General features: G+C 41.1%; 1 protein-coding gene across 1 annotated transcript; it reads right to left on the reverse strand.

The window, feature by feature from the left end:
• Positions 1-20895: 20895 nt before the first annotated feature.
• On the reverse strand, positions 20896-30510 carry LOC134614925 (keratin, type I cytoskeletal 47 kDa-like). The gene is made up of 8 exons (XM_063459199.1): positions 29913-30510; positions 25724-25806; positions 24149-24305; positions 23885-24046; positions 23674-23799; positions 22814-23028; positions 22454-22539; positions 20896-21516 (listed from the first exon to the last, which is right to left on the reverse strand). Exons 1-8 carry the CDS (start codon positions 30465-30467, stop codon positions 21419-21421), a joined length of 1482 nt encoding a protein of 493 aa, XP_063315269.1. The 5' UTR covers positions 30468-30510; the 3' UTR covers positions 20896-21418.
• Positions 30511-72089: the final 41579 nt, after the last annotated feature.

The raw sequence follows: 72089 nt of genomic DNA on the forward strand, positions 1-72089 counted from the left end.
CATAGGTTCAGGAATACGTAAGTCCTCGAACTCAGAATTTTGAAAGGTAGGCGCTAATTTAAAGGAGGGTCTACGGGTCCTATCTCGAGTGTTCTGCCTCTCTCTTAAGCGTTCATCAATACGAGATATAAAAGAAATTAAATCCTCCAAATTCTCAGGGAGTTCTCTAGTAGCGACCTCGTCAAGAATTACATCTGATAACCCATTCAGAAACACATCTATATAAGCCTGTTCGTTCCACTTAATTTCTGCCGCCAAGGATCTGAACTCTAGTGCATAATCCACAAGTGTTCGATTGTCCTGTCTAAGGCGCAACAGTAATCTAGCTGCATTGACCTTTCTACCAGGAGGGTCAAAAGTTCTTCTAAACGCAGCTACAAAGGCATTATAATTATAGACTAGTGGATTATCATTCTCCCATAAAGGATTGGCCCATCTCAGAGCTTTCTCAATGAGTAAAGTAATAATAAATCCAACCTTCGCTCTATCTGTAGGATAAGAGCGTGGTTGTAATTCGAAATGGATGCTAATCTGGTTCAGAAAGCCACGACACTTCTCCGGTGACCCGCCATAACGTACTGGTGGGGTAATACGGGAAGAAGCACCTACAGTGGCTACCTCTAGACCTGAGATTGCAGGAGAAATAGAAGGAGTACGTGTCTCCTCAGGTGGATTATTAGCACGAGACAATAGTGCCTGTAGTGCCAAAGCCATCTGATCCATTCTATGCTCCATGGAGTCAAACTTGGGATCCGAAGAGCCAAGCTGACTGTTAGTACCTGCAGGATCCATTGGCCCTGTCGTAATGTCAGGATCGGGACAGGGATCCAACACGCAGAGTACAAAGAGTGGAAAGGTACGTATACCGGGCCTTAGAATGGCCGGACTAACGTACCGAGAGTAATAGAGAATAGTCAGAGACAAGCCAAGGTCGAGGGAACGGGAAGACAGATAAGCGAGAGACAAGCCGGGTCAAGGGATAACAGAGAAGCAGGGTAGTACAACAAGCCGAGTCAAAACCAAAAGGAGCAAACTAGAATACCAGAGCACTGAGTGACTAGACAAGCTAGAACCACGACAGGGCAATGAGCAGAAGAGAGAAGTAAGCTTAAATACCCTGGCTCTGGATGGTAAGCACGCCTCTGACAAGTACCGATTGGATATCGGACACTTGAGTGACAGGTCGGTCGTAATAGCGTCATGACGTCACGTATTGAGCGTCCTGCTAGAAAAGGACGTGGATTCCTCGCGGCCGGTGTTTAAGTGACTGGATGGACCGCGAGGAACGAAGGAAACAGCTCGCCTGGACGGACAAACCACCAAGTCTCTACCTCCCTTAGAGGTAGAGACCTCAGGTACCCTCAGGTACCCATTTCTGTACCTCCTCCATAGTCTTACCCAACTCTACAACCTGCTGCCGGGTAATTCCTTCTCCCAACTGACTCAAATCCCCCCTTAAGTTACCAAGTACGGGAGGTGGTCGCCCATACATGATTTCAAAAGGAGAGAGGCCCATCCTTCTGGTAGGGGTACTGCGGATTCGCAATAGAGCTATGGGTAAGAGAACGTTCCACTTAAGTTGGGTTTCCTGACACATTTTAGCCAACTGATTCTTAATAGTTCTATTCATTCTCTCTACCTTACCAGAACTCTGGGGTCTATATGCAGTATGAAGCCTCCACTTTATACCAAGCATATGAGTCAGTTGTTGTAGGCACTGATGAACAAAAGCTGGACCATTGTCCGATCCTATAGAACAGGGTAGTCCATATCGGGGTATTATTTCTCGTAGCAGGAATCTCACAACTTCTCCTGCTTTCTCTGTACGAGTAGGACATGCTTCTACCCAGCCTGGATAGGTGCACACAATTACCAGCAGGTAACGATGTCCACCCGATTTAGGCATCACTGTAAAGTCAATTTGTAAATCGGACATGGGGAGTCCCCCCATAAACTGGACTCCTGGTGGCTTTACTGGTCCTTGTCTTGCATTATTTTTAGCACACGTTACACATCTTCGTACAATGGCCTGAGTCAAGTTGGACAATCTTGGTATGTAGAAATGTTTTCTGAGAGATTCTTCTGTGCTGTCTCTCCCAGAATGTGTCCCGTTGTGATAATTTTGGACAATTTCTACCGCTAGTGATGCTGGTATGACTATTCTTCCATCTTCTAGCTGATACCACTTGTTCTCCAAATACTTTCCTGGTTCAGTCTTTAACCACTCCTCTTCTTGAGCTGTATAAACTGGAGTCCATTGGGACAGTGGAGTTGGTATAAGAGCAGCTATATGCCCCACATACTCCTGTCTTCCTGATTCAGCAGCACGCTTAGCTGCACTATCTGCCATCCGATTTCCCTTAGTTACATCACCATCTCCTCTCAGATGCGCTCGACAATGTATGATACCGACTTCTTTCGGCTCCCACACTGCTTCCAATAGTTGTAGGATTTCAGCTGCGTATTTGATTTCTTTGCCTTCTGAATTCAGTAGTCCTCTTTCTTTATACAAAGCTCCGTGGGCATGAGTGGTTAAAAACGCATATTTGGAGTCCGTGTAGATGTTCACTCTTAAACCTTCAGCCAATTGTAACGCTCGTGTCAGTGCTATCAATTCTGCCTTTTGTGCTGATGTTCCTTTCGCCAGTGGCCGAGCTTCTATCACCTTGTCTATTGTTGTTACTGCATATCCTGCATAGCGGATCCCTTCTTTCACATAACTACTGCCGTCGGTATAATATTGAACATCGGGGTTCTGGATGGGAAAATCACGAAGATCTGGTCTACTTGAGAATACTTCATCCATTACTTCCAAACAATCATGTTGACTTTCAGTAGGTTGTGGCAAAAGGGTAGCTGGATTTAAGGTGTTTACAGTCTCTAAATGCACTCTGGGGTTTTCACACAACATTGCTTGATACTTGGTCATACGGCTGTTACTAAACCAATGATTTCCTTTGTAATCCAACAACGTCTGTACTGCATGTGGGACTCGTACATAAAGTTCTTGACCCAGAGTGAGTTTATCGGCTTCCGCTACTAGCAGGGCGGCTGCAGCTACGGCTCTTAGACAAGGTGGAAGTCCGCTGGCCACTGCATCCAATTGCTTAGACATGTAGGCAACAGGTCTTTGCCATGATCCCAAGTACTGTGTCAATACTCCCACAGCCATTCTTCTTTGCTCATGTACATACAGGTAGAATGGTCGTGTGTGATCAGGTAGACCTAATGCTGGGGCACTCATCAAAGCCTTCTTCACATCTTCAAATGCCGTTTGCTGTTCTTGAGTCCATAAGAAGGGGTCGTGCTCTGTACCTTTGATAGCTGCATACAGAGGTTTTGCCAGTATCGCGTAGCTGGGAATCCATATCCTACAGAAGCCTGCTGCCCCCAAGAATTCTCGCACTTGTCTTTTATTCTTGGGTATTGGTATTTGGCAGACAGCTTCTTTTCTCTCTGGCCCCATAATTCTTTGACCTTCAGAGATATGGAATCCCAGATATTTGACAGTTGGCAAACACAACTGAGCCTTCTTTCTAGACACCTTGTATCCTGCCTTCCAGAGAATGTGTAGTAGATCGTGCGTTGCTTGCTGACAGATTTATTTTGTAACTGCTGCTATCAACAAGTCATCTACATATTGTAACAATACACACTCTCCTGGGATGGACGCGAAATCCAGTAGATCTTGACTTAGGGCTGAACCAAATAAGGTAGGTGAATTTTTAAACCCTTGGGGCAGTCTTGTCCAAGTCATTTGGCGTTTTGAGCCCGTTACAGCGTTCTCCCATTGGAAAGCGAAAATACATTGACTTTCTGCGGCAATTCGGAGGCAAAAGAAGGCATCTTTGAGGTCTAAGACTGTAAAGTAAGTAGCCCTGCCCGGAATTAAAGCAAGCAGGTTATATGGATTGGGTACAACTGGATGTATACTAACAACCGCATCATTGACTGCTCTCAAGTCCTGCACAGGTCGATACTCATCTGTACCGGGCTTTTGAACAGGCAGCAATGGGGTGTTCCAGGGGGAAGTACAGAATTTTAGGATACCATACCGTATGAACTTATCCAGATAGGATTGGATGTTCTTCTTAGCCTTCTGCGGGATGTGGTATTGTCTTAGGCTCACTGGATAAACCCCAAGTTTTAGTTCAATTTTTATAGGTGGAATATTGCGGGCCAGTCCTGGTGGGTTGTTCTCTGCCCAAACTCCTGGTATGTTAAATAATGTCTCATCACTCCTAGGGTTTTGGCTAGTCAACGCTGTATAAAGTCGCCACTCTTCTTCCTTTGGTACGGATAATGTCATGATACCTGAAGGTCCATTAAACTTTAAAGATGTTGTTCCATTTGGTAGGAACGTAATCTGCGCTTGTAACTTAGATAGCATATCACGTCCCAGCAATTGGACTGGACATTCAGGCATATAAAGGAATTGATGTTTTACTACGTGGCCTCCCAATGTACAGAGTCGACTTTTAAGAACCGGTTTTTCAGCACTTCTTCCAGTTGCTCCTATCACAGTAATAGTCCTTCCAGATGGAGGAGCAACTAGATTAGTCACCACTGAATGTTCAGCACCAGTGTCGATCATGAACGCACTCCTTTTTCCCCCTATTGATACATCGACCATAGGCTCCGCTCGACCAAGGGGGATGGAGCCCAGTCGGTATCAATAGTCCTCCATGACCGTGTCAGCCAATCCTACAAAGTCCCTACCTTCTCTATCGCGGGACCTTTGCGCTGCTGGAATATACCTGTCTTCCCTAACACTTCCTCTGTTCCCATTACTCCCTCTATTACCATTACTCCCTCCATTACCATTACTCCCTCCGGGGCCTCCTCTACCTCTCGCTCTGCCTCTAAAGTTTCCATAACCTGCCCTGGGTAGGTCTCTCTCGTACTGCTCTCTTTGTGGACATTCATTCCTCCAATGCCCTTCTTCCTTGCAATACGCGCATTGATTCCTACTCAAAGGCTCCCTACTCCATCTACTATCGCCTCTATCTGGACCCCGTCTATCTACGCCTGCGATCGCTACCGCTAGCATATCAGCCTTTCTACGCATCTTGCGCTCCTCCTCTTTCTTACTTTCTGTTTCCCTATTCATATAAACCTTATTCGCTACCTCCATTAGTTGGGTGATGGACATACCTGCAAACCCTTCTAACTTTTGTAGCTTGCGCTTAATATCTCCGTAAGCTTGGCTGACAAAGGCGGAGTTCACCATTCGGGAATTATCTGCGTCTTCCGGATTAAAGGGGGTATACAAGCGGTATGCCTCCAATAATCGGTCATAAAAGACACTGGGCGCTTCATCACTTTTCTGAATCACCTCAACTGTCTTCGACATGTTAATGGCTTTCTTTCCTCCGGCTTTCATGCCAGCAATTATAGCGTCTCTATAGGCTCTGAGTTGAACCATATCAGCACCATTTACATTCCAATCGGGATCGGTGTTGGGATAATGTGTTGCGGCCCATGCTGATGGATTGGCTTGGTTTAAAGTACGGGCTTTATCCTCTAGTGCTTTAATGGCCGCTTGATTAATTCTTGTCCTTTCCTAATTGTTGAATAAAGTCATTAATAACTGCTGGCAATCAGCCCATGTCGGGTTATGTGTCTGTACTATTGAGGTGAACAGATCAGTCATAGCTTGTGGTTTCTCAGTATACGAGGAATTGTGGGTCTTCCAATTTAAGAGATCGGTTGTCGTGAATGGGACATATACAAAGACTGGGTCAGCATGTGCCATTTGGCCTGCGGCATCGATATAGGCTGGCCCAGGATTCAGGCGAAGAGGCATCTGATAGTGCTTTAATTGTTGGGCACCGGTCAACTGTCGGGTCTGTATGGGGCTACGTGGAGGGGCGTCAGTCATAGGTTCCAGTCGGGGAGAAATAGGGTATGGGGATGTGGGAGCTTGGTTTTGGGAAAAGGTTGTAAATAAAACACTTCGAGCCGAGCTAGATGAAGCTTGACCGGAAGTCTGAAGTGGCGCCAAATCAGGATATTCGTTTTTAATGGGGGTTGGTTCTGATTCCGGAAGGGGAGATTTAGTACGAGGGGGGGTGGATCCTGTACTGGAGGAGGAAGCGGAAGTGGATGAGGGTAATGAGGGGAGGGTTGCAGGACTTCCTGCATTTGCGTCACTTCCTCTTAACGGAAAGTAAGGGGGCGGCAAAGGGATCTCGGACTCAGGGGGCGTGTCCAAAATGGGCCTAACACCAGTTCTAGTGGACAAACAAGTCCTAGCTACCATGAGGCGACACTGCTCCTCGTGGCATGTCTGGAGCCATTTTGGCGAGTCATTTACGGCCTGTCTCCAACAATCAATATAAGGAAACTGGCCGTAAAGTTCAGGCCTACCTGATACAGCCACGTGTAAGCGCTGTACCAGAGTTGGATCCAAACTGCCACGTGGCGGCCATGCCGCAACCAAAGTAGGCCACTCCCTAGTACACAAAGTGACCAAACGTACAGGAGACATTTTAACCCCAAAATCACAAGTTTTGAATCCCTTTTTAAAATTCTTCACCATACAACCTAAGGGATCCGGAATCGTTGACTGCGACGCACCCATACTTAACAATGGAACGTCGTCGACAACGAATACTATACACGCGTACTATTCAACAATCACACCCGTTTCCTCTGGCAACAGCACCACGTGGTACGGTTACCAAGTGAAACGTACACAATAACAATAAACACTCAGGGAATTCCCGTACACACACAGCTGTTACACCAGTCACTATATAATCAATATTATGCCCTTTGGCGAAACTATACAGTCACCCACGCTATAATTCTCTATATATGAATTACCCGTCTATAACACACCCCAGTAACATCGTCTTTTACAAATAGCGGTTACAGTACGGTTAGCATAGGTCAAAGCACAAGTTAAGGTCACAATACAATTATTAGTGGTTATGGTGTTAAACATGCAATAGACGACAATGATTAGTACTTATATACAGTGTCAGTAAATATACAGGGTTATGGTACCGTGCACTATAATACAGCAACACACTATTAACACTCTCGCTAGACGGCTGAGCTCGCACTATCTAACAAGATATACACTTTACTAAACAATCTTTATCACATTTACAATTCCCAACTAAACTATTGGCCAGTACCTTGAATGGACTACCTAAAACTATATACACCCGTTTTGGTTAGCCACACTGCCCAATCACCACATATAGCGAGCTAGAGAACCGAATTTACACAGGCGCCTCTTAGTCGCACTATCAAAAGTCTAGTGGGTTCCAAATTTACACGCCTTCCCACTTAGCCCAGATAGGTTGAGAGCTAGCGAACCGAATTTACACAGGCGCCGCTTAGTCTCCCGGTCCCTCCGACCTAGCGAACGTAATATACACCCTAGAACGCTAGTCTAGACAAGACACCGGTGTCCGGCTAGGGCTATTTACACCAGGACCCCGCCTGACTAACAAAATCAAACGGTCTGACTAAAGAGCGTTCGATCGAGCGGTGCGCCTTCCCTCCGACAGAGGGGGCAGATACACAGATTCAAACCCCTTTGGGCCTACCGCACAATCGGTATACCCCTAGTGGGTTCTGCCGTCTAAAACAGCAGTTGTCTTACCTCCTCGTTCCTGAACCTGAGTTCACACTCATCGACGGGGACACCCCAGCACTTCTTACGTAGAGGCCGATGATCTCCTGGACAACAGACCAGTGGCGCCGAGACGAAGGGAGGTCCACGCAGAAGTTCAGGGGTGCAGCCGTAGAGAACGTGGGCAAAGATAGACCGTCTCACGCCTCTGCCTCTCAGCTACTGTTGAACGATGAGCTTCCCGGCCAATGCACCAAATGATACCGGAGAAACTGACGGAAGCCAAGCACAGAGAGATGGACACAGGTTTCTTCAGGAAGGAAGAGATTCTTTATTGGATCACCGATCGGGACTCAGAGGGACTAATGTCACCAAAATACAGCAAGTTCTGAGCCCCGGACAATAGTGCAGGCTCCTTATATAGGCACATAACTCTTCCCATATTAAGCTCCACCCGCACATTCTCTTGACCAATCAATACAAATAAGAATTAACTTCCTGCTTGACCGCATGGCTTGTTCAGCACAATGGAGGAGGGGAATACTACATCCTGTATTCTTGCACATGCTCCGTACACTACTGATCGTATCTTGCCTCGTGCAACCAACTGATCGATACGTCAGCATATGCACGTACACATGCCACGTGGTAATCTCGGCCTACTAAATTTATTTTTACCGAGATTCCACCACAGTTGTTCTGGTGACGATACTCATTATATGCAGGCATTTTCATGCAAAAAGACAAGAAAAAATGGAAGGGTTGAGCCACAAGTAAAAAAAAAAATCTAATGATACAACTGTATCTAGCAAGGATAGGCCTAGTACAAAGCAGTCTCATAGTGTAAGTTCTTATTATCCAAAGATGAAAGCCAGTGCTTGATAGGATGTACTGTCCTCAGTTCGACTTGAACATAGATAATATGGAAGATAAACACAGGGATAGGTGATAGTGAAGCCTGTTAAGTACAGTATTTTATAAGTAAAACATTAGCGATAGAACACTCACATTTAAAAGAGCTATAGCCAGCTTTAGCAGTACGGGCGTACATCGGTATAATCCCCGCTTTAAAGAATATGCAGCAACTGTCCACCACGTCCACACAATCAGGAAGGAATAAAAAAGGCAACAGATAGTGCTCTCAATAAAATAGAATAATCTCCAATAAAAGGAAGTAAAATTATACTTACAAGGATAGAGCAGGCTAACTGCTCTATGAACTCAGCGTGGTGGTATTATCCCCACCTTCGGAAGGGAGTGAGTAAATTAACAAGTGTTTCCATTACTGCCTAGTAACATCTCTAGTGACCTTCACTCTAGTAGCATGAAGTCACTTAAAATTCCCCATAGAGATGCATTGATGATTCAATGCATCTCTATGAGGAGATGCTGATTTGCGCACTGTGGCGTTTTGCCACCCATGCGCAATTGCCTCCCAATGCCCTTTTCCTGTGGGAAAGGATTGAATTGGATGATATCATCAAATTTGGAAAAACTTGGAACAAAGGGTGGCCACGGAACTAAATTGTGGGTTTAACACTATAGTGCCAGGAATACATGTTTGTGTTCCTGACACTATGGTGTTCCTTTAAATTTTAAAAGCACTTAGTATTCCCAACATTTCACAATGGATTGATTACCTGGTGTTATGGTTCTATAAAAATGCTAAATGGTCACAAACTAAAATTAAACCAAGGTTAGTCGCTAGTTATAGTAACGGTGAGAGGCCACCGACTGTTTATCATTTATACCCAGGGCCGGTGCTTCCTATAAGGCGAACTAGGCAGCCACCTAGGGCGCCATATAGGAGGGGGCGCCCTGTGCCCCCATAGCCGGCCCTTTAAATGCCACAGCCGCCTGAGCGCTCTGTAGAGAGCGCTCAGACGGCTGCCGCACTGCCTCACCTCCCCTTCCTTGTAGCGTGGCCGAGCTCCTCTGCGGTCCGCGACCCGGCTGGACTAACAGGAAGTGCACACTCTCAGTGTGCACTTCCTGTCAGTCCGGCCGGGTCGCGGACTGGAGAGGAGCTCGGCCACGCTACAGGGGAGGTGAGGAGAAGATTTGAGGGGTTGGGGGGGGGAGAGTATTACAGGGAGGGAGGGGAGGGAGAGAGTATTACAGGGAGGGAGGGAGGGGGGAGAATATTACAGGGAGGGAGGGGGAGAGTATTACAGGGAGGGAGGGAGGGAGGGGGGAGAATATTACAGGGAGGAGGGGAGAGTATTACAGGGAGGGAGGGGGGGAGAATATTACAGGGGGGGAGTATTACAGAGAGAGAGGGAGGGGGGGAATATTAGAGGGAGGGGGGAGAGTATTACAGGGAGGGAGGGGGAGAGTATTACAGGGAGGGAGGGAGGGGGGAGATTACAGGGAGGGAGTGGGGAGTGGAGAAGATTGGAGGGAGAAGAAGAGAAGATTACAGGGAGGGGGGAGAAGAAGAGAAGATTAGGGGGAGGAGAAGAGATTACAGGGAGGGAAGGGGGGAGAAGAAAAGAAAATTACAGGGGGGAGGGAGAAGATTACACGGAGGGGGGAGAAGAAGAGAAGATTACAGGGGGGAGAAGAAGAGATTACAGGGACGGGGGAGAAGAAGAGGAGACCACAGGGAGGGGGGAAGAAGTGGAGAACACATGGAGGGGGGAATAAGAGGAGAACACGGGGGAGAAGAAGAGGAGAACACGGGGGGAGATGAGAACACAGGGAGGGGGGGTTGAGGAGAACGTGGGGGAAGGAGAGACCACTAAAGGAGGGAGGGGGTGGTGGAGAGACAACTAGGGGAGGGGGGTGAGGAGAGACCGCTAAGAAAGGGGGGGTGGGAGAGGGGAGGGGGTGGCGGCAAATCTTTCTTTTGCCTAGGGCGGCAAAAATCCTTGCACCGGCCCTGTTTATACCCCCACCCGGGGGATGGCGGGTTAGATCATAAATAAGGTGTTCAACCTCCCTTACAGTAATATGGGGACTGTATCAACACACATAAGCAATTATTTTACCATATTTTACTGTGGCCGTTGGTTAGCAAGCACTGGCCAGCTGCCGCATCAGTTAACCCTTGTTCGACTGAAGATTTTTAACTATTTGTCCATTGGCTTCTAATGTTGTCAGTGGGCAAATAGTTTAAATTAAAAATTATGTTATGCTTGCAAAAGCAAGTAAACAATAATTTGCGAATGCGCATTCTATAAGTTGCATTGTATCACAATTTACTATAAAATCACTTTGTGAATATTTTGGGATCTATCACTGGCGTAGGGTTTGGGCGCAAAAAAAACAGATTTTTTACCAGATATCGAATGTATCTGGTTGCATGGTGGAGACTTTGACAGGTTGACCAAATTCAGTCTGGAATTGGCTTTAATAAATATGAAGATTGCCATATCAGTCAAATTTGACCATTTTGAACAAATGTAGTCCATCCAATTTAGTTAGTAAATAGACATATGTTTAACCTCTTAAGGATACATGACATGTGTGACATGTCATGATTCCTTAAGGGGTTAATAGCAGCCATATAAACGAAAAATCACTACTTAACCCCTTAAGGACAGAGCTTCGGAAGCTTGTCTTTCACTTTGTGACAACGGCATTTTTTGCATTTTTTGCTGTTTGCGTTCAACTGCAATTTGCATTTTACTAATTTATTGCACCGACGCATATTATATACCGTTTTTTAAAGGACAGAAAGGGCTTTCATTTGATGTAACATATATATATATATATATACATGCTTATTTATTATAAAAAAATACAGAAAAATGCAAAAAAAATGAAAAAATTTGATTTTTTTTACAGTTTTTGCAATAATAATGTGTGCCTAATTAGTGCAGGTTAAGGAAAGTAATTAAAAATAAATTCATTTATTTGTTCTGATTTACAGAATATATAATGTGTCTGTGATTTTCAGTTTTTTTTGGTAGTTACAGGTCACAAAGCACAAGGAGTAAAATAAACTTTTAATGTGGAGCGATTTTAGAATTTGGTATGTTTGTCTTGTAAGCTTTATAGCCATAAAAGAAAACAAAATTGCCACACAAAAGTATATATTTATATAAAGTAGACACCACAGGCTATTTACCTAAGGTTGTTTTGACACTTTCTACGTAGCCATTTTACCGCCAACCTCTGCTAAATATTGGAGTAAAATTGTGTTTTTGGGGGGTTTTCGCACACAAACTTATAACAAAGAACTTCTCATGTGTATTTTGTAAAGTTGGTGTGTGCTATTCCTGTACAAAGTTTTATTATGTGTTCAGTTACTTCTGCTGAGTACAACGGTACCCCCATTGTATGTCTTTGGCACTATTTTGTGAAGCTACAGTGCCATATAGGAGACCTGTCCTTTTCAGTATTCACAGTAGAATTTTGAGAGACGGATTTAATGAGCCTATGCTTCCATTTGGGGTTTTATAGTAGTTTGACTGTTCAAAAAAACCCCACAAAGGCCTACCATTTGTAAAAGTAGACACCCCAGGGTATCTCATAAGGTGCATATTGTGCCTTAACATGCCCCCATTTTTTTACCATTACATGCCAAAGTATGTGGTAAAAAATAATTTTGTGCATTTTTTACATACGGATTGCATTTTTGCTGGGCATTTTGTATATTTCATATGTGCCACTAAGTTCAAACCCTCAAAATTATGCTCAGCTAAGTCTTCTGAGTAAAAGGACACCCCCATTGTATGTCTATGGCACTATTTCGTGAAGCTACAGTGCCATACAGGAGACCTGTCCTTTTCAGTATTCACAGTAGAATTTTGAGAGACGGATTTAATGAGCCTATGCTTCCATTTGGGTTATTATAACAGTTTGACTGTTCAAAAAAAACCCACAAAGGCCTACCATTTGTAAAAGTAGACACCCAGGGTATCTCATAAGGTGCATATTGTGCCTTAACATGCCCCCATTTTTTTACCATTACATGACAAAGTATGTGGTAAAAAATAATTTTGTGCATTTTTTACATATGGATTGCATTTTTGCTGGGCATTTTGTATATTTCATATGTGCCACTAAGTTCAAACCCCCCAAATTATGCTCAACTAAGTCTTCTGAGTAAAAGGACACCCCCATTGTATGTCTATGGCACTATTTCGTGAAGCTACAGTGCCATATAGGAGACCAAGCCATATCAGTTTTTACCGAACTTTGAATTTTGACGCCGGGCCTAAGTGCAATTTCCAAGCATCTTCGCAGGTTTTAAATTCAAACTACCCCACAAAGGCCTACCATTTCTTAAAGTAGACACCCCAGGGTATTTCAAAAGGCATATTTTGAACCTTAGCGTGGGATCATTTTTCCGCTAGCGTGTACCAGGTGTAGTGGTAATAAGCGTTTTTTTCTGTCTTTTTGACACACAAAGTGAGTTTGCACAGTATATTTTGCAAACCATATGTGTACTACCACTGTATAATACTTCATATGTTGCTCAGCTATGTCTGCTGAGTACAAAAATACCCCCGTATGTACCTTTGCCAGGTATATGTGGACATCGGAGGGGCACATTTGGGACACAGCCATTCCATTTTTTTTTCCCAACTTTCAATTTTTACGCTGTGCCCATGTCCCATTTTAGAGTATTTTACCAGGCTATATAATCCAAATACCCCATAAAGCCATACCATTTCTTAAAGAAGACATCCCAGGGTATTTCAAAAGGCATATTTTGAACCTTAGCGTGGGATCATTTTTCCGCTAGCTTGTACCAGGTGTAGTGGTAATAAGTGTTTTTTCTGCCTTTTTGACACACAAAGTGAGTTTGCACAGTATATTTTGCAAACCTTATGTGTACTACCACTGTATAATACTTCATATGTTGCTCAGCTATGTCTGCTGAGTACAAAAATACCCCCGTATGTACCTTTGCCAGGTATATGTGGACATCGGAGGGGCACATTTGGGACACAGCCACTCCATTTTTTTTCAAACTTTGCATTTTTACGCTGTGCCCATGTCCCATTTTAGAGTATTCTACCAGGCTATATAAACCAAATACCCCATAAAGCCATACCATTTCTTAAAGAAGACATCCCAGGGTATTTTAAAAGGCATATTTTGAACCTTAGCGTGGGATCATTTTTCCGCTAGCTTGTACCAGGTGTAGTGGTAATGAGCGTTATTAAATGTATTTTTTTACTTTTTAAAACTTTTTTTACTTTTTAAAACTATTTTTTAAACTTTTGTTTTGCTTATTAATTTTTTTAAAGTTTCCTAAACTTTCGTAAAACTTTTTTTTACGGATTTAACATTTTTCTAAGCTTTTTTTTTACGTTAACCCCTAACTAGCAGTAAGCAGCACTAACAGTAAATTCCCCATTTTCCCATAACTCCCACCCACCCCAGCTAGCAAAATGTTTAATTATACAATATTTAAATTAGTTAATTAAATAAATTTAACCCCTGAGGGTTAAAAAATAAATAAAAGTTAATCGTCAGGGGTTAAAAAAAAATAAGATCACAGTATAATACTGTGATCTGTATTTTGATCACTGTAGGCAGTGATCTACTGGCAGGGAAGGGGTTAATTTTTATTTGGACTGGGTAAAGGGTTTATTTTTTTACATTTTTTACTTAAACGTTATTAAAACTTTTTTTAACTTAATTTTTTAACTTTTTAAAGCTTATTTTTAATTTTTTTTAACGTTAACCCCTAGTTAGCCTAATACTAAATCCCCCAATTCCCCACTAACTTCCACCCTCCCCAGCTAGCTAAATTTACAACTTTAAAAAATTTAAATTAATTAATAAAATAAATTTAACTCCTGAGGGTTAAAAAAAAAAATAATTAACCCTCAGGGGTTAAAAAAAAAAATCAGATCATAGTAAAATGTAATCCCTGCCAATTGATCACTGTAGTCAGTGATCAATTGGCAGGGAAGGGGTTAATTTTATATTAAAATGGGTAAAGGGGGGTGGGATTTTAATTTAACTTTATTGTTTTGTCACCAGGGGGCAGGATCACTGAAGATCCGGCTCCCTGCACTTCACACAGAACCAGGAAGTGCAGGGAGGCGGAGGTGAGTATAGAGAGCACATGTGCCCGCTCTGGCATGCTGTCAGAGCGGGCACATGTACTCTGACAGCCCGATCCGGTGCTCCCGGTCTGCCTCTAATGCAGAGGCAGACCGGAGCACCATTAACCCCACGATCGCCGCGATTGCGGCGATCTGGGGTTAATTTTAACGGGTGACGGACGAGGTCCGTCACTCGTCGTTAAGGCAATCCCCTGAGTGACGGACCTCGTCCGTCACTCGTCGTTAAGGGGTTAAAGTATATACAGGTGATACTCGAAAAATTTGAATATCGTGCAAAAGTTAATTTATTACAGTAATGCAACGTAAAAGGGGAAATTAAGGGGAAATTAATATATGAGATAGATGCATTACCTGCAAAGCAAGATAGTTCAAGCCGTGATTTGTCATAAGTGCGATGATTATGGCTTATGTTGTTGTAGTATTATGTTGTTTTTTAAAAAAATTTCCTATACACATGCAACATAGAATTTTTGCTGTATATATTGTAAGCCTCAGAATCCTCAACAACCCATAACTAACCTGCCCCTAACACTTATCCTAAATTCCATAAGCTACTAAGCTGCCGGCCCTAACCTCATAGCATCTAATTACGGGCATGCTTTTAGCGAGTTACCTCAAAAGCAGGACACCAGGCAACAAAGTCGGGACAGTGCCCTGAAATAGGGACTGTTCACTGAAATTGGTACAGTTGGGAAGCCTGAACACCTAGCACTGATCACACTGTGCAGTGTGTATTCAGACTCACGGGAGATGTTACAGGGAGACTCAGTCAGACTCCACGGGTCTCTCTAGTCTTCATCATTGTAAACACTCATTTATAATAATTTTTAAAAAGATCTGTTTAGCCAGAAGACTTCAGCTTCAACTATGACACAGGGGATTTACACCCAACGCATAATAACTAAAGGATAATTTAATTGGTTGATCTACTTAAGGGGCAGTCTGAGCATCATAACTACTGCATGCCTCTCTAGTTATAATGCCAATGGGCTATTGGAAATGTTGTCCAGTTCTGTGTCAAAATGTTTGCAGCCATCTGACCAAAACTGGGGTTATCCACGGCCAGAGCTGGATTAAGGTTGCCCAGGCCTTAGGTAGGGTACCAGATTGAGGCCCCCTTCTAAGTCCCTGGGGTGTTTCTTTGAGATGTTTGTGTGTTCACTAAGTGTTGTGTGTATGGAGGAGGCTGAAAGCTGTATAGTGGGTGCTGATTGTGTCTGTGTGTGCTGGTTGAGTGGTGTGTGTAGTGGCTGAATATTTGTGTGTGTGTTTGTGTAGGGGTGTGTGCTCAATGACTCTGTGATTGTCATGCTCAATGACTCTAAGACCTGGCAGACCTCAGACCACAATGCTCCATCAACTAAGATAGCTCCCTGCTAGCTCATTGGCTTGAGGAAAACCCACTCAGAGCCAGATCTCCAGGCCCAGACAGGAGCCCACTGCCTTGGTCTCCTAATGGGTAATCTGTATTTGTCTATGGCACACCCAAAGCCCAGCTTCCCCTTTCTATAATTTTCATCTTTACCATTAGCAATATCACTTTTGTCCATTTTTGGATATTGGTGATAGGCTGAGGAATTTTAAATATATTTGTTTCAGACATTTAAAGGTTTTGCAAGACACCACTCCTTTTTACATATAAATATTTTGGGTAATAGATGGAAACAGGGAGTGTTAAATTAGACTTAGAGGGTGCTAAATTATCACTTTTCACTCACATGCGATAAAAAATGTCCTCATGACCCCCAATAGGATGATTATTTTGCCGAATATGAGCACCATAACCACTATTTTAATGCCTGGTAACTCTGGTGCTTAGAATATCACCTTTGCATTCCAATGGAAAATTCACAGGCGCCAACTACCCAATGTAGGCCTCAGTTTACAGTGCATTACGCCTGTATTATCCAAAGTGCTAGATTACAAATTAGAAATGTCATGAGCCTCCATATATGTGGCAGGAATTAAGTTGTATTCAGTTCTGGCATGCCGTCCAGTAATGATTAAGTTGTGGTCCTTCGTTGATCCTCATATAGCTACCCACCAGCTTAGTAGCCCCATTGAGGAGATCCTTAGTGCATATGTTTAAGAGCAGCAGAGCTTATAAATAAAATGCAATGAATATAAATTTACTTCTACTGGTGGATTTTTTTTTTTCAAATCTGAAACATTGATTTACTTATTACAACTTTATATATCATGTGCGTTGTCTGTGAATACCTCATTTGGTGTGTACAGGGTAAAAACAGCCTTTTGTTTATATACTATTGTAAGGTCTATGTTGTTTTTTGATAGTTTCATGTTCCATTTAACTTTTCAGGTTGGCACTTTCTGTAGTAACAGATATAGTTTTCTGTAGTGATAACTAGAATTATACCTTTTTATGTTTTCATGTATATTTCAATGTGCATTGGGGTTAAAAAAAAAAAAACTCTTCTTTTTATTATCACTTTCCTAGTCCATGGAAAACAGGACAGATTTATTACGGATAAATGAAAAAGTATACCATCCACTGAATCAGAGAAGAGACTCATTTTATTGCATTGACATTTTTATTAAATTAGAAATTAAAATGGAAGTGTTTTACCCTTTGATATTAGTTATAAGTTGCATATGAATTTTTGGCGCATGTAGTTTCCTCCACCTATAAGAAATAATTAATTGCTTCTATCCAGGCATGAATGAAGAATCGCCTTTTTCCCAAATGCTGGTGTGGGCAGCCATTTTGTTATGATTTACATGATCCCAATAAGATACTCCGAATCTATATACCCCTCCCTGTGGGACTCTATGGGATTCCCAGTACGTGGAATATTTTTTGTATTCCAGGTTTATATGTAAATATGAATGTTTTTATGTTGTTTTGTCAGTTTTGTAACATGTTTAACTGGTCGGATATATTGTACACATGGTCAGGGAGACCAAAGAAGAAAATTAGATTGAGATATGGTTAGAGTTTTAACTATTAATGCCCAAGGTCTTAATTCTCCTGTTAAACGAGGTTATCTATATAATGCCCTTGTTAATCAACATATACAAGTAGGGTTTATTCAGGAAACCCACTGGATGGCGGACTCTAAGAAATTTTAGTTCTATAAAAAATATCCTCTGATCTATTCTGCTTCCTTACCAGGAAAAAATAAATGTGGTGTCTCAATAATTTTCTCTAGAGAAGTTACCTTTGATTGCTGTTTTAATTATTTAGACCCAGACGGGAGGTTTATCATTCTGGTTGGTCAAATGAATGGGGTGGATTACACTTTGGTCATTGTGTATCTACCTAACAAAGACCCAATTAAAACATTGGTTAAAATTTTGGATCTGGTGGAGCAAAGAAAAAAAGGCACAGTTATGATTGCCAGTGATTTTAACTGTATTCTTGATACTTTATTGGACAAACAACTGGCTAAAAATCAAAAAATAGACAAATCCCTGAAAAGACAGGCAGCATAATTAAATAGAGTGATAAAGAAAGCGGATTTGTTTGACTGCTGGAGATTATTCCATCCTAATGAAAAGAATGTTACGCATAGATCAATCCCTCATAACTCAGCAGCTAGGATAGATATGATCATGGGTAATCTAAATTTAGTACAGGCGATGTCTACAATTTATATTGTTGAAAACACTTGGTCAGACCACGATATGGTAATTGCAGATCTGGTGGGAACTAGAAGACCCCCCATGATTTGGAGATTGGCAGATTATCTGTTAAAAGATAAAACAAATGTAGAACATATAGAGAAGTTAATTGATTTTTTTTATTAAGGAGAACACTTCTGAGGAGTTATCTAAGGAATGTCTATGGTGTTCTTGTAAAGTAGTTATTAGGGGACACTGGATAAAATTAGCAAGCCATCAAAAAAAGAATGTAGACAAGAGTCTGTCCGATCTTTATATAGAATTTTACAATCTTGCTAAAGCCAATAAGCAATTTTTTTCTGAGATGAGAGCATCAGCTATTAAAATCTGCCAAGAAAAGATAAATGCACAGATCAAAAACAGGATAGAACGTAATCTAAATAAACGTAATATTAAATATTATTATAAGAATAACCGTGTTGACTTAATGTTAACACATAAATTAAAGAAAAAAAGGACTGAGCAAAAGATCTCCAAATTAGGAGATGGAACAAACTTTATCTATAAACCAGATGAAATTGACAGTAAATTTAGGTATTTTTATGAAAAATTGTATAATCTGAATAAGTCCCCTGATATAGGTCTGTTGGAGAAATACTTAGAAAAATCTAACTTGTTAAAAATATCGTATGACCAAAAGGAAAGACTTAATAGAATTATATCTCAGAATGAAGTTGAATCAGCAATTGATAAGCTTGTATACGAACTTGTTCTACAAGGTTTTTAAAAAACAACTACTCCCGTTGTTAACGAACACCTTTAATGAAATGGCGACTAAAGGGTCTGCCTCTTTAGACCTATTAAGGGCACATATCACTCCGATTTTGAAACAAGGTAAAATCCCCTATAAAGTGAGTAACTATCTCCCCATTTCTTTGGTTAATGTCGACGTTAAACTTTGGAGAATGGAGAGTGCATGAAATCTCCTGGTGGGGAAGGATCAACACCATTAAAGCCTATATAATCCCAAAATGGGCTTATCTCTTTGGGATGCTCCCTCTCTCGATATCTACACACTGGTTAAGTATGCTACATTGTAGTATTACATCTTATATTTGGAGAGGGAAGAGTCCAAGAATTAATACGTACACCCTATCTAGGAAAGCCCAACAGGGGGGATTAGGATACCCCTTAATTTCCCAAATATATCAGGCCAATATGCTGGTACATGCCAGCAATCTCCAATTAAGTGATTCTAAAAATAAAGCTTGGTACAAGATCAAAGCAGCTAGAATTGGACTAGATAACCTTAAACTTCTCCTCTGGAGAGAAGCAAGTCAGAATAATCAAATGGTTGAGATTCCATCTCAATATCCTCTATCTTTATTACAAACACTAAAAGAATGGAATATTATAAAGAAAAAACTAAAAATCAACAAAAAACTTTATGAGAACTTGGGTTTAAGCTCTTTAGAACATTATATGCTGGAGATTAATCTGGTAAACTGGTATAAAGATCCTAATTATAAGATAAAAGATCTTTATAATGAACAACAATTAAAAAGCTTCAAAGCTCTTAAAGATATGCTGGATTCACCCATTAGAGAAATATTTAACTATCTTTGTATAAAGAGCTATCTTAAAGATAATTTATAAGGTTTAGACGGCCAGTTGGGAAAACTGTTTGGGAAAACTGTTTGGTGTAAATCCTTTATGATGACTAATAAAGCCATACACTACTGGCGGTGTTTCCAACAAGACGGCTCTATGCTCCATATCTGGTGGGCTTGTCCCAGAATTAAGCCTCTGTGGAATATTTCATTCAATCTAATATATAGGATCGGAGGCCCTAGATTGGAGCATAAAGCAGAAATTGCCCTTCTCCATATTTTGGGTGAAGAAATAAAGGATACTTGCGAAATTGTGACTTCACATTGTTTATTAGCAACTAAAATTCTTATCGCGAGATTCTGGAAAAGTACCTTGATCCCCAATAGAGACCAAGTTAAAGCCCAATTATTATACCAACTAGAGATGGAAAAAGGGATCATACTTATGAATGATCATCCTAATGTTGATATTCTGATGTTATACTATAATCTTGTTGATATGACTAAAGGGCTGGTGTGAAACATCTGGACAAATGTAATAGATTATCCATAGACTTTACCGAAACCCAGTACTGGATATTATCTTATGGGCTCCCTGACCATATACTGACCATATATTGATAATAGTGCTACTCTTTGCTTATATTCCTTTTTCTTTTTTTTTTGTTATACGGAACTCTCAACCTGTTATTTTATGTAAATATCTCTGACCAGTTATATTTGTCTTATATGTTTTATCTTTTTGGGTAGTGGGTTTCTCAGAAATGGGATGACTCAACTTATTTATATTGTATTCCAAACCTATATGCATTGGAAGAGTTATATCTTAGATATATAAGACTTAATCTGATATACCCTATGTGTTGTTGTCCTTTCCGAGAAAGGTTGTTCTTTTGTAATACCTCTCTCGGTTGTTGTATTGTATCTTCTTTGTCGTTTCTGTTTTTATTACTATAAAACTTAATAAAAAAAGAATGAAACACAGATTTACATGATTGATGCAACTTGTTAATTTATTACACTTGTTTATTTAAAGAGAAAAGAGAAGTATATTGCCTTTTAAACTTAGTTTATGAACTGCACGTAAGTATTTGACGCATGTAGATCCCTCCACCAATAAGAAATAATTAATTGCTTCACTCCACGCTTTAATGAAGAACTGCCATCTTCTAAAATGCTGGTGTGGGCAGCCATTTTGCAACAATTTTCATTACATCTGTTTAGTAAAAGCTGATTGGTTCCCTGAGAACTCACAACAAGTGAGTGAGTAATTATACAGAACATTCAGAAATGCAAGATGTATTTTTCTGAGTCAAAAAAGTGACTAACTAGTATAATTAATATGTCTAAAACATGGGTAACTATATTAAGTTGAAAAGCTCAAAGTTGACAGATCCGTATTCATTTATGAAAGGGCTTATGAAAAATGTAACTCAATGCACTTCATTGCAAAGCAAAAATATTATTTGATTTCATAAAATAAACACAGCAATGTTATAGCAAGGTGTTAAATAGAATGAACTTATCTAGCCAAAGTAACTTATCCCAATGAGTTTAACTGGACAATAAGCAGACTTAAAACATGATTATAACCGATGTCCATTCTCTCACAACTTTTGCTCAACTTTGTTCACTTTTGTTGAGACAACTTTGCCGTCCACTCTCTCCTCAACGATAGTGGTGACGTATGTGCTTTTCTTTTCTTCTAAAAACCAAAAAAATTAATAAAATATTGATAACAATTAGAAATGGGCTGGGATTGGGGATCTCGTTAATTTATGGGTAATTTTAGAAACATATTGTATTTAAGAAAAACAAACAAAAATACATTTGTAAAACCTTAGCAAGCATGTCTTGACAGTTTTTGATTAATGGAAAAATAAAAATAATGCCCATTTGAGAGGGTTTGCTTGGAACAGTCATATTTTTCTCTCTTAGTTTGGGTTGACCAACCCGAGCAAGGATCTTCACTAATTGGGGTACATCTAAAATTGACAGAAAGTTTTCATTTTGATTTATATAAGTTTTGGAAGAAACTACAAAAATACGATTGTTAAATTGTGTCTGCTTAATGGTGCACTATCACTAGCCAGGAAAGATTTTAATATTATGTGAACATATCCCTATATTCAATTAATATATATGTGTGAGGTGTGAAAAATATCTTTTTACTTTTCCTCTAGATTCAGCAATTTTGTTCCCTCCATCTCATTCTGTGAGGATAGCAGACCGGGAAGAATTCACAGACTCTTAATTTATGTGTTTTATTTGTTTGTGACTCTTCTCTTAGAGGATACAATTGGTTTTTATCATATTTATGTAATTAAATTGATTGTACGTACATGATATTTTAAATTAATGAATTAAAATATAGCTACTCAAAATTATAGAAAACTAGTATACATCATATCAACTGGTTTTCAGCTTACATTTGCTATATTGTGATGAATAACATCCATACTGATTTTAAATTTTGGAAGAAAAAAAATCCAATTTATGCTACTGAATTTAAATAAAACAGGGATCCTTGACAGTTGTGTTGATTATTAACATTATGGATGAGTTAACGTCATGGAAACATTAATTGCATATTTTTATTTTTCCTGTTTTTAGTACGTTCTTTTTATATACAATGGGATTACCTTTGCGAGATCCTGAACTAGACCCTGAACCACCTCGCTGGCTGCCGCTCTGACCACTGCTTTGACCACTGCTTTGACCGCCTCCACTGTGGATAAAAAATTATAATTAATATTTAGTTAAACCCCGAATATGGTTCTTGTATACAAGTATTTCCAATAAGCGAAAGTAAGTTAGCACATACCTTTTGTGTTTTTAAAATAGTATAAGCAGATATTGTTTGCAACAATTTCAATATATCTAATAATAATAATAATATATTTTGGGATTTTGGAAAATCAACTTAGATTTGTTACTATATCTGCTGGTGTTTAAAGGAGGTCTTCTTTTATTGCATTTAGTCTAGAACGGGCGGAACTTACCTTTCACCTTCCAATAGTTTGCGGTAAATTTGAATTTCTCCCTCCAGTCTGTTCTTGATGTCCAGGAGCTGTTCATACTCTGAGCATTGATTTTCTGAATCAGCACGGATGCAAGCTAGCTGTTCTTCTATACCAGAAATTGTTATTTGTAACTTGGAAAGCTGAGCACAATATCCTCCTTCTGTCTCTGCCAGTGATTGTTCCAGAGCATTTTTCTACCAGAAAGCAAATACAAACAGGCTTAATATACTGATTATACTGTATTAATACGTTGAGTTTGTAACTGCACTATTGGCATTTTGGAACAGAATGTTTTCTAGCCTTGAAAACCTATAAATAAACAGATGTCTTCAGGAACATTTCTAGGACCTTCGTAATGAATAAAGTTAATTGTTTGTTTATATGGTAATTATAGAAGTCCAATAATTTTTACAGAATTGTGTTCTTCTAGGGTTTTAGTTCAAGGTTTTCATGGTACGTAAGTTTGTAAGAGGATCTTTTCTCTTAGCATTCAGAAATAGTGCCCATTAGTTAAAGCACAATTCCCCCATCTGTGATGACATACGTACCTCATGGGATATTTTAAGAAAGAGGTAAAGGAAACACAATTTTTGAGGTTTACAAGTGAATGGCACTTTGCAATTTATGTTACGTTCAATAATATTTGTTCAATGGTCAGAATTATTCCCACATTGTTTTCAAGGCTAACTGTGATACAATGAATCAAAGGGACACTCTGCTGCACAAATAGAAAATAAATATATAAACGATAATAACCAAACAAGCTGAAGTGGGGTTTGGAGTGTCCGTTGTATTAGTTTTCTAATGGTTTTTAGTATTGTCTCTACTTCATACTGTACCATGGAAAGCTGTGACTGGAGTTCAATCTCCAAGGACTGAAGTAAACGCTTTAGGTCAGTGACTTCACTCTTAGTAGTCTGGACCTGCTCTGCTCCTGCTGATATTTCTTTCTTCAGATCATTACTCTGGGGAAGGGGAATAAATGCATTACTTGTTGCTCTTTATTTTTATGAAGATCTGGTAAGGTTTATGAAAGATGAGGATAATTACCATTTGGTTGAACCTGTCTTCAGCATCCCGGCGGTTTTTTTCAGCCAGGGCCTCGTACTGAGCTCTCATGTCATTTAGAATTTTGCCCAGATCTATACCAGGAGCAGCATTCATTTCAACGTTGACTTCACCCACTGATGTTCCTTGGGAACCTTTAACTTCCTTGATGATAAAAGACAGAAGATTTTTGCCAAATAATTAGTTTCTTACATCAGCTCGGTATTTGATATCAATGTGTTGAATTTAAAAAAGAAAAACTCTTACATCCTCATGGTTCTTCTTCAGATAAGCAAGTTCTTCAGTAAGACTTTCAAATTCTGATTCCAGGTTCGATTTGGCCATAGTCAGTTCATCCATGACTCTACGTAGGCCATTAGTATCAGCCTCCACATTAAGGCGAAGGGCTAGCTCACTCTCATACCTGTAGAAATAAAATAGGATATTTCATCTACCGCCTTTATTTTCCAGGACAATGAGGTATATTGACTGTTAAAGGACCACTATAGGCACCCAGACCACTTCAGCTTAATGAAGTGGTCTGGGTGCCAGGTCCTTCTAGGGTTAACCCTGCCTGCTGTAAACATAGCAGTTTCAGAGAAACTGATATGTTTACAAATTGTTAATCCAGCCTCTAGTGGCTGTCCCATTGACAGCTGATAGAGGCGCTTCCGCGCTTCTCACTGTGATTTTCACAGTGAGAAGACGCCAGCATCCATAGAAAAGCATTGAGAATACTTTCCTATGGACTGGCTGAATGCGCGCGTGGCTCTTGCCGAGCATGCGCATTCAGCCAATGACATCAGAAGAGGGAGGAGAGTCCCCAGCGCCGAGGGATCCCGGCGCTGGAGAAAGGTAAGGATTTAACCTCCCCCTTCAGCCCGGTGGGAGTGGGACCCTGAGGGTGGGGGTTTGTTTTCCTGACACTATAGTGGTCCTTTAACTCCTTAAGGACCAAACTTCTGGAATAAAATGGAATCATGACGTGTCAGACATGTCATGTGTCCTTAAGGGGTTAAGAACATGAAAACCATTCACTGTAATAATTTTTCAAGAAATCTCAAGTCTATACTATGATATGTCCAAACATGTAAAATGTCAAGATTGCATTGTCATGGTATGACCCAAAAAATAATAGTTTAGGAGATAATTGGATTTGTCAAATGTATCTAAATAGTGTCATGTATATAATGTGGCTACCAGTAATATGTTTCCATCTATTCTTATTATCCTAATAACTCTGTATATATCATTACTTAAAGGGACACTATAGTCACCTGAACAACTTTAGCTTAATGAAGCAGTTTTGGTGTATAGAACATGCCCCTGCAGCCTCACTGCTCAATCCTCTGCCATTTAGAAGTTAAATCCCTTTGTTTATGAACCCTAGTCACACCTCCCTGCATGTGACTTGCACAGCCTTCCATAAACACTTCCTGTAAAGAGAGCCCTATTTAGGCTTTCTTTATTGCAGGTTCTGTTTAATTAAGATGTTCTTATCCCCTGCTATGTTAATAGCTTGCTAGACCCTGCAAGAGCCTCCTGTATGTGATTAAAGTTCAATTTAGAGATTGAGATACAATTATTTAAGGTAAATTACATCTGTTTGAAAGTGAAACCAGTTTTTTTTTTCATGCAGGCTCTGTCAATCATAGCCAGGGGAGGTGTGGCTAGGGCTGCATAAACAGAAACAAAGTGATTTAACTCCTAAATTACAGTGAATTGAGCAGTGAAATTGCAGGGGAATGATCTATACACTAAAACTGCTTTATTTAGCTAAAGTAATTTAGGTGACTATAGTGTCCCTTTAAAAAAATGTAAAACAATATACAATATACTTACTTCAGTTTGAAGTCATCAGCAGCCAACCTGGCATTATCAATCTGCAAAATTATGCTGGCATTGTCAATAGTTGCAGCAAGGATCTACAGAAAAATACCAAAAACCCAACATTACCATTACTTTATGCGCTAATACACATTGCATTTGTAGAAACATTTTTTAAATGTCAATGTCATGATAGTTTAAAGTGACTGAACTTAGCAGAACTTAGTTCATCCATAAATCACCACTTTCAACAAACACACATGGTGCTTAACATATTCTGTAACAAAGCATTACTATTGGTTTTTTTTAACCCCTTAAGGACCAAACTTCTGGAATAAAAGGGAATCATGACATGTCACACATGTCATGTGTCCTTAAGGGGTTAAAGAGGGGAATGTGTACAGAGCACCCACTGAAAGATGGCAGGCAAACTAGATGGGAGCTGGTAAAGCACATTGTGCTTAAAAAATGGAAGATGAAAGTTAATAAACTTGTAATTGTTAGTAAAAAGAAAACCCCACAAACAAACAAACAGATGTTTGGTGGATTTTGAAAGTGGAGCAACTAACTAAATGTTCCTTTGACTTCAATTCAATTTATTTTGCTATGGAAAATAATAGGTGCGCTCTATCCGCAGTAGTGTAGAAGAAAGGGTGGATAATTTTTAATGAATGCACGGACAATATAAGTGCAAAAAAACATGGTTTTTAACAAGTGTAATGTCTTGAATATTGTTGACCATTCTACTATATCTGTCTTGTAACTTTTAAATCTGTGACATCTACCGAGATAATCAGATTCTCATGCAGAGGTACAGCTTACAGCTTTCCAAGAGGCGAAAACAAAGCTATAATCTTAATAAACACTGCCACCCTTAGACACTATTTAAATTAAAGAAAGATCGTATTTAGTTGCCCCCTATTGCCCACTGCTGTGTTTGTCCATGCATAGACCTCTAGGCTCAACTAACAAGAGGCAACCTATGATTTACTCTTTTAATATGACTGATGATCGTATAGGTTGTAGCAACAGACATTAAATGCTAAGAAGACATGCATCGATGGTAGGCTGCAGCGAAGTGTGAGAGGGTGGTGCAATAAGAGGGTGGTGCAAATGGGAAGCCTAAAACAATAGAAAGGGAAATTGAGGGTGGAAGGAATCCTGAATTTGAGAAAGGTCGTTGTTTAATATCTTTGGTCTCCTGTCTTGAACTATGTCATAACCAATTACTGCCATCTACTGCCAGCTAAACCCAAGAGACAAAACCAGACACACCTAAAATAGAAAAGGGATGGATTTTACACACCTAAAAATTATGCCAATGTTTGCTAATCCTTTAACCTAAATTATGCCAGTGACTCACTTTTAATTCAGTATTATATGCAACACTTCAGACCTCAACATTTGCAAATTACCAACATTTTATTCCAAAGCATGCCATCGACACCTTGTCTAAATCCAATCTGTGCCCTCATCCTAAATGTACAACAACTGTACCGTTCAGTCTCTAATTTTTTTTGCAATACATGTCAACTCTCTACAGAATAAAAATCGATATAGTGATCTCTCAAGCAGTCAGTCTAAGTCCTGACAAATGAATGACAAATGTCTCAAATAATCCCTCCAAATACAAAGTTTTGTAGGTGGGCAGGATTGAGCATGGGGGGGGGGAAAGCCCAAAGACCTATAAGAGATTGTACACTAAAATTGTGATTGACTAAGAGCTGAGCTAGGATTGATGCAATGTTTATGGAATTGAACTAAGAATAGAAGGTTCAGAGATGAAGGGGGCATTCTGTAAGCGAATTTGATCAGAGTTCAAAGCAGGACAGAATACAAATATTTCTAAAATCTGTGTACTTTGGCGGTATACAATTACAGATACAAACTACTTTTGAACCCTAAACCACCCCAGCATAATGTCCTGTTGTGGAACTGTTATTACAAGATTTTACCTTCATGCATTTCAATGGGTGGTCTACCGACCTTGACTAAGAACAAGAGTCTCGATCTAGATCATTTTAACTCCCTCTTTAGTAAAGATACACAAATTTAAAACATCCAAGTTATGTTAGGTGCTTTTAATCATCATGAAAATCAATTGCTTAATCATCCCAAAATGTTCAATGACATATATTATTTTAGGTTTGGAGCTGTAGGTAATTAATACAGGTGTGGCTTGATTTGACAATTGAGAGAGATTATCTTTTGTACCTGGCACTTACTCTAATAAGTGACATGCCCTTTTCTTTAATCATTTATTAGGAGGTATTGCATATTCTGAGCGTTCATCACTACAAGAGTACTACTTTTATGAAAATAACACTTTGAGATTAGAATTTAAAGTTTTCAAAACAATCAAACCATGTATTTTTCAGTAAAAAATGTGCTGAACTAATCAATGTTCTTCAGTAACGTGTGATTTGTTTGGAAATTAAAGTGAATTCGAAGGGCAATAGGTCAAAATAGCAAAATCTGAATTTTTTATTTTCTCAAAATCAGCTATAATTTTAGCTTACCTATTTCTACCTAAACTTTTAAATTCACTTTGAATTCATGACAATTCACACTTGACTGAATCGCCCTGTGCAAATCCCTTTTTTTTTGGAGGCTCCCCATGCTGTTATTTTTCTTGTTTTTGAGTAAGTTATATTTAACATATTTGGTATCTAAAAATTAAGAAATGCAAATCGTGTGATTTCAGAATTATGGAAATCTGACAAATAGATGGCAATTTTTAATTTCAAAATCAGAAAAAAATCCTCAATACAGTTTTTTTCACAAACTACTATTTTGATTTGCAACTAGCAATTCTCTTGTCAATTCTCCGTAGTTCACATTTAACTGAATATTACTAGTTTTGACATGAATTTCACACTAACAGGAAATATAATAAAATTTTTCACTATTTCTGGTACTTGCTCTGTCATCAATTGTATTATTTATGACAATGTAATATATCCTGGGAATGTCTATCACCAATCAATTCATAAAAAATAAAAAAATAAAAAAAATCTTATTAATGTTTACGTTATATACAGTTTTAAAATTTTCTAAAAAATTCTCATACAGTGATCCGCGATGAGGTCACTTAATTTTAATTACTTTACAATGCTTGAATCTATATTTAGCATGGAATAAGAATAGTTTTATTTTCTGCAAATAATGGTAAAATTGAACAGTTCAAGAGAAAACATTTTGCAAAATATAGGTAAGCTTGCTGGGCTACAAAATTAAGACACACTCAGTACTTGACTTGACGTGACAAGGGTTTTTGTGCAAGCCTGCTTTGTACATTTTTTTTATAAACCACACATGTGACCTTTTCCCCTGCAGTCCTATTGGTTACCATTCAGAAAAACAAAGATACGTGTGTTGAATACACTTTGTGATTAAAAAGCACTCTACGTCCTCTTGTATCATGTAATACTTAACTTTATTTGAGATTCACGTTACAATTCACGTGAAAGGCGTTTACTTAAGTGAGGACATGTCAAAGGAATAATTCCAAAGAGCTTGACGCATTTCACGAATGATGCTTATTCATAATCAGTCAACACATTGGTCTACATAATTAACTCTTTTGATGGACTGGTTTACAACATAGCCTTCAAACAGTATAAATCAACATTGTTCACTCATTTCTTCATTTACTTAGAAACTGACATGATCTATACCAACAGCAATACTAACAGAAATCAACAAATTCATATTTTTAGATTTACCCTACGAGCGTACCTATAAACCAACAAAAAGTTTAAAAGAGTACCTAATATACACAATTAATTTCGATTAATAGCAAAATATCAATAAATAGTAATTATCATTTATACAGGAGATATACACATTAATGGATACAAGAAAAATAGAACAGTTTGCATATTTTGTTCTTGAGAAAGGACCAGGCACTACAAAACAGTTGATATAATAACGTCAAATTCCTTGCTTCATCACATTCCTGCGGTTTGACAATATTGGCCTCTGATGCCTGGGTTCCCTTTCTACAAAAGTTCCTATCTTAAGATATCATAAAAAAAAACACCTTATTGATTAAGATTACTTTTGTTTTAAATACTGAGATCTTTTACCAAGAACCAAGATTCATCGTTTTCATTATTTTTGTTAATATAAATCAAGATTAAAAGAACTATTTCATCTATTCAACAATATAAACAAAACACACAAGTCTTCTTTTTAAACTAACCTTTTCTTTCAGGTCAGCAATTTCCTTATAATATTTGCTGTAGTCTTTTCCTGGTTCCCCAGTTTGCCCTCCTGGACGATTTTTTTCATACCATTCCCTAATCTTACGTTCAAGTTCAGCATTTGCCTCCTCCAGTGCACGGACATTGTCCAGATAGCTGGCCAAACGGTCATTGAGATTCTGCATTGTTTGCTTTTCATTGGCAGGGAAGGAGCTGTCGCCTCCACCAACGCCATAGCCTCCACCAGCACCACCACCATAGCCACCACCAGCACCACCTCCATAGCCACCACCAGCACCACCTCCGTAGCCACCACCGGCACCACCTCCATAACCACCACCAGCACCACCTCCATAGCCACCACCAGCACCACCTCCAAAGCCTCCTCCTCCGTAGCCACCACCACCAAAGCCTCCTCCTCCGTAGCCACCACCACCAAAGCCACCAATGCCTCCTCCACCACACTGGCCAATGCCACCACCACCACCACTATGGCCTCCAGAGAAAGAAGTTGAGCTATAGTTCTGAGACTGAGATAGTCTGGAATAGGACATGATGTTCAAGCAAAAATGACCCCTTTCCAAGTAGAAATGCAGCTCCTTTGGAAAGTGTGATATGACAAGGGATGGTATCCGTTTTTATATACGGTACCAGGGTGTGTCAAATCTGAATTTTATTTATTTATTTTTAAAAGCATAGTTGCTTGCCAGCTTATTGCTACTTTCTATGCCGAAATCAATTATCATTATTAATAACATTGCATAAGTTTACCCTCTGGTCTTTTTCCCTTAGGTTGTTTGTTATGCTAGTGGAATTGATGGGTGGAGTACAGATAATTATTAATTTGCAGCATTTCACTTTATAGAGGAACACTTGATTAGAAGACCTATTGTGCTGCACATGGTTTGTAAAGTTTCATTCATGAAATTCACAAACATAAAAAATGACCCCTCTAATGACCCCTCTAACACGTAATACTCAAACATACACATAGCATATGGTTCTAAAACACATAATAATGCCATATATATATATGTGTGTTTTTATCCTAATCTCTGCATTTTGCATTATTATATATTTATACAATATGCATTATTATATTTTTAGACAGCTTTGACTTTGTATATGTCTTGCACGTTGTGAGGCAGGGCCTCCATGGATCGGATGTGTTGTTCCAGCATGTCCCACAAATGCTCAATCGGATTGAGATCTGGGGAATTTGGACACCAAGGCAACATCTTGAACTCTTTGTCATGTTCCTCAAACTATACATTGATTTTTTTGCAGAGTGGTAGGGTGCATTATCCTGCCATCAGGGAACACCATTACCATGAAGAGGTATATGTAGTCTGCAACAATCTCTAGGTAGGTGGTATGTGTCATAGTAACATCCACATTAATGCCAGGACTCAAGGTTTCCCAGCAGAACATTGCCCAGAGAATAACACTGCCTTCACCGGCTTGCTTTCTTCCAATAGTGCATCCTGTTGCCATCGCTTCCCTAGGCAAAATGAGACACACACACACCTGGCCATCCAAAAGAGCTAGAAGAATGAGTTTTTCAGCAATTTGAGCTATAGTACCTCTTCTGTGTCATCAAACTAGGTGGGCTAGCATTTGCTCCCCACGTGCACCAATGAGCATTCGGTGCCCATGACCCTGCCACCGGCTCACCGGTTGGCCTTCCTTAAAATACTTTTGAAGCTACTAACAACTGCATACTTGTTGGGCTACTTGCATGGTCGGCACAGCTATCTGATATTCCCGTGCAGGCCGCACACGCCGATCAGGTTTGCCATGCACACATCAAAAATTTCATGAAATGTGAAAGCTGCTCACATTCAGAGCGCGTTCTTAAAGACACAGAGGGGGTGCTGCATCACTATCAATTCTACTTACTACACGTCGCTCCCTCGTCCTCATTCACTTATGTCCTGGGCTCACATGTGTGAAGTGGACGAATCAAACCACACAAATTACTGTTTATAATTCTTTGGCTCCATTTCCTGTGCACTATCGTGGTTTCTGTTCCTTGTACCAGTTTAGTGCATTCCTTGTTCCTGTCTGTTATTTCTGATATTGACCATGGCTATTTCTTGACTTAAGAGTATTTATGTAACCATTACCTGGCAAGTTTATACATCTTCCTGTTATTTTGTTTTTCTGAACCCGGCTAGTTATTCGATTCTTCTGTCTGTCTGTTACTTTGACCTTGACCTAGTATTTGGCTACGATTTCTCTCTTTTGTACGTTAAGTGCAGCTACTCTAAGGTCCGGTAAGGTAAGGTAATATATTTGTTCAATTTAATTAATAGTCGTTATTGTAAGCTCTGCATGTTAGGGTCAAGTACCGTGATGATATCGGGAACACCCCACTAGACTTGCCATTTTGGAGATTCTCCTATCCAGTTGTCTAGCCATCACTATTTGGCCTTTCCCAAAGTTCCTCAGATCTTTTACTGTACACTTGTTGCCTAATATATCCCAGGTGCCTTTGTAACAATATAATCAATGAAAGATGAAAGATTTTTCCTAAGAGACGAAGAAAACAGAGAAGAGCATGCAGGCCTCCACAATAATAGCAGAAGAATCATATCGCATATTCACATAGTTCAGAGTGCAGTCTCAGGGCAGTACAATTGGTATACAATGCAAGTACCCCCAGTATCCACTGATATATCAATATTAAGCTTTGCGAGGGAAGTACATCATCCCATTGCGCCTCGTTCATAGAGCTTCCCTATTAGTCCGGGGAAAACCTGAACGTAATATACAACCCTATCCGTTTACCAGACACAACATAAACCATTTTAAGACCTGCGAGAGAGTATAGCATAGAGAAGGAGGATAGCTAAAAGAGTGAAAGCAAAGACAACCTCCACCCGAGAAGTCAAACTCCCCCAAGCCTCCTGCAGCTTGAATTCCAGTCAGACATCATAGATCACGCCCCATTTATATGGTTTATATTGTTCACTATGGTTGTCAGTTCTCAGCATGCTTGGAACCCATTGCAAGCAGAGATGCATGGAGCATCTCAGCAGCCTGTATGTCCTCAACTCTCTGTAGCCATGATTCCTTAGATGGAACCTCTGTCTTTTTCCAAAAAGTCAGAACCAGCACCTTTGAAGCGTTAAGTAACTGGCATAAAATGGATTTCTTATATACTGAAATAGGTTTGAAGGACCTATATAGCAAAGTAAACTCAACAGATTTTTCAAAAGAGTCCTCCAGGATATCAACCACTGCGTCCTTCACCATATCCCAATAAAGGACAATTTTAGGGCAATCCCACAAATGTGCAGCAGCGTGCCCTGATTACCTTGACATCTCCAGCAGGTTGGCAGAACCGCTGGAAAAATTGTATGAAGAAGAATCGGAAACTAGTTTATAATTTGCCTCTTGATACTTGGAGCTAATGGAGCTCTTATGTTGCCACAGCAGGCCCTTTTCCCATTGTGAAAAAAAACACACTTCACTTCTAACAATACTAATATCACTTATGTAATTAAAGATTTTTATAAAAAACGTCATATACCTTCTAGAGTGCCCATATGGTCACCAATACGTGGCTATGACATCTAGATGCCTAAAAATAGGACTATCAAAACATTGCCGCAACATCAGCAAAGGATTTCTCAACCATTATGTTTCAAAACATTTTATTACACACAACATTCTTGAACTCTACTACTGGACTTTTAATCACTTATACTATATTATTATTATTATTTTTATCTGCTTTGCTCTTTATTACTGGCACCGCCTATCTACTACCCTCTACCCAGGGCCGGATTAACATAGGGGCTGATGGAGCTGCAGCTCCAGGCCCAGGCCCATGGAATAGGCCCATTGATTTAAAAAAAAAAAAAAAAAAATTTTTTTTTTTACATTTTTTTTTTCACACACACACACTACTCTTAGGGATTCCACCTTTCTTTTATTTTATTGGCACAGCCAGTATTTGAGGCTGCCTGGCTGGTGCCAATATTGCAGTGATACTGGCAATACAAATGCTGGTATTTTTCTCAGTATAAACAAGAGATTACTCTGCAATACCAGCACTGGCCAGTAGGGGTCACTGTATGTGGAGACAGGCAGGGATAGGAAGTTCCAGCATATCCCTCCCTGCCTATTTCTACTCACTGATCTGCAGGGGTGCGGCTACAGAGAGTGCAGACAGCAACAGGAAGTAAGGGATGGGGGAAAGGCTGCAAGGAGACATACACTGAGTCACTAAGGGACATTGGGAGACATTATGACACAGACACATGGTGACACAGTGTCCCTAGTCTCCCAGTGACCCCTAGTCTCCCAGTGTATAGAATCCATCTATAAAGAAGAATCAAACTAAGTAGTTTTTTGGTGACTTTACAGCATTTTCTCTTATGTCACTCCTTGTGATTATCATCATGTGATGTCACCCATACATATTTAATTATGCAAATTAGCAAGGCCAGTATGTTTTTCCAAGAAAGGTGGCAACCCTAACTACTTTTCACATACTCTTACTTAAGTATGGAAACTTAAGAGGGATGTATGGGAACAAAACTTGTGTGGACTGGCTGACAGTATAGTTGAAGGGACACTATAGTCACCAGAACAACTACAGCTTATTGAATTTGTTCTGGTGAGTAGAATCGTTCCCTTCAGGCTTTTTGCTGTAAACACGGTCTTTTCAGAGAAAATGCAGTCTTTACATTACAGCCTAGTGATATCTTCACTGGCCACTCCTCAGATGGCTGTTAGAGATCCTTCCTGGGTCATTGCTGCCTAAAATGCATCTAAACATTCAGTATCTCCTCCCTCTGCATGCAGACACTGAACTTTCCTCATAGAGATTCATTAATTCAATTCATCTCTCTAAGGAGATGCTGATTGGCAAGGGCTGTGTTTGAATCATGCTGGCTCTGACCTGACTCTTTGTCAGTCTCAGCCAATCCTATGGGGAAGCACTGTGATTGGATCAGGCCACCACTTCTAATGATGTCAGCAGACTGCTTTTTTCTGAGGCAAACAGCATGCAGAGTTACAGCTTCAGGCTTGAATATAGTAAGATTTTGCTATATTTATGGAGGCATGATGGGCCCAGGGGGGCTAGATGGTGGTGTTAACACTATAGGGTCATGAATTCATGTTTGTGTTCCTGACCCTATAGTGATCCTTTAACCCCTTAAGGACCAAACTTTTGGAATAAAAGGGAATCATGACATGTCACACATGTCATGTGTCCTTAAGGGGTTAAGGTAATGCTGACTTTGGTCTCTCTAACACTGTGGCATGTTCCCTTTCTTCTACACTCACTACATACACCTTTTCTCTGTCCCAGACTATATACCAGGAGCTTCTGCCTGCTAGTAAGAAGGTAAGGAGACAAGTGGACCAGCGAGTGCTAGGGGACAGTCCTTAGAAAGCGTTGAGCAAGCGCATCATTAGATGCATTTATGCCAAGCTCAGGGTGCTGTCTGCATAGTATGCCCTTAGTTGGCCAGCTGCATGATTGGCAGGCAGCCTGACATGCATTCATGCCAGGCTGGCCTTCTAATTGTTCGGGCAGACATGTCCTCCTTTTCGGCATGTTCGCCCCTTTTGGCAGGTTACGTGATTTGCGTCAGTGGCACACCCTTTTAGCCTGCCCATTGACTTCCTGCTTGACTGGACACTGTTGTTAGGGGTTATGGATTTACTTGAAAGATGAAAACATAAATTAGAGAGATTAGCCTAGGGCATGTGTTTTCTTATAGCTGCTTGTTTCTTTCTCTCCAGCACCATCTCCATCAGATACATGACGCTTGGGAGTGTTTTACTGTTTTTGGCGATATGATTCTGTAATTAGGCCCGTCATAATTGTCAGCACCAGGCCCACTGGGCTCTTAATCTGGCCCTGCCTCTACCCTATAGCTTTGTCTATCTGTAAGGCCTTCTGAGGGAGCCTTACTACCCTGGTGTGCTGCCCAATTATCCATTGTTTTATTTGTACCAATACCTTAAGCGCTGACCCATCTCTACCCTTTTTTTCCTTTTCCCATTGTGAGGCCGAAAAAGTCTTGCCCAGGAGACCATCCCACTGCTTCCGAAAAGTATTGAATATAATCAATGTTATTCACTTCACCTGTCAGTGGTTTTAATATTGTGGCTGATTTGAGTATATAAGCTTTCCATATGATTTAAATTTTTTGGGATAAACGTTTAAAATTATTTAATATTACAAAAAATATTTAAATGTTTTGATACATTAATATATATTTTTTATATATGACATATCTTTTGATATTTTAATATGTGGAAAAAAAATCATCTTAAAAGCTTATCCAACATTATTAATTTGAGGCTATGGAATGTAAAACTAAATAGATTATATCTGTGTATTTTAACTAGAACTTTAATGCGTTAGATATCGTTTACTTGCGATTGGACACTTTTTAAAATTAGTTAAAAAATTTTTTTTGTCTATTGGTTTTTAGAAACCATATTTTAAAGCAAACACTTTCTCTATGAAAACTAATACGTTCTACGAATCGATAGATATTTTTCTGTTCAGAAACCTATGGGATATTATGATCACTGTGCAATAGAAATGTTGATCACTCACACAAGACTGCTTACCTGATTTCATGGAAACTCAGAGAAACTGATGGCAAAGCTACTTGTTGAGGCAAAGTAAGGAAATGTAGGGCTACAATAAAAGTGTGCAGTATAGCAACGGGAGTTTGGAAATTAAGGATTAAGGTACAGCTAGTGTTATCATAATTAAAAAGTAGAAAAGCAAATGGAGTTTGTAATCCATCGGTTATATTCCATAAAATGGCTGATAGAAGCAAGATGGCTGACATCAAGACAATAACAGGCTCCACGTGTTATCAGTAGAAATTTGAGTTAGTGATTAATGTAACACTACAGCCCCAGTGTTTAGCCAAACTGTAACAGGGAACAGTATTAATAACAATATTCTGTTTTGTTTGCATTAGAAGATCATCCTTAGTAAAACATTGTGGAAACTAAGCTCTAGTATTCATGAGTATATGTGCATGCTTCACACTTAACTGGTCTTCAACAATATATGTGTGTATATATATAATCTCTTTTTTATTAAAGGGACTCTCCAGTGCCAGGAAAACAATCCATTTTCCTGGCACTGCAGGTCCACTCTCCCTACCACCTCCCAATCCCCGGTTGCTGAAGGGGTGAAAACCCCTTCAGTCACTTACCTGAGACCTCCGCCGAAGTCCCTCGGCGGTGGTTTTGGATTAAGGGTAGTGGGAGTTGGCACCCAGACCACTCCAATGGGCAGAAGTGGTCTTGGTGCCTGGAGTGTCCCTTTAAGGCATTAGAGTAGTACAATACAAATTAGAAGGGGTTATAACAAATGTGCATTGGTCAGTCTCATCTTGTGTGAACAGCAAGAACAAGAATATAAATATTGCAATTGACACAAGTACAAAGGTCTAAATATATAATTTTTATGATCCTGTTACAGCCATAGTTACTACACCTTTAATAAGCCCTGTCATTGATGGATGTATTGAGGTGCAGTGAAACAAGCTTAGCAAACAATGGTATGCCACTGGAAGCAGGAACAATAACAGGATTTATTACCACTAGAATAAAAGTAATGGATAAAAACAAGATAAAATAAAAGAATATATAACAAAACTAGGTTACCACAGATGCTACAGAGACCGCAAGGCCCTAATGCTGCTGTAGTAGGTCGCTATGTTCTAGGGCAACAACATTCAACTGGCTCCCATAGTCATCAGACTTAAAGTAGAACGGGAAAGTCTGCTGGGTTGAGCATCTTGATAGCGCCGGAGAGTGGAGTCCCTCCGGCTGCAGGCTAGTCAATAGGCTGATTCCTCAGTGCCAAGGACTCTGGAGCTCATAGAGATCAAGTCTTTACCATGTGACAAAAGGTGAAGGATCCAGATGGTCTAATATTGATGCCAGCTGACCTCTGCTTAGGTGGACAATGTAGTGGGTTTAAGCACCCTCTGGCCTTCAGCTAAGGTGGGCAGTTAAGCAGGGCAGTTTGAGCTTGGCAGGTTAATTTGCCTGGAGGTGGGCCTCCTGACCCCTATCTCCAGATGCTCTGGTCTCTCCCTGGTGGTAGGGAATGTGATGCTGCTGACCGCTATTTTAGTTGGGCCCAAAAATGCTTGAATATTGCCTCCAGTTATGCCAGGATGCAAGTAGTGAAATTTTGCTAGTCTGAGCCATTTTAGTTGTCTCCGCCATTATGAAAAGTGCAATCACGTCTCAGTGGCATGTGGGTGGGATACAATGAGTTCAACAATATATTTTAACCCCTTAAGGAACAATGACATTCTTTGTAGTCTTGATATCCTGGTGCATGTACAGTCTAGGCCACAATAGAACACAGCTTATTTAGCATTTGTAGCTTCTGTGTCTAAATGAGTAGACATTCAGGTCCCAGGTGTCACACTTACCATTTATAGATTCTTTAATACAGCATGCACCCACAGCATTCTATATTATAGGCCAAACCTGTGTGACTGCTATGGGATACCAAACGCCACGTGTGACTACTCGCAACAGTGATTTGGCGCAGACAAATGATGCCAAACTAAGCATGTGTCCTATTCACTTTCATAGTTTCTTGTAGCCATTTAAATCGTATATAGTTCTATTGTTTGTTTCATGATTTGTCTTGGCTTATGTAACTACCTGTTTGGCGTTCATGACTATGGCTTATGTTACGGATTTTCTGTATTTTTGGTATCCTGAATTAAAAAAAAAATTTTTTTTGTATTTGTTTAAATATTTTTGGATTGTAGCATTGTATTAACATACAATGAACAAAACGCATAGTTTGTTACATTTTAATTAAAGTAATTAATTTTTAATCTAATAGGTACATTTAATGGCATATGAAACACAGATATCACCATATGTCCGGGGAGTCCGATCATTAAAATTACAATGTTAGCTAAAGGTCGCCATTCATTATATAAAACATGTTAGGTCAAGTAGACATGAAAGCCTATGGGGTTTAGTAATAGTTATAGAGTATAACAAAAGGCATATAAAACATGAGATATAGACATGTGTCTGTAAAGTCTGGCCAATTTTATGGGTAGTGTCAGCTAATAGGTGCACGATAATATGTAGTATACGCTTAATCTAATAAACTGCAACAAAGAAATTATAATACGCTGGGTACTAAAAACAAAATGAAAGCGAGAAAAATAAATAACCTTGCACTGGTTATAAAGTATTGCAGGAATATGCAAGATCTTTGCCCAATAGCATTCAACCTATGCCACATGTAGGCCATCTATTCTGGTATTGCCTTTCCCCCCCTTCAAACATTGCAAGAATATCAAGAAGTTCAGTTCATAGTGCCAGACCCTTTCACTGCCTCTAGCCCAAGCCATAACAGTAGCCAATGCCATAGGTCCAGGGATCCTATTCCTCCAACCTGCAGGATCGCAGGCCTGTGGGGTCTTTAGGGCTCATATAACCCCTCTATTGTGTGGATGGCGGTGTGGAAGTTGCTCCACATGAGCCCCTGGCCCAGAAGAGAAATAGTGAGCCGGAACAGCAGATGAATTCAACTGTGGGGCATGCAAGGTAAGTCCATGAGATTGACAATTTATTTGCTACCAGAACTCTTGGCACAGCCTCTCAAACTATGCTTAAACACACTCCCACCATGTCTGGTTCTCAGGGCCAACTCGGCATAGTGGAAGTGAAGGCATGCGGCTATCCTGGATGCCACATTGCCACATGATCGGCAGGATTTAAACTGCTACTGCAGATAAGTAAATTCCCCAGCGGGGACCGGGATAACCCCCACTAACCCAAGGTGGGGTGCAATGCTACAAAAAGTTCACTTTAACCCACGTGACCCCAAATGGGAGATAGTCTGCTTCTCCAAGTCGACAGGCCGCTTGCCTCAGTAGGCCGTGCGGCCGGGCACTCAGATTACTTGCCAAAACTGTGTCGCACGGGACTAGTAATGTCCTCTTCTGCGGATTTCAGTCTTTAATGTGCTCTGGGTTGTTTCCAGTGAAATGGCGGTTGTTTTAGGCAGATAATCTCAATGGAGATTAAGATGTGTCCTATTTAAATAATGTACAGTATAACAACATGACTAAAACTTTTCAAAATAATTAGCTAGCCAGACTAATTAACAAGGAACCATTCAGTTTATTACTTTTAGTAATAAACTAGAAAGACATTGCTTATATGTATCAACTGCTCATCCTGTTAATATGATAAAAAAGGGATCATGCATATTTAAATAGGTTGATCCTAACTTATAGATCAGTAACCTATGGCACGTGCCATGCATTGCCTTCGAGGTGCCTTTGCATGGCACTCAAGACTGCCAGAGACAAACAGGGTCTGGCCTATGAGGAGTGCCAGTGGGACTTTAGATATTTGCTAATGCAAACCGAGCTATGGTTGCAGGTAGAGAGGTACAATCCTCAATTTACACATTGCAGCACTTAGAGGAAGTGATCTCAGATCGCTTCCTCCCAGCACTTGTGAATGGGAATCAGCACTGTAGTAGAGCAGCCCACATCAGCTATTGCAACCCCTGCACTTGACCTTCACCTGGAAAGCCTGGTCCACATTGGACCAGAGGGAAGCACCCCACACTGCTAGATATACACAGAGCCATGGGCGTCCGCAGGGGGGGGCAAGGGGGGCACTTGCCCCCCCCCCTGGATTTTTCAGCTTGTTCTGCTATTTTTCGTGTGAGATTTAAAATGAACTGCAATACCGGCGCCGGCCTGCAATACCAGGCGCTGTGTATGGAGAGAGTCAGGGATAGGAAGCTGCATCTATCCCTGCTTCTCTCTGCTGATTGAAACTGCAGGGGAGCAACACATGCAGGCAACAGAGCCAGCCTACAGATCAGGGAAGTGAGGGATGGGATGGGGGGGGGGGGGGGGGGTTAAAATAGCCTATAGATTAGGAGAGTGAGGGATGTGGGGGGGGCAGCCTATAGATTAGGGGAGTGAGGGATGGGGGGGGGGCAGCCTATATATTAGGGGAGTGAGGGATGGGAGGGCAGCCTACATATTAGGGGAGTGAGGGATGGGAGGGCAGCCTACATATTAGGGGAGTGAGGGATGGGGGCAGCCTATATATTAGGGGAGTGAGGGATGGGGGGCAGCCTATATATTAGGGGAGTGAGGGATAGTGGGCAGCCTATATATTAGGGGAGTAATGCATGGGGGGGCAGCCTATATATTAGGGGAGTAAGGCATGGGGGGCAGCCTATATATTAGGGGAGTGAGGCATGGGGGGCAGCCTATATATTAGGGGAGTGAGGGCTGGGGGGGCAGCCTATATGTTAGGGGAGTGAGGGATGGGGGAGGCAGCCTATATATTAGGGGAGTGAGGGATGGTGGGCAGCCTATATATTAGGGAGTAAGGCATGGGGGGCAGCCTATATATTAGGGGAGTAAGGCATGGGGGGCAGCCTATATATTAGGGGAGTGAGGCATGGGGGGCGGCCTATAGATTAGGGGAGTGAGGCATGGGGGGGCAGCCTATAGATTAGGGGAGTGAGGCATGGGGGCAGCCTTTAAATTAGGGGAGTGAGGCATGGGGGGCAGCCTATAGATTAGGCAAGTGAGGCATGGGGGGCAGCCTATAGATTAGGCAAGTGAGGCATGGGGGGCAGCCTAAAGATTAGGCAAGTGAGGCATGGGGGGGGGGGGCAGCCTATAGATTAGGCAAGTGAGGCATGGGGGGCAGCCTATAAATTAGGCAAGTGAGGCATGGGGGGGGCAGCCTATAGATTAGGCAAGTGAGGCATGGGGGGCAGCCTATAGATTAGGCAAGTGAGGCATGGGGGAGGTGGGGGCCTAAATGAAGAGTCAGCAAGGAGCAGGGGCAGCAAGGAGCAGGAAGGGTCTGCAAGGAGCAGGAAGGGTGTGCAAGGAGCAGGAAGGGTATGCAAGGAGCAGGGGCAGGAAGGGTCAGAAGGAGCCAAATATAAAATACAGTGTCAGAAGAAAAAGAAGACTGTCAAATGAAGGAGAAGAAAGGGCTCATCATAAGGCTCATCATAAGGCTTTGGTACCTGGGCCTGGCAGGGAAACTCTGGAACTTCTCATCTCCCCAGGTAAAAAAAAAATATCTGTGTTAATGTGTTCACTTTTATTTACTGAATGTCAGGAAGCACAGAGTGCCGCTGGGTAGGGGTGTTGCTGACTGGCTAGAGCGGTCAGCTGGCACTAAGCCAATCAGTAGCTCCCCATTCATAAAAAAGCCAAGCATAGATGTCCTTACAATTATGCCCCCCCCCCCCCCCCCCCGGAAAAATTCCTGCGGACGCCCATGCACAGAGATTAAGCCTCTCCATCATACAAATAATACAAACAGCCCACACACAAACACACACAGCCCACACACAAACACAACAACACTGACAATGCAAATACACACACATCTTCACAAGCAGCCTCTCACACGCAATACCACAAACAGCATCACACATGCTCAAACCAAACACACGGTGTGACTTATCATCCCCGTACACGATTCTACAAGCAGCCTCCATACACAGTCCACATTGATAGGTATCATACACAATGCCACGATTCATGAGCATATACAATATAACAGCCCACATATGCACAAATACAACATGCCATGTGCTGGTGAGAAAGCTCAGTGGGCTAATGCATCAACAATAGAATCTGTTCAACCCTTGATGGTTGCAGGCTCAAATCCCGGCAGCGTTGCCTCAGCTCTTCATCCTTTCAAGGTGCATAAAATAAGTACTGTTAAATTTGGGTAATAGTAACATCCCCTGGATGTTGGGCAAAAGTAACACTCCGAGGACATACTTGGAAACCAGAGTTAACTGAATGTACCTTTCCTGGTTAAATACTTTGTTATTATTAATTTTACAAAGCAACTGCAGCACCCGTGAATAACACAAGCACAATACGGCAATAATCATACCTCGATTTTAAAAAATAGTACCGGCACGCCAAGGGACTTCAAGATTTAGTTTTGATACAATACTACTATAAGGCTGCCTACCCCTGCCTAACTAAAGTATTATCCAATATTTACAAAGGATCTCAAAATGTATTTATCCATTATATAAAGGTATTTATTACAGTAAATTATTCCATTTCATAATATTCCACTACATGTCAGCTGGTCTCTACAATATAAATATGATTCAATAGTTTATCACAAATGTCACTTCATGATATGTTTTTTTTTTTTTGCTAGAGCGTTGTCATGCATGTAAACCCTGTCTGCACGAAATGTATAATTGTTAAGTGCTAAACAATATGTTCATGCTTTATAAATCGAAATGTATGAAATAGATTTTCTGAAACCATGGTTTGTTGTGCGTATAAATTGACTCTTTGATCTCCACATAAAAGATGCTTGATAAAGGACATCTCTGAAGACTAGAATTTTACCTATATACATACACATACAAAAATAAATTTTAGGTTTGAAGTCCATATTATCCTTAAGTGGTGGATTGTCTATAAAAGGTCGATAGATGGTGCTGTTGTACCAAGAGTTGAAGACTGGTTGCTTCGCATGTAGGTATTATTAGGAGGAGGTTCAATTCTACCTCCCTTAAATATCCATGAATTTGGTATCAGTCACAGAGATTTCAGATAAGAAGTGGTTATCTTCTATTTTCAAAATATGTATAAATATGTTTAATGGGAATTCTTTACAAAATCAATGCAAGAATATGCAGCAAAAAAACTCCAGAGCATTCTGGAGACCTGCCGTGCGAGTTAAATTCAGTTGCTCTCAGTTTTTAGAGAAGGTCCTGTCATTCTATTCTATGTGATCAGTAGAACTGCTCTTTGGGGGTAGATTGTGTAGAAGTTTATGGAATAAGAAGAGACTCTATTGACTAGAATGGGATACTCCTGATTGGAGGTCTCTTCCTAAAGAAATTATTCTGGTTCTATGAAGCTAACCAGATTCTTTTGCAGGAGAAGACCGGAAGCAGTAGCCATGGACACCATTTTAATAAAATAAGGAATAAAATAAAGTCCAGAAATGTTTCTAGTGGCATGACTTCTTTTGCAGTCTATTCCGTTCTGATTGTGTGTATACAGCGGCAGAACTACCATTATTGCAGCTTTTGTAGCGCACCAGGGCCCGCACACAGAGGGGTCGGGTGATCAGGTGGCCCATGCTTGTGGGGCTACCCTATAGGCACTGCTGAACAGGGGCCGGTCAAGTGCTGAGGCCCTTTAAGATCGCAACCCAGCCCCTGCCTGGCACTTTCTCCACCGTAAATAGAGAATGCGGGAGGCAAAGAAGGCACAGGCAGCAGGGGAAAGACAGAAGGAGTGAGCTGCTGCTGCAGAATCACACACATCAGCCTCAGATTACACCCCGCAGACAAAAGGTATGCTAACAGGAGGTTGACAGCAAATAGAAAAGTTATGACATGTATGTGTGTGTCAGTGTGTGCATCTTTGTGTCAAGCTGTGTGAACATGCTAGTGTGTGTATGTGTGTCAGTGTGTATCTGAGTGTGTGTATGTACCAGTGTGTATCTGAGCGTGTGTATGTGCCAGTGTGTATATCTTTGTGTCTGTGTGTGTATGTGTATCTGTGTGTCAATGTGTTTGTATTTAATGTTTGAGTGCATTGTATCTGAGTGTGTGTATCTGTGCCGGTGAGTATTTCTGTGCCAGTGTTTGTATCTGTACTGGTGTGTATTTGTGTGCCATTGTGTGTATATGTGTGTCAATGTGTGTATCTTGTGTATTAAGGTGTGTGTATGTGTCAATGTGTATCCATGTGTCAGTGTGTATATCTGTGTGTCTTTCTATGTGTGTATATATGTCAATGTGTTCATGTGTATCTGTGTGATAATGCGTAAGAATAATTGTGTATGGATTTATGTGGTAGTGCATGTGCATACGTCCCAGCAAACAAACACCAACACAACATGCAAACAAAACCCTGCAATCAAACACAAACATAACATACAAACACACCCCTACTTTTAAACTCCCAAATTATATGCAAATGCTTCCCTTCACTCAAACACTAAAACTACACACAAATGAACATCCACATTTAAATGCCAACCCTACATCCAAACACACCAACGCACTCAAACATTATATAAAAAAACACACCTGTGTATTATAATGCTAAAATTCTATGCAAACAACAAAACAACACACAAAAGCAAATACTTCACATATGTGTTATATATTAGTTGTATATGTGGATAGAAGAGAGAGAAATTTGAATACTGATAGGGTAGTATTTAGTATAGTGGTCTCCCTGTATTCACATGATTTAGATGGGAACTTTCGTATCCTATTTTATTTCAATTTCCATATTTGCCTTTTGATTGTATTATCTATATCAAAGGGTCAGGGATCTATGGCACTAACTCTTGCCAGGCGTGGAGATGAGAGGACTTTCCCTGGTCAGCCCAGAGTGCAATGGAGCCGTGGTCTGCACCTCCTGCGGGTCCAGACACCACAAGGCACTCTCCATCGTGATCTGACACTTCTCTGTGATTCAGAACATCGCCACAAATAAAACCTTGCAGAGCAGCTGCTGCACCCATACATATTACATACAGAATTTTCCAACATACATAAACATTGCCTTAAAAAATAGGATTCACACCATAACCAGAACTTTATAGCTTTACATCGGGACAGTGTTACCAAAATATTGCCTACCACTGACCTATATAATGCATTAAAATACGGGGTAATCTCTTTATTCAAAGGTTTCCCTTTAACTATATCTCTAAACTCAGAATGGAGCTTGGGCAATGAGAAAAAAGGGGCATAAGGACATAGGGGCCATCACGTAAAGCACATCAATCCAAGCACTGGTTAGCACTGGAGCTTCCCCTCCTGCAAGCTCATGGGTCCCATCGAGTGGCCAATGCACTTAAGGTCACCCGATGGCCAGGTTCCCAGTCAATTGCCATGGCCCTTTATAAGCGCAACCAGCCCCCACTGCCCAGTGAAGCTGCAGTGCAGGTAGGAAGCTATTTTTGGCTGCCTTGAATAACCGTAACTCTGTTTAAACCATTGATAGTAAAGGGATAGTCTAAGCAGTAAAACAATTTTGGCTTAATGAAGTAGTTTTGGTGTTTAGATCATGCCTGTGGGTAGGGAGGCTGTGTGAGTCTCAGCCAGTGAAGGTGTGACTACTGCTGCATAAACAAAGTGATTTAACTCCTAAATGGCAGAGAATTGAGCAGCAAGTCTGCAGGGACATGATCTATACACCAAAACTGCTTCAATAAGCTACAGTTGTTTTGTTGCCTGTAGTGACCCTATATGCCATTCTAGTCTGATGTCACATGTTGAAACTCTAAAAGAGGCATTTGCCTGCCCAACTAGATTGGGACAGAAGTTATTTACTGAACTGGAAGAAAAGGTATTCTTCATGACTTGAGTCCAGAAATGAAGTTGGTATAGGTTAGCTAGTTAGATTGCACAGTTGGCTAATGTTGCAGAATTATCTGAAGTACCAGTCCAAACAACAGGGCTTGAATCATGGAATTGTTAATCAGACAGTGCTTAATCTGAATTTTGTGGTATGTAAAATAAGTTTGATTGAGTCGAGACATGAATCTACTCCCAAGAACCTATTAGAAAACTAAGGAAATCAAAACATATACTTCTATGTAAAATACTTTTACAATATCATTGAGGTTTAGGGTAACTATAACAAAAATTAAAGGAACTCTCCTAGAAAGCTAACCACTTCAGTTCTTGCATGGTCCTACTCAGCTCTGTTAAGCTAACCAGATTATCCTGCAGGAGAAGACCGGAAGCAGTAGCTACGGACACCTGTAGATTTACCCAGGTAAGTTCTCAAACGTTATTAAAATGTGGGATGGCACCAGTGCACTCTTGGAACCATAGTCACTACAGAGGGCTTAAATGGCTATGATGTTTCGGGGTGTTCCTTTAAATTATCAGGTTTTGTTTTGCTTAGTTGAACCATTTCAAGTCTTTTCTTGGAAGGTCTTACAGAAAGGCAACTGAACCTTGTTTCTTCTAGTGTAAACAAAAAGTTAAGAAACTGAAATCAATTTTGTGTTGTTTAGTTTATTTCTAATAATCATTACGATCAGCAGAAAAATAGTACGTTAATTAAATTACATTAAGCAGTCGATTAAAATTATTGGGCGTATCATGCTGTGTTGAAATTCTTCTATAACATTCGTCATCTGTGATACTTTCAGTAAGTCACCTTGTTGTGAAATAAGAGTTGCAGCCTTTTCGCCTTTCAAATGTTGGACTTAATTGCACATAATAAAAAGTAATTAACATATATAAGATCTTGCCCAAAATTATAATGAAACTTCAATGATATTCAGTTTATTTATGTTGCCCTAGAGCAGGGGTGGGAGCAGCTCTGATTTAAGGTAACAAAAGGTAATGTTCATAGGGTCTATCTTCTTAATAAACAGTTTCCTCTGGTTAAATATCTTTGGTTCACAACAGAGGACATTTATTAAGGCAAAACAGGTGCTATTCTGAGTGCAAAGTGCAAACGTTTGAGGCATTAGTTTTCACTAGTGATTGCTACTTCTTAGAACTTTGCCCCAGGATGGCACCTCGTTTAGGCCCTGGGGAGATAGCGCAGCTAAGCGGACAAGGGCACATGTAGGAGTGTGGGGATAGATGCGTGGGAGTGTCTTTGGAAGTGTGTGTGTGTGTGGGGTTAGGGCTATGTGAGCTAGTAGGGGGGAGGTCTTCCTCAGTGTCACTTGGGATTCGGGCCAGCAAACAGCTTCCCGCCCGCCCACCCCTTGTAGGATTAGTTAGTCACAGCGAGCCGGGGGTATGTCCTTGCCAATTAAGTTTGAGGGGTTATGATTAAGGATGGAGTAAGTTAATTATATTTGCAGGTCTCAACCTCCCCTGCTTCAAAAGGTTTAACATTAGGTTGCCTGAGGTGTCGTGCCCATCGAGCGTGGATAAGGTCGGCTGATGGCGGGCATTGGAAGGATATGTTTTTATGACGAGGGGGGAGGTGAGAGGAAGTGTTGATTAGGAACCACTGTATGTTTATTGGCAAGGACGGTTGGGTCTCTGTATAACACTATGTGTTGTTATATATGTATATATGTTAATTTATGACTATTTATTTCTAACAATTTGGTTACAGAAAAGAAGAGTTTAATAAATAAAGTTATGGATGTGTTATACAGTAATTTATTTATGTTATAATAAATGCTGCGGCCTGTTCATCCATACTAAGTTGTCTGTCGTTATTGGGGGGTTAAATGGGGTTAGTTATGTTTATGTTGCATTGTAATTCCCCACTATGTACATACATGCCTTGATAAATCTCCACCACAATGCGCACATCTGAACCTCGGTGACGTGAGTTGCTCTGTTCCTATAATCCTGACCCATATGTATCAATGTTAGCTAGGGGATAATGATAGCAACCTCAGTGCATCCACTGTGGCTGCTATGATTGGAAAGCAGGGGGACTGCCTGTAGGAGGACTCTCCTGCTCACCTTGTCAGTCAATTCTTGGCACAGAGGTCTATGTTGAAGAATTGATTGACAGGTGAGAGAAAGATCTTTTTTTTTTAAATAGTTTTTTTTATCCCAATCTGTACATTTCCTATCAATTCTGCAAGCAGAATGTATAGGCAGAATTGTATGCTCTTTCAAATAAGCACAGGTATTGTGTACCATGCCAGACACATTTTCAATCCGCGAGTGTTACATGCATAATAATGCAATTATATTTTATTAATAATTGTGTAAATATTACAAACATAATATTTTATCTATAAAATTATGCTAATATATGCTAATAGTATACACTGATCAGCCACAACACTAAAACCACAGGCTTAATATTTTGCAGGTCCTCCTCGTGCTGGCCAAATAGCTCTCATGCATCGAGGCATGGTCTCCACAAGACCTCTGAGTGTGTCCTGTGGTATCTGGCACCAAGAAATTAGCAGCAGATCCTTTAAGCCTGGCAAGTTGCGAGGTATGACCTCCATGGATCAGGTTTGTTGTTCCAGCACATCCAACAGATGCTCAATCGTATTGAGATCTGGGGAATTTGGAGGCCAAGGCAACACCTTGAACTCTATGTCATGTTCCTCAAATCATTCCTGAACAATTTTTGCAGTGTGGCTGACAGGGTGCATTATCCTGCTGAAAAAAGGCCACTGTCATTAGGGAATACCATTGCCATGAAGGAGTGTACATAGTCTGCAACAATAATTAGGAAGGAGGTACATGTCAAAGTAGCATTCACATGAACTCCTGGACTTTCCCAGCAGAACATTGCCTCCTTCCCATATTGCTTGCTGCTGCCAGTGGCATACATACCGCAGTCGCAGGGGTCACAGCTGCGACCGGGCCCGTCACTCCAGGGGGCCCGGCCGCCCTGCGAACCCCCGCAACCGGGTACCAGCTGCCACATTTTGCGGCCCTGGCCGGTGCGGCAAACCGCCGGAACCGCATGTTAAGGGGTCCTTCGGGTGGCCCATGCTGTCAGGGCCACCCGATGGATATGGATTGTGAGGGGGCCGGTCTGCGCTGGGCGCTTTAACAGCGCGACCGGGCCCCCTGTGATGACATCACTGCTGGGAGGAAGTGGCTCCCCGGTCACTCCTCCCAGCATACAGAGAGCCCGCGTGGGAGGAAGCAGGATGGAGGAGGGAGTCAGAGTGGGAACTCTGACTCCCATCAGGCTGAGCCCCCACTGGACCCCAGGGAAAGTAACAAAAAGTAGGAAGCATTTTGTGGATGTGTGTGTGTGTTTCTCTGTGTGTATGTATGTGTGTGTCTCTCTGTTTTGTATGTGTCTCTGTGTCTGTATGTATCTGTGTCTCTGTGTGTGTATGTATGTATGTGTCTGTCGGGGGTCTGTCTGTCTGTGTGTATGTATGTATGTGTCAGGGGGAGCCCACAGATCGGGGGAGGGAAGGGGAGAGAGGCGAGAGGGGGGAGGGAGAGACGAGAGGGGGAAGGAGAGAAGGGGGGGCCCATGGAGCAGTTTCGCACCGGGGCCCCATGGATTGTGTGTACGCCACTGGCTGCTGCCATCACTTCCCCAGGTAAACGATGCACACGCACCATGCCATCCCCCTGATCTAAATGAAAACGTGATTCATCAGACCACGAAAACTTTTTTTTGATGCTCATGTGCCTACTGAAGGCGCTTTTGGCGATGGACAGGTGTCATCATGGGAGCTCTGACTGGTCTATGGCTGAGCATTCCCTTACACAGCAAACTGTGATGCACTTTGTGTTCTGACACCTCTACCAAAACTCTACTTTGTGATTGGACCAGATGGGCTAGCCTTCGCTCTCCACATGAATCAATGAGCTTTTGGTGCCCTGACCCTAATGCCAGTTCACCATTTGTTCTTCCTTGCACCACATTTGGTAGGTACTAACCACTGGGAACACTCCACAAGACTTGTGGAGATGTTTTGGAGATGTTTTGACCAAGTCATCTAGCCATCACTATTTGGCCCGTGTCAGAATCACTCAGATCTTTTCGCTTGCTCATGTTTCCTGCCTCAAACACATGACATTCAAGAACTTACTGTTCGCTTGCTGTCTAATACATCCCACTCCTTGACAGGTGCCATTTTTGGGATATAATTAAAGTCATCCACATCACCTGCCAGTGGTTTTAATGTTGTGGTTGACCAGTGTATATACATACATATTGTAACGGACCGTTTTGCACACAAGAGGTTAAAAACCGTTTAGGCGATATTCCCCTTTCCGGATGCAACAGCTACTGCAATCACCAATCTCCCGAATTGCAAACGCATGAATACTCAAACTCCCGAACTGCAAACACATGAATTCACCCATCTCCCGAACTGCAAACACATGAATTCACCAATCTCCCGAACTGGAACAATAGGGAATGCTCCAAACTCCCGAAACAGGAAACACACGAATGCTGTAAACAGCCGAACAGGAAAAACCATACGAACAGTTTACAATCCTGGCAGTCGCACTGTAACAGCATACAATCCAATTCCCCCCAAGAACGAGACGACACTTCGTTTGAGGGTCAAGCAGAACTGATTTACTGGGGCTACCTGCCCGGTTTTTATGCAGGTCTCCCACCTGGTAGACACTCCCCTAGGGGACCAGATGGAAGACTGGGAAACATATTGGACATTGACCAATCACAAGCTTACAATCCCACAATGCATCACAATCCCTCCTCTCTGTCCTGGAGATAATTGGGAAGTAATCCAATTATCTCGAAGGACAGAGGCAAAACTCCATTAACCATATGGCAGACAAAGGACAATAAAAGACATAAAAATACATACTGTTACATTTATTACATAGAACGTACACATTCTACCTATCCCCAGATAGCTTAGATCTGAGCGCTAGAGATGTCGCGAACATAAAATTTTCCGTTCGCGAACGTGAACTTCCGCAAATGTTCGCGAACGGGCAAATCGGGCGAACCGCCATAGACTTCAATAGGCAGGCGAATTTTAAAACCCACAGGGACTCTTTCTGGCCACAATAGTGATGGAAACGTTGTTTCAAGGGCACTAACACCTGGACTGTGGCATGCCGGAGGGGGAACCATGGCAAAACTCCCATGGAAAATTACATAGTTGATGCAGAGTCTGGTTTTAATCCATAAAGGGCATAAATCACCTAACATTCCTAAATTATTTGGAATAACGTGCTTTAAAACATCAGGTATGATGTTGTATCGATCAGGTAGTGTAAGGGTTACTCCAGCTTCACAGTGACAGACCAAACTCCCTGTTTAACGCACTGCAAACAACCGCAAACAGTCCATTTGCACAACCGCAAACTCCCCATTTGCACAAGGTTGGATACCATGCTAGCTATGTCCCATTCCTTGTCCTCACTGATGTCATTGAAGGTCTCTTCCTCCAACCAGCCACGTACAACACCAAGCATCCCCGAAAGCAGACTGATGTTCTAGCCCTAAAAAGGGCTTTTTGAGGTGCTGTCCTTACATCAGAGATCAGATGAGACCTTTAGGACTGTTCAGGACAATGAATACACTAGCCTAGCTATCGATTTCCCTATTAAATAAGCAGCAGCTACACTCTCCCTCCTCTCACTAAGAATGCAGCTTCCAGGGGGCGGGGCCTAGCTGTCATGGAGGAAAGACGCACTTTGTGTGAGCTCCCTCAATATCTCACTTTAAGCAGCTATCAACAATCGAATTTCACCCCAGAAGGGGATGACCCAGCAAGGTTGCTCCTACCTGACCGACCCGACATGCTTAATAGCGGTCAGCAACTCAACAGAGTCTTACTTACCTCCACGTGGCAAGTGTGGCCTGGTGCTCGACGGGCGTGAGAGGCGGCCGATCTCCCGATCCTGGGATGCCCAGGAGCAGCTACTTCCCGGCAGGAGCTCCGTTACCCCCCCCTCGGACCGGTGGTGGTTTTCCCGGTCCACCCCTGAGAGGCTGTCTGGAGCTAATGGACGCACAGAGCACAGCCACCAAGGCTGACATACTCATGTGCGACTCTCCCAATATGGCAGCAGCCGCGTGTCCTCCTGGTGCCAGCAAAGCATGGCAGGATATTGAGTCTAAGCTGGACAGACTCTTTAATCAATTTTGGAAGCAAATAACAAGCAGAAAACCCCAACAAGCTCCACCACAGCCCCAACAAGCTCCACCACAGCTACGCGAAGCAGTCCCCATTAAAATCCACCAACGCAAAAGGCGTCGAAGACGGGACCGGAGGCACAAACAGAAATGCAGAGCCTGCCCCACGTCAAGCACTCGCCTCCACCTTAAGCCACCACAATCCCGCACCGGACGTGAAGCACCACCGGGACAGATCCGACCACCCGACAAAACAAGCTTCCACCTCAAGCCGCGAACCCGGCACTCAGCCAGAGACTTGCCTTTGTTGTTCCAGGTATCAGGGACTCCCAGGGTCTGCACCTGGTGCCCAGAAGGGATCGGATGAGCACAAGCAGTAAACAGCAGCCTGCCAAGCATGTCCCACTATAGCCGATCCTCCACACCATGCCTTTGATCACATGAACTGCTCTCTGCACATTAACTAATCGTAAAGTAGCAAGCGTTTAAACATGTCATTATTTCACCTCCTAAAGAGTTTATTGTCGTAGTTCCTTACATGCCTTTACCTTAACCATTCATGTATTATGTTATTCACTAGTCTCATCTCATGGGGCGACTCACACTTGATTTATAACTAGTGGTGGAGCTGCTGATATAAATACACAGTTGATAACATGCAAGCTACACCCTAAACATGACAGCTATCTTTCACAACAATGTACTGCTATATACTCATACCCTCAGTTCAACTAGCCATGATATACACACGTTCAGCCCAGCATGCTCAAATATAACACACTTCTGTCTAAAAAAAAAAAAAGAATGCAGCTTCCGAATGAATCTAAAATGGATGCTGTCCAGGAGGTGGGAGGGACTGGGAGGGAGGGTCTGCTGCTGTTTGGCTGGAATGTGTCTGCTGACTGTGAGGTACAGGGTCAAAGTTTACTCAATGATGACGAATAGGGGGCGGACTGAACATCGCATATGTTTGCCGTCCGTGGCGAACGCGAACAAGCTATGTTCGCCAGGAACTATTCGCCAGCGAACCGTTCGGGACATCTCTACTGAGCGCACATTATTACCGGATAGTGCTCAGATCACATACATACAGTTCAATCGCCATGGAGTCAAAGTCTTTCATACAGTCTTTCAGTATACGGCTGGGCTCCATGGCATAGCTATCTGGGGTAGCATGGCTTTAACAGTCCGCAGAAAGGCAGGAACCAGCCTTTCTGCAGGGAAAAAGAACAGTGTTAAACATGGGGCCATAGTCCAGTGGCAGGAGGCGGGCGACCAGGCTCCTCCAGTGGCCAGTAGATATTATAAACATAAATATGCATTAATATACATGCATATCTATGTTTATATCCATAATACGCTCAGAAATACAATAAATTACTTAAAACAATTACATTGTTGATACACACATTAATGATGTACACACACTTCAAAGCATACAATAAAGACAAAAAGGGTCTTGGGTCACACCTGGAACATGCATTTCACAGGAATGGTGCTGCCGTAGTGAAAAACAAATTATACATAATACAGATTAAGGAACAGTGCACACTTAGAAATACAGTTTTCAATTTTAAAGGGTACTTAAAATCACCTATCTCAGCAAATAAATATGGGGATTCAGTTCCACCATATGACCATATTGTGTTAAGCCCACCGCTACTTTACAGTGAGATAGTGATGGGGTTAACACAATATGGCCATATGGTGGAACTGAATCCCCATATTTGTTTGCTGAGATAGGAGATTTCCAGTAACCTTGTAAATGTAAAACTATATTTTTATGTGTGCGCTGTAACGTAATCTGCATTATTTAAACACACATAATCACTGACCCATACACGTACACTGCCACTCACATCCACTGACATACACTGTACACTAGCTGAAACACACTGGCAAACTCTCCCTAGCATACAAACACTGCACATTGACACAAACTACACATTCTCTGACATACTGCATTATGTCTTCGACTGGCAGCCTTGATTGACCAGCATTGGGTCTGTAGCTTGTCCCCTTCACTTTCCTCTCCATCATGCATGAGTCTCAACTGCCAGGATATGATGCCATGATGTATCCCGGCGGCCTTCTGATGTATACATCGTGAGGAGCAACTGCCCCTCCTTGCATTTCCCCACTACTGGTGGCACTCTGTGATTGGACTGTGCACCAGGGAATCTCCTGGTTTGCCAGTGGGCCAGTCCAGCCCTGTCCATCGTCACCTTCTGTCACGGTCTATGCACTCCAATCACAGAAATTCCCTTTCCTCTTGCCTTGTGTATTTCAGTCTATTGTCCACCTTCTGCACTGTGTGTTCTACTCTGATCTCCTCACCACCTTCTACCAACTCTGATTCAATACCTCTTGCCCTCTGTTCCTCGATCCTCTTGTTCCCTATTAGCTCCAACTCTTTTTCTACTGAGGCAACATATTTTAGGATCAATTTCTTACAAAATCTCTGCTTTCCCAGGCACTCTGATTGATAACATTTTGACAGAAACTAATATTTTAATGCATCAATCAGCCAAGATCGTGTTGCATGCAAGAGCAGCATCACATATGTTAATATTAACTTATTACTAAGTATTATCTTGATTAATAACAATTACTATGCAAGTAGCCCAAACAAATTGCAGGCTGTATGTGTCCATGTATCTAGCTTTGAAGAATTCACTGCAAGAGATACCTGGCATTTGAAGATGTCATCATTAATATGCAATCCTATGAAAACACTGGGGATGTGGTAAATTTTACGAAGTGGTGAATTTAACGAAACTGGTCACAAATACCAGGATACAGTCATTGTCATAAGAGATGGTGCTAAAAACCAGTAAGTCACTTTACAAATCCTGCACTTAGTATCTTTCCGTATAAATAGTGGCACTTACATTATTAGACAACAATATAAACAGCCAATAGAAAGACAATACAAGAGACAATGTAAAGCATGCAATGTGAGAGATGCAATGAGAATGAACAAATTAATATATGGATGAGTGAAAATTAAGTAAAAATAGGAACTAGAACTATTGGACTAACTACATAGTAATGTTAGGTAGGTAATCAATTTCCACAGCTGGCTCATAAGTGCATGCTGGCGGAGTCTATGTGTGTATGTTGTGCAATAATTGTAAGTATTATATATTTTTTTATCAGTCTGTCATCTTCGAAAGTGGACTTCAGCTCCCATGGTACCCATTATAATTACAACCCTTAGCAACTGCCATGATTATAGTCATAACCATTGCAGATTCTCTGGACTATAATTACCCTGATTTTTGGCAATCTCGATATTTGGCCGGGTACCATGGGAATGCAAAACAAATTAAAGCAACACATCAGCATGACAAATAAATATATTACTTTCCAATGAGTGGCCCTATTCTATATTATTGTCATCCTCAAGTTAAAGGGACACTATTGTCCCCAGAACAACTACAGGTTTATTTGTTCTTTCAAGTATAGTCAGTCCCTGCACGTTTTTTTTTAAGTAAACACTGTTTTGTTCATAGAAAAGGCAGTGTTTACATTACAGCCTAGGGATAACTCCACTGGCCACTCCTCAGATGTCTGCTAGAGGTGCTTCCTGGGGCAGTGGTGCACATTGTGCAGCACTGCCATTAGGTGTCTCCACCCTCTGCAAGGAGACACTAAACTTTCCTCATAGAGATGCATTGATATCTATGAGAAGATTATGATTGGCCAGGGCTGTGTTTGGCTTGTGCTGGCTCTGCCCCTGATCTGCCTCCTTGCCAGTCTCAGCCAATCATAGAAACATAGAAACATGAATGTGACGGCAGATTTGGCCCATCTAGTCTGCCCAATTTTCTTTTATTAGTCCCTGGCATTATCTTATAGTTAGGATAGCCTTATGCCTATCCCACGCATGCTTAAACTCCTTTACTGTGTTAACCTCTACCACTTCAGCTGGAAGGCTATTCCATGCATCCACTACTCTCTCAGTAAAGTTATACTTCCTGATATTATTTTTAAACCTTTGCCCCTCTAATTTAAGACTATGTCCTCTTGTTGTGTTAGTTTTTCTTCTTTTAAATATAGTCTCCTCCTTTACTGTGTTGATTCCCTTTATGTATTTAAATGTTTCTATCATATACCCCCTGTCTCGTCTTTCCTCCAAGCTATACATGTTAAATTCCTTTAAACCTTTCCTTGTAAGTTTTATCCTGCAATCCATGAACCAGTTTAGTAACCCTTCTCTGAACTCTCTCTAAAGTATCAATATCCTTCTGGAGATACGGTCTCCAGTACTGAGTACAATACTCCAAGTGAGGTCTTACCAGTGTTCTGTACAATGGCATGGGCACTTCCCTCTTTCTACTGCTAATACCTCTCCCTATACAACCAAGCATTCTGCTAGCATTTCCTGCTGCTCTATTACATTGTCTGCCTACCTTTAAGTCATCAGAAACAATTACCTCTAAATCCCTTTCCTCAGATGTTGAGGTTAGGACTCTATCAAATATTCTGTACTCTGCTCTTGGGTCTTTACGTCCAATATGCATTATCTTGCACTTATCCACATTAAATGTCAGTTTCCACAACTCTGACCATTTTTCTAGTTTACCTAAATCATTTGCCATTTGGCTGCTCCCTCCTGGAACATCAACCCTGTTACATATCTTAGTATCATCAGCAAAAAGACATACCTTACCATCATGACCTTCTGCAATATCACTAATACCTTACCATCAAGACCTTCTGCAATATCACTACTAAAAATATTAAAGTGAATGGGTCCAAGTACAGATCCCTGAGGTACCCCACTGGTAACAAGCCCATGCTTCGAATCTTCTCCATTTACTACAACCCTCTGTTGCCTGTCACTCAGCCAGTGCCTTACCCATTCAACAATATTGGAATCAAAACTTAAAGATTGCAGTTTCTATATAGAAAAAAGTGTCAAAAGCCTTACTGAAATCTAGGTAAGCAATGTCTACTGCACCACCTTGATCTATTATTTTAGTTACCCAATCAATAAAATCAATAAGATTAGTTTGGCATGATCTCCCTGAAGTAAACCCATGTTGTCTCTGATCTTGAAATCCATGTGATTTTAGATGTTTAACAATCCTATCCTTTAACATGGTTTCCATTACTTTCCCCACTACTGAAGTAAGGCTTACTGGCCTATAGTTGCCCTACTCCTCCCTGCTACCTTTCTTGTGAATGGGCACAACATTCACTAACTTCCAATCTACTCCTATTTACAATGATTAGTTAAATAAATCTGTTAATGGTTTTGCTTGTATGCCACTAAGCTCTTTGAATAACTTTGGGTGTATTCCATCAGGCCCCATTTACTTATTTGTCTTTACTTTTGACAGTTGAAATAGAACCTCTTCCTCTGTAAACTCACATGTAATAAATGGCTCATTTGTCCTTTTTCCTAACTGAGGCCCCACTCCTTCGTTTTCATCTGTAAATAGAGATGTCCCGAACGGTTCGCAGGCGAATAGTTCCAGGCGAACATAGCTTGTTCGCGTTCGCCTGGGACGGCAAACATATGCAATGTTCGGTACGCCCCTATTCGTCATCATTGAGTAAACTTTGACCCTGTACCTCACAGTGAGCAGACACATTCCAGCCAATACGCAGCAGACCCACCGTCCCAGACCCTCCCACCTCCTGGACAGCATCCATTTTAGATTCATTCAGAAGCTGCATTCTTTTTTTTTTTTTTTAGGGTGAAGCTTGTAGGTTATCAACTGTGTATTTATATCAGCAGCTCCACCACTAGTTATAAATCAAGTTTGAGTCGCCCCATGAGATGAGACTAGTGAATAACATAATACATGAACGGTTAAGGTAAAGGCATGTAAGGAACTACGACAATAAACTCTTTAGGAGGTGAAATAATGACATGTTTAAACGCTTGCTACTTTACGATTAGTTAATGTGCAGAGAACAGTTCATGTGATCAAAGGCATGGTGTGGAGGATCGGCTATAGTGGGACATGCTTGGCAGGCTGCTGTCTACTGCTTGTGCTCATCCGATCCCTTCTGGGCACCAGGTGCAGACCCTGGGAGTCCCTGATACCTGGAACAACAAAGGCAAGCCTCTGGCTGAGTGCCGGGTTCGCGGCTTGAGGTGGTGGAAGCTTGTTTTGTCGGGTGGTCGGATCTGTCCCGGTGGTGCTTCACGTCCGGTGCGGGATTGTGGTGGCTTAAGGTGGAGGCGAGTGCTTGACGTGGGGCAGGCTCTGCATTTCTGTTTGTGCCTCCGGTCCCGTCTTCGACGCCTTTTGCGTTTTAATGGGGACTGCTTCGCTTACCTATGGTGGAGCTTGTTGGGGCTGTGGTGGAGCTTGTTGGGGCTTACTGCTTGTTATTTGCTTCCAAAATTGATTAGAGTCTGTCCAGCTTAGACTCAATATCCTGCCATGCTTTGCTGGTACCAGGAGGACACGCGGCTGCCGTCATATTGGGAGAGTCGCAGATGAGTATGTCAGCCTGGGCGGCTGTGCTCTGTGCGTCCATTAGCTCCAGACAGCCTCTCAGGGGTGGACCGGGATAACCCCCACCGGTCCGAGGGGGGGGGGGTAACAGAGCTCCTGCCGGGAAGTAGCTGCTCCTGGGCATCCCAGTGAGCACCAGGCCACACTTGCCACGCTGAGGTAAATAAGACTCTGTCGAGTTGCTGACCGCTATTAAGCATGTCGGGTCGGTCAGGTAGGAGCAACATTGCTGGGTCATCCCCTTCTGGGGTGAAATTTGCTTGTTTTTAGCTGCTTAAAGTGAGATATTGAGGGAGCTCACACGAAGTGCGTCTTTCCTCCATGACAGCTAGGCCCCACCCCCCGGAAGCTGCATTCTTAGTGAGAGGAGGGACAGTGTAGCTGCTGCTGATTTATTAGGGAAATCGATAGCTAGGCTAGTGTATTCAGTGTCCACTACAGTCCTGAAGGACTCATCTGATCTCTGCTGTAAGGGCAGCACCTCAAAAAGCCCTTTTTAGGGCTAGAACATCAGTCTGCTTTTTTTTTTTTCTGTGTAATCTAATTGCAGTTGCCTGCCTGCCAGCGTGTGTGTCAGGCTCACAGCGTATACTGTGCCCACTTGCCCAGTGCCACCACTCATATCTGGTGTCACAATAGCTTGCATTTAAAAAAAACACAACTTTTTTGACTGTAATATAATAGCAGTCAGTTTCCTTCACACGTGTGCGTTTCAAGGCCTGCCAGGGCACAGTGTCAAACCACTGCAACTCATATCTGGTGTAAAAGTAGTGTACATTAAAAAAAACAAACTAGAAATTTGACTGTGAAATAATAGCAGTCAGTTTCCTTCACACGTGTGCGTTTCAGGGCCTGCCAGGGCACAGTGTCACACCAGTGCAACTCATATCTGGTGTAACAGTAGTGTACATTTAAAAAAAATATATACAGGGGGCTTGTTGTCACCTTTCGGGGACCCTTGGTGTTGTATGTGGCTGGGTGGAGGAAGAGACCTTCAATGACATCAGTGAGGACAAGGAACGGGACATGGCTAGCTTCGTATCCAACCTTGTGGGGAGTTTACGGTTGTGCAAATGGACTGTTTGCGGTTGTTTCGGTGCGTTAAATGGGGAGTTTAGTCTGTCACTGTGAAGCGGGCGTAACCCTTACACAACCTGATCGATACAACATCATACCTGATGTTTTAAAGCACGTTATTCCAAACAATTTAGGAATGTTAGGTGATTTATGCCCTTTATGGATTAAAACCAGACTCTGCATCAACTATGTAATTTTCCATGGGAGTTTTGCCATGGATCCCCCTCCGGCATGCCACAGTCCAGGTGTTAATCCCCTTGAAACAACTTTTCCATCACTATTGTGGCCAGAAAGAGTCCCTGTGGGTTTTAAAATTCGCCTGCCTATTGAAGTCTATGGCGGTTGGCCCGGTTGGCCCGGTTCGCCTGTTCGCGAACATTTGCGGAAGTTCGCGTTCGCCGTTCGCCAACGCAAAATTTTATGTTCGCGACATCTGTAAATACTGAACAAAAATATTAATTGAGTCAGTCAGCTAGACCTTTATCTTGTTCTACATACCTTCCTTCTTTTGTTTTTAATCTAACTAATTCTTGTTTTACTTTCCTTTTCTCATTTATGTATCTAAAAAAATGTTTTGTCCCCTTTTTTTTACCGACTGCTATTTTTTCTTCTGTGTGTGATTTGGAAGCTCTTATAACTTGCTTAGCCTCTTTCTGCCTAATCTTATAGATCTGTCTATCTTATAGATCAATCCTTTGTGAAAGTATTGTGTTTGGTTCAGATCACCACTTCTGATGGTGTCAGCCAAGCAGGCAGATCAGGAGCAGAGGCAGCAGCAGACTTGAGTACAAGTAAGATTTTACTATATTTAGGGGGGCAAGGAGATCCCAGGGGGGCTAGATGATGGTTTTAACATTGTAGGGTCAGGAATACATGTTTGTGTTCCTGACCCTATAGTGTTCTTTTAATCACCTCAAATCTAGTGGAGAAATTAGTGATGATCTCTCAGCCAATACTTCTCATTGAGAGACACTGGGCAGAAGGCATATACAACAATTTCCATGACCCACTCATAGAGATTGTCCATGACAAGCCTTCTTTTCTACTTCGAGTAAGTATTCAAACAAAGTAGATTGATAACTGAGAGGTATTCTTAGGGGAATTTATAAAAGTGCTAATTTCTCTTGAATCAGACAGTTTTTATAAAAAACACATTAAAAGGAACATACTCCTGGTGTGTTCTTTTTACCATGTCCAACTATTTAGGGGAAACAACAGGGTTATTAGCTATACTGAGAATGGTCAGGAATTCAAATTGAATTTCAAATTTAGGGCCAGAATACCAGAAATTCACTTATTTTTGCCTTAATATTGTAATTTACTTTGAATTCTCACTTTAGTGAATAATACTGGAGTTGTTATCCTTTGACGACATCTGGAGGCTAAACTCTGTATTACATCTCTTAGTTGGACCTTAGCTGTACTACAGACACTATCGTGTTGTAACACACTGACTTAGCAAGTAGATGCACAACAGTAATTTTTACATTTGAATAAATCTTTGAGGCGTTTTATCATGTTTAGTCTCACAACTTACTTAGTGCTTAGCTATATGTTGCCAGAAAGGGTATAACTAATTAGCCCAAACCAACTAATTATGAAACTGTACACAAGGTTAGAATGTGGTCATTGTTTTTTTTTTTTTTTTTAATCAAAACTAATGCTTTGGTTAAGAGATGAATGAGTGTGTGAGTAAACGTGTTTGTATGAAAAGGTGTGTCTGTGAGAATGTGTGTTTAGGTTCTCTCCCTCTCTAGAAGTATAGAACCACCAGCTTCTCAGTACAGGGTGAAAGATCATGTATGGACATAGTGGTGAATGTGATGCAAATAAGAATAACAGAGCCTACCCCAAATACCCCCCAACAACGACAGACACCGAATTTGTATGAAACAGGCCACAGCATTTATTAAACATAAGACTGTAGGACTGATTAACACCTAGTGCCCTACAGACTTTAGCTTACATAAGTGTCCTTGCCAATGAACAAGACTACGTGCCAATGCATCAACTTGCCCACTGGGTTCTCGCCTTCCCCCTCGTCCAACCAAATTCAACCCCTCGTCCAACCTTTTCCTTTCAATGCTTACCACCAGCCGGCTTTTAGCTCAGTGGGCACGTCCAAGTCAGTAACTTCAAAGTTTACCTTACAGAGCAGGGGAGGTTGAGACCCGACCTTGTCCATATCCTGACAGTCAATGTAATAGTCCCCAAAACCTATTGGCAAGGACACGCACCCGCTAGCTGTGACATGAACAATAACAAACAGAAAAGAGGGAGGGTGGGAGGAAGTTGTTTCCTCGCCCGACTCCCAAGAGACACTGAGGTAAGATGAACCATATACCACTCCCAAACACATAACCACTCCCATACACACTTACAACCAATCACAAGCATCCATCGCCACACTCATACATGTGCCCTTGTCTGCTCCGCTGTGCTATCTCCACAGGGCCTAATGCATTTTATTATGGTCCAAAAGACAAAACAAAAATATGATGTTTCGTCTTTAAGGCCTTAATCTTGCGTGGCGGAAATATTGTATTTTTGTTTTGTCTTTTGGGCCATAATAAAATACATTTGATCTTTCACCCTGCACTGAAAAACCTGTAGTTCTATACTTCTGAATGTACATTTGGGGGCTAGCGGACCTCCCCCACAGTGTGCACCAATACACTTGTATGCAGCACTCTACTACCTCGTTGGATACTTTCTCTCTTTCTCTCTCTCTCTCACACATAATCAAAAACAGTTTTTTTGAGAGCGTGGTGGCATTTTGGGGATGGCCAAAAGGTAGGGGGGAGTTATGTTCATAACCAAAACAATGTGAAATACGTGGAGCACGACAGATAATGTTACTTATCTTACATGTCGAAAAATGGCTTGGATGCTGAAGTGGATGGTCGCTCTTCGCTAGAGCTCTGCTTAAAACTAGCCCAACCAGCATTTATGATAGTTGTATTGACCAGATTCAGGCTTCGGAATTAACCTACATGATAGCACAGTAGACTTGGAAAAGAAACCCTGAGCGGGGGGACAAAGTCAGCTTCTCTACTGCCTGCATGGCCCAAAGCAAATGTCCTAGGTCCTCCACAAGGTTGAACTAGATGGCGGTGGGGATATCCCAGTAACACAAAATGTCCTCAAGACATGCCTAGATGAAATGTCGGCCAAACTCTTGAAAAATTGTAGAAGGATTTACAAATGTTAGGAGAAAGGAGTGCACACAATGAACATCAAACAGTGAATATGCTAAGGCCAACAATAACATGGCTGAACATTTGGAGAAATAGCTAGAAGCATCCAACATGAAAATATCTAACCTGGAAGACCGTTCTCGCCGACAGTAAGGATACGTGGTATCCCAGGAGGCGGTGAAGGATGATGAAAGCATCAAGAACACTTAACGATATGCCATCACAATATGCATTGCTACAAATATTTGCTGATCTATCTGTAGCAACATTATGAAGAAGAAGTGTTTTTTAGGAGGTGAATAAGGTGCTTAGGGACCACCAGATCCTATACCAGTGTGGGGCACCCAGTTCGTCTAATTATACAACAAAACAGGAGATGCACACATGCACTCACACTAGAGGAATGAAAGAGAGCCCTCAAATCATGGAGATTGTCTATCCACAAGCCAGCGGAGAAGGCCTTACTGTGGATCTCACTGGACTGGAAGAAGGCAAGGCCGTGAAACACTTGAGCCATGACCTGCTTGGAACCATAACTGTATGGAGCTGTTGGATCTGAACACACACGGTTTGATGACACACAAGTTTAGTTTAATGCCTCATTCATACCATTTGAACTTTTGGTATTTACCTATTTTGGCAGTTGACTGTTATGCATTAAGTTTCCTCACTTACACCTTGAGTGATACCCAATGCATATGTCTTGCTTTCGAGGAAGCACTGTTAAAGGATTGGTCATAGTGTGATACCAACCAAAATGATTTAGGCACCTTAGGCAGTAGCTTCACCAATATTGACTCTCTCACACCTAGAGTTAGACTACAGCTATGCCTCTTGAACCTGAGAGAACAAGTGAGGCCCCTGCCCCGGGGCAAGATCGGGGTGATGATAGTGGTGGAAGGGGGGTGGAAACACCCGCCGTAGCAGTGACGGGTGACAATGACTTGACTGAGACAGTGGGTGCATGCACGGGGAAACATGAGGACGTTCAGTCACACTGGAGAACTCAGAGAATAGGCCCCAGACTGACATAAAGCCTTCTGATACCTAAGGATAGCAGGACAATGGGGCTCTGGTGTTAGGTGAGGATGACTGTGAGGGCCTTATAGGCACGCATCTATAACTGGTATTTTACTCTCTGCGTTTCTTATTGTCATCACTGTAATTATGGTGTATGCATAATGTGATAGGCAAATACGCCTATCTAAAGAGTGACGTTCAATCAACCTGCTATTTGGAGGAGGAATCTACAGTTGGTACAACTTTAACTCCTTAAGACCGCAGCCAAATGCACAAGTTGTGATCCAAAACAAACGTAAACAAAACCTGGCATTTGCGCTTTATGTCTGTCCAACCGTAATTCACCTCTTTCATATTAAATGCACCCACACTTATTATATATCATTTTGTTCAGGGGAAACAGGGCTTTCGTTTAACATCAAATATTTAGGCATGGAACATAATTTAATATGAAATAAATATAAAAAAATGGGAGAAAATAAGAATTTTTAAAATTGTTTTAGTTCTACGTGACATTTTAACTGTGAATGTCAAAATACTGTTTGCTTTTACTGCAATACAATACATATATTTGTATTCAGCGATGTCTCACGTGTAAAACAGTACCCCCTATGTACAGGTTTTATGATGTTTTGGGAAGTTACAGGGTCAAATATAGCGTGTTACATATTTCAGTTTTTTCACATTGAAATTCGCCAGATTGGTTATGTTGCCTTTGAGACCATATGGTAGCCCAGGAATAAGAATTACCCCCATGATGGCATACCATTTGTAAAAGTAGACAACCCAAGGTATTGCAAATGGAGTATGTCCAGTCTTTTTTAGTAGCCACTTGGTCACAAACACTGGCCAAAGTTAGTGTTACTATTTGAAAATGCAAAAAACTAATTTGAACGCAAATTTTGGCCAGTGTTTGTGACTAAGTGGCTACTAAAAAAAACTGAACATACCCTATTTGCAATACCCTGTGTTGTCTACTATTGCAAATGGTATGCCATCATGGGGATCATTTTAATTCCTAGGCTACCATACGGTCTCAAAGGCAACCTGGCGAATTTTAATGTGTAAAAACTGAAACGCAAACCTTATATTTGACACTGTAACTTTTGAAAACACCATAAAACCTGTAAATGAGGGGTACTGTTATACTCAGGAGACTTCGCTGAACACAAATATTAGTGTTTCAAAACAGTAAAACGTATCACAACAATTATATCGTCAGTGTAAGTGCCATTTGTGTGTGAAAAATGCAAAACAAATTCACTGTCACTGACGATATCGTCGTTGTAATATATTTTACTGTTTTGAAACACTAATATTTGTGTTCAGCGAAGTCTTCCGAGTAAAACAGTACCCCCCATGTACAGGTTTTATGGTGTCTTGAAAAGTTACAGGGTTAAATATAGTGCTAGAAAATTTAATTCCCTGAACTTTCAGCCTGGGTTGTCAGGCAGGTCGTGCAAATTGTAATTAAAAAAATGACCTAATTATGTAAAATTATTACATACATATATACGTAGAATTATTATATATATATATGTGTGTATATATATATGTGTATATATATATGTATATAATTATTTTTATTTTTATTTATATATAGGTATATATATATAGTGATATATACGTATATACTTATGTATATAGATATATATATTATTTAGTTCTACATGTATTTTGATATCAATATATATATATTAATTTTAAAATACAGTTAGAACGAAATGACGCATGTTTATATATTTTTTTATCTATTTATTTTGTATTATTTTGTAATTTTATTTTTTAACATATTTATATAATTATTTTTTTTTATTATATATAAATATATATAATGAAAATTATATATATATTTAATCAATATCATTGTACGTGTATTTTGATATTAATATATATATATAATTATGTAGATATTAATATTAAAATACACGTAGACAGTGCATGTATATGTATGTGTATATGTGTATATGTGTATATATATACTTAGATCATATATATAATAAATATATATATGATCTAAGTATATATTATTTAATTTTACACTTATTTAACTTATTTTATTTCATTTTCAGGCAGCAGGGGGAGTACCTGTCATTACAGGCACTCCCCCTGCTGGCATTGACATGGACGGCAGGACGTTCTATGCCGTCCTGGGGCGTTTAGAGCCACCAAAATAAGGACGGCATAGAACGTCCTGCGGTCTTAAGGGGTTAAGCGCAGGTCTCATAATTTTTCTGGTTAATATTGTTTATTGCTCTATACATGGGTATTCAGAGAAAATTTTTCACCACACAGATGCTAACCCTTTACTGAGCGCGTATGTTCCAATTTTTGAATACGTTTATATACTGCTAGTTCTGGTTCAGACATATTGATAGAAAATACCTTGGGCTAGTTGTCCGCAAACTATTGTTTATTGCTTCCATTTAAACTTATCTCACAGTTGCCAGCCTAACAGGTGCATAACCTGAAGAGGGTATGGCGGTCTTTACTGCAATGTATTTCTCTAACTTATTTCTAATTTTCTTCCTTTTCCTCCTTTTCTTAGCTATGATTTTTTCTTGCCCGGGAGTGCATACCGCTGACCTCCAGATAACTGCAATTATATAGAGATTGCACCTACGTGGTGTATCACAACATGCAAGATAAATGTGGTGGTGGAGGGCTCATCCACACGATACAGACAACATGTACACGTGTCACCTACAACATTCCATAAGATGAGAGAGCCTCACCCGCAAGTCCTAAGTGGGCGTGTGGTTGAGGGTCTGCTTAACATACACTGGTAAATCCATTAGCCAATCAAATTTCCGTTCACTTTATGAGAATACTTACGTAGTCATAATGTTAGGGCATTGAATACCCTAGTTAAATGCTACCATTTATTCCTTGAACTACACAAAACATCACCATATGTACTGTGTCAAGAAACATGTTTTACACAACCTCCTTGCCTTAAACCCACCTCTTACCCATACCAATACCATGCACAGCTAAATCCAAAACTAAAGGGGTCTCTGTACCGAAAAGCAACCAAATGAGCATGAACAGTATGTAGATAGGGAGGGTAGGTACATTATTTTGGTTTGTACTATCAAAAATATCATCTACACTTTGGTAAACGTGCATGCATCAAACTCAGAACAGAGCAATTTTCTCCATAGGATTCTTTCCAAATTGTCACCAGTGGGGAAACTATTTGTGCTATGTGGTGACTTTAACCACATCTTGGATCCCAGCTTAGATTCCTCAGCTGGCACGACTGCACCAAGAACACCACAATGCACGCACACTTTACTTAAAAAAATTACCGGACGAACACAATTTATATAACACATAGAGAGTTCTACACCCTAACAAGAGGGATTTTACATACTTTTCTTATGTCCATAACTCATACACATGCATGGACAGATTTTTAACTGATGGTCAGAACCTTGACCAGGTGTTGTCCAGCTCTATCGCGGTCATTTCATGGTTCGATAATGCACTCATAACTTTAGAACTGAAAGACAAATTCGACATCCACAATAAGAGCCCGTGGAGGCTGAACGAAACATTGCTAAATGACACAGCATTCTCAAAAGAAATAGAACATACATTACAACACTGTTTTAGGGAGAACACCTGGAAATCTCACCAGAAACAAAGTGGTTAGCACATAAACCCATAAGTATGTCGCACTCCTGAACTTAACTTGGCTGACCGCCACTCCCATGCATCTTGCCACTCCGGTCAGCCGGCCACTGTGCTCCTGCCCCTCTTTATGACGTGGCTCGTGTGAGCCGGTGTCATGACATCAGAGAGGCTCTACTCACCAGAGCTCACCGAACACTCATTTTTGGGGGGCGTGGTTACCCTAAACACGCCCCAACATATAAAATCACACTCCCAAAGCACAGTGCCCTGTTGTGGTTCCTAATGTTCTAGTGTCCCAATAGTGTGAACCTTGGCTTGTGTATTGTATTTTTCTATTGACCCGGCTTTGTCTTGACTACTTTGTTTCTCTTGACTCTGCTCTATTTCTTGTTTTCGTGATTTTCTTGCTTCCCTTGACCTTGGCTTGATCTGACAGCTACTCTAAAGACCGGTGTAGGAACCTTTTCTCTGTCTTTTTCCCCATGGAGGATTTACATTCTGTGTATTGGGTATTACGCTACATTACAACAGGGCTAATGGACCCTGCAGGTGTGCACCCATAGGTGCTTGTTCATGACGCAAGACTTGATGGCCTTGAACACCGTATAGATCACTTTGCACAGGCCTTGTAAAGCCTAATTACCAGATTGGCTAACATGAGAACTGAGGGACAATCAAAGTATCTAGGTCCTGTGTATGCTGGTGTGGAATCCTCCACCCACAGCAGTAACAATAATCTGATCCATACCTTGCACTATAGTGGTTTTTGGGAGAGCTTTTGATCCCCCGGGCAGGAAAGCCAGTGCTACCAGGACTATGTTGACATTAAAACAAGGTTTCCGCTCCCTCATGGATTATGCCCTAGAATTTCTGTACCTAGCGGTAAAGATACGTTAGAACCACTGTGCATTTGTGGATGTGTTCCTTAATGACTTATCCAAAACCCTATTAGATGAGGTAGCAACTAGGGACCTGCCAGAGACACTGGAAGAGTTCATTACTTATCTTGGTCATACTGATGTGAGGCTTAGACATAGACAGAGAGATAGACAGACTGGCTATCAGATTAGCTCCTACCTTTCCCTCCAATTCTATGGCTTTGGCTATCCCTGAACCCATGCAATTGGGTATGACAAGACTATCTGAAACAGAAAGACACCATAGAAGGAGAGAGGGATTGTGTATACATTGTGGCAAGAGGGGACATCTCCGTTTGTCCTGTCCTGAAACACTGGAAAACTCTAGAGCCTAAGGTTCCTTGGAAGACTGACCTTGGGTGTTCTTAATGACTCCTTCATGTTCATAAAACCAGAAAAAATGCTTTTACTACCCACCACCTTGAAATGGAAGGGAAAGATTGTCCACACTCATGCCCATATCGACTCTGCGGCAGCTGAGATTTATAGATAAGTTATTTGCTGATAAATATTAGCAAATGGCCCCTACCTACAGGGCTAAAAGCTATCCAATGATTTATAGGGTTTTCTAATTACTACAGTAGGGTTAATTCAATGATTTCCCTCCATTCCTTCACCCTTACTAGCGTGACTAAGAAAGAGAGAGCTTATCAGGAGTGGACTCCAGAAGCCGGGACTGCCTTTGACATACTGAAGGCAGCTTTTACTTCTGCTCCTATCTTGTTTTTTTCCGGATCCAGCTCTTCTACAGGCATTGGAGAGATACTGTTCCATCGCATGTCTCCTGACCAACCTCTTTATCCTTGTGGTTTTTTTTTTCCAGGAAACTGTCCAAGGCTGAGAAGAACTATGACATAGGAGATAGGGAGCTATTAGCCATCATATTGGCCCTTAAGGAATGGCGTTATCTGCTCGAAGGTATAACCATTCCTGTTACAATCCTAACGGATCATACAAACCTATCCTATATGAGTGAAGCTAAGAGATTAACAGCTAGACAGGCACGTTGTTATTTGATTTTCTCTCATTTCATTTTCATACTCACCTATAGAACAGGTACTAATAACACCAAAGTGGATGCTTTACACTGACAATTTGAACCAGTATTTCCAACCATAGCTGAAGTAGCATCAATCATCCCCAAAGCCAAGATAGTCGCTGTTACTAAACTAAACATCTCTAACCGAAAAACAAACTGAGGCACCTAGTCAGACTCCTCGGGATAATTTGTACATTCCTCTGGCCTTGTAAAGATGCTCTAGCATTATGCCATAACAATAAAATTGCCGGTCATCCTGGACTAAAGAAGACCTGTATTCTCCTTGCTTCTCAGCTTTTCAGCTTTGGTGGTGTTCTTTTAAACAGGATATAAATAATACATACAGCCCTTGGTCATACCAAAAAACTATGGTCCAGTCTATCCATCAATTTTATTGTAGATTTATCTAAAGCAGAAGGTTATATCGGTTTCTTAACTGTTAATGATAGGTTTTCTGAGATGGTTGACTTTGTGTCTTTAGTTAAACTACCTTCGTCTCTGGAATTAGCAGATATATTCACTAGAGAGGTATTCCGCTTACATGGAATTCCAGAAGAGATAGTGTCCAATAGGGGTCAGTAATTTTGTATCTTGATTTTGGAAGGCATTCACTAATCATCATATCCCTTCTCAATCAATTATTATTTTGTTTTATCGTCTTATTGAACATATTCTGTTTCTTCTGTGCAGTTTTGTCTCACTCTTAAAAATAGTTTTTAAATAGTTTTTTATAAATTGTGCAATATTATATGAGTTTTACCAACTACCACCATATACACTAATTTGTTTGTCACATTTATGTTATTTGGTCTAACCCTACTACAGATATGCTAGTTGCTATCTAGCTGATTTGGAAAAGTAAAGACAAGAGTAAAGAACACCAAGAAAGTACAACCGTGCTTCACATCAGAGCCAAGTGTCTAAATTGGCTCTTCAGTATGTGACTCTCCCCTTGAGTGTGGTTGTCACCGTATTAGACTTTGTGTAGCCTACACTATTGTATTCCACTCTATTAATTTTTCTAGATATCATTTTGTCTATTTTTCAACATTTAAGATAAGTAACATTATCTTTAGCACTCCACCTATTGTAAATTTTTATGGTTACATGCTTTTTGTGTGTGTTAACTAAAAGGGGTTTTACACAGATGTTTTGAGCACGTAATTGGCTTTTCACCAAGGGTTGTGTATTTTTATCATTATTTAGAGCTTATGTTTGGCAATGCCTAGGGCAACAAAAGGGATAAATACATCACTGATTGTATACGTCAAGGGTAAAATTTATTTTTCTTTGTTTGGAATTGTCATTGGAGATTAATATTTGCAGTTCATTTGATTGTAGACTATGCTAGCTTTAGTGTACCTATAATCTTAATTTTATTAATGACAGGAGGCGAATATTTGCTTAAGTCTCTCTTTACTAGAACTCCACAGCAGCACAGAAAAAACAACCAATCAGAAAAAAGTTAGGTTCTATAAAACTCTCCTCCCCATACATCATTTCCTCTTTCAAGCTGTGACAAAACATAACAAAGGGCAGAAAAATAATGGGGAAGAAACGAAGTCCTAGATACAATGAATACAACAATGTCCACCATCCGAGAAGAACTGCCAAACCAGGTAGAGTTGATGGACTGTAAACTGAAACGAGAGAAAAAACTGAATCACAAAGGTTGGTTAGCTAATGAAATGTACTCTGAACAAAACATGTAGGCACCCAGTGTAACAACAGAGAAATACCATAATATATAGAGATCCCAACCCTTACTTCGGAAATGGACTCAAGAGAAAGTGACAGGTAGCAGAGATAACAAGCAGAGTTGCATACGTACCTGATGAACCCAAACTATTAAAATTAAACAAGGGAGGGATAACAATGGGTGGGAAATACTCGCCTCACGTCATTAAATTAAGATTATAGGTACACTAAAGCTAGCATAATCTACAATTTTATAACATGACAGGAGGCTTCGCATTTGCTGTTTTAACGCTCAGCCAACAAATCCAACGCTGTTTGTTTCGCTGGTACCTATTCCGGGAGATAACTAGATCAATCTCAAATGGACCTTCCAAGTGCAAGAAGTGACAGTAGATGGATCAATGAAGATGCCAGCTGTCGATGTACCCCAAAATACGGTAAAAAACTCCATCAGCTGTTAGATCCAATGTACGTGGGGATGCAACCTGTTTCCTTGCAGACGTCCATGAACTGCAAAGCTGACCTAT

The sequence above is a fragment of the Pelobates fuscus genome, chromosome 6, assembly GCF_036172605.1.
Source record: "Pelobates fuscus isolate aPelFus1 chromosome 6, aPelFus1.pri, whole genome shotgun sequence".
In the NCBI taxonomy this organism is placed as follows: domain Eukaryota; kingdom Metazoa; phylum Chordata; class Amphibia; order Anura; family Pelobatidae; genus Pelobates; species Pelobates fuscus.

What these genes read in the sequence shown, in the direction of transcription:
- LOC134614925 (XM_063459199.1), bottom strand. Translation starts at nt 30,467, where the DNA reads ATGTCCTATTCCAGACTATCTCAGTCTCAGAACTATAGCTCAACTTCT. An exon ending in TCCAGTCACAGCTTTCCATG is followed by an intron (nt 23,029 to 23,673) that starts GTACAGTATGAA and finishes GCTTTCTGGTAG; the next exon opens with AAAAATGCTCTGGAACAATC. An exon ending in AAACTATTGGAAGGTGAAAG is followed by an intron (nt 22,540 to 22,813) that starts GTAAGTTCCGCC and finishes TTTTATCCACAG; the next exon opens with TGGAGGCGGTCAAAGCAGTG.